We start from the raw sequence: 71625 nt of genomic DNA, 5'->3' as shown, positions 1-71625 counted from the left end.
TGATAGCTTTTACAAAGGGCTGGCACATACATGATGGGTTGAGTGGCCTCCTTCAGTACTGTTTCTTTCGATGGTGCTAAGATACTTACAGTCCGTCCTGGTTCTCCCTGTCTCCCTTCATTTCCCTGGAAAATAAACACATTTAAAATGGTTCTTCAATACATATTGGTTCACAGAATACGACCACGACACAACATCACAAGTAAGGGAAAGGCACGATATGTGAGGGCAAAGGGAGTAAATCACTCTGAGCTACTGAAGGTGTAATGCAGAGATTGGACTCTGATCTCAATGAGGAAGCTGGAAGACACAAGTTTGATTCAATCGCGAATCAGAGTCGGCAGAAAGAGGAGCCCAAAATTCAACATTGGGTGTATAAAATGCTGCACAGGAAAGTAAAGACTTTATTTTATTGTTACCACAAGTAGCCTTACATTAACACAGCAATGAAGTTACTGTGAAAATCCCCTAGTCGCCACACTCTGGCGCCTGTTTGGGTACACTGAGGGAGAATTTAGCACGGCCAATGCACCATAACCTGCACGTCTTTCAGACTGTGGAAGGAAACCGGAGCACCCGGAGGAAACCCACGCAGACACGGGGAGAACGTGCAGACTCCACACAGACAGTGACCCAAGTTGGGAATGGAACCCCGATCCCTGGTGCCATGAGGCAGCAGCGCTAACCTCTGTGCCACACATTGGGTGCACAAAATGCTGCACAGAAAAGTAAAGACCTGCATTTCTATAGCACCTTTCATGACCTCAGGATGTCTCCTGAGTTCTGTACAGCCAATTGGGTGCTTTCGAAGTGTAGCCACTGTGGTAATATCGGAAATATGACAGCTGACTTATGCACAGCAAGCTCCCACAAACAGCAATGACCAGCCTGAATTGGCTGGGGTTGTGCTCCTTTGAACAGAGGAGGCTGAGGGGAGATTTAAGGAGATGCGCAACATTGTGAGGGGCCTGGATAGAGTGGATGGAAAGGACCTATTGACCTTAGTTGAGAGGTCAGTGACATGGGGACATCGATTTAAAGTGATTGGTGGAAAGATTAGATGTTTTTCACCCAGAGGGCTTTGGGGTGTCTGGAACTCACTGCCTGAAAGGGTAGCAGAGGCAGAAACCCTCAACTCATTGAAAAGGTGTCTGGATTCGCACCTCAAGTGCTACCTCTGTAGGTGGGATGTGGGATGAGGCTAGCTGGCTCATTTTCTGACCAGCACAGGCACGATGGGCCGAGTGGCCTCTTTCTGTGCAGTAAACCTTCTTTGATGCTAATCTGTCTTTCAATGCTGGTTGAAGGATAAATATTAGCCAGGACATTCAAACAGCACTGTGAGATTCTTACCATCCAACCATGAGAGCAGATGGGGCCTTGGTTTAAGGTCTCATCGGAGAGAAGGCACCATTGACAGTGTAGCACTCCCGGAGTGCTGCGTTGGAGCATCAGTCTAGATTCTGAACTCAGGTTTCTAGAGTGGGACTTGAGCTCACATCTTCTGATTCAGGGGCAAGAGTTCTACCCACTGAGCCACTGCTGACACATGGTACCCCAGGGAAAATGTACCTCACAATATAAAACTGTGCCATCTCATTGGCACATCACACCCTCGGTAAGCTCTGGTGACAACTTCAGTGACGTCGAGTTTGTGTTTAACCAGGAAGGAGGAGCCAGGCTTTCTGGGACAGATGTGTGCAGGTCTTATATTGGCCACGCCACTGGTCAGTACGTGAGGAGTGCCGAGCTGCCCAACCCATGGGTCAGCAGCTCCAGTGTTCACAATGAGATGGCGCTGTCTCCGGAGTCGACCCGTGAAACTCAGCCACTCTCGTGTGTCTGGGAGGTTATGGAGAAAGTCAAAGGAAAGATCAGGTAGCGTAGCCTTCGACGCAACAAAGGTTGAATCATTCACAAACAAAGAAGCTGGGAGACACCTTTCTTCAATGGGCATCGGAGGGTCAGTGTAGCAGAGGAAGAAGGAGGTGACATGAGCTGAATGTGTTGTGTTTTGTGTGGGGAGAGGACCTCAGTGACAGACTGACAGGCCGAACAATCTCCCTACTCCTCCTTATGAGTGACATTCTCACCTTTTCGCCTCGGGAACCACTGGGACCTGGCAATCCCTGTTGAACGGGGGGAAAAAAAAACAGGAATTACTGTAGGAATAGCACAAGACGATCAGCAAATGTTTCTAAAATAAGCAAAATACTGCGGGCGCTGGAATCTGAAACTGGAACAGAGGATGCTGGAAAAACTCAGCATCTGTAAGGAGAGAAAACAGAGTTAAGGTTTCGGGTCCTTCCTCAGAGAGGGAGAATATGGATGGAAAATTTTCGGATTGGAGGCAGGTTGCTAGCGGAGTGCCACAGGGATCAGTGCTTGGTCCTCTGCTCTTTGTGATTTTTATTAATGACTTAGAGGAGGGGGCTGAAGGGTGGATCAGTAAATTTGCTGATGACACCAAGATTGGTGGAGTAGTGGATGAGGTGGAGGGCTGTTGTAGGCTGCAAAGAGACATAGATAGGATGCAAAGCTGGGCTGAAAAATGGCAAATGGAGTTTAACCCTGATAAATGTGAGGTGATTCATTTTGGTAGGACTAATTTAAATGTGGATTACAGGGTCAAAGGTAGGGTCCTGAAGACTGTGGAGGAACAGAGAGATCTTGGGGTCCATATCCACAGATCTAAAGGTTGCCACTCAAGTGGATAGAGCTGTGAAGAAGGCCTATAGTGTGTTAGCTTTTATTAACAGGGGGTTGGAGTTTAAGAGCCGTGGGGTTATGCTGCAACTGTACAGGACCTTGGTGAGACCACATTTGGAATATTGTGTGCAGTTCTGGTCACCTCACTATAAGAAGGATGTGGAAGCGCTGGAAAGAGTGCAGAGGAGATTTACCAGGATGCTGCCTGGTTTGGAGGGTAGGTCTTATGAGGAAAGGTTGAGGGAGCTAGGGCTATTCTCTCTGGAGCGGAGAAGGCTGAGGGGAGACTTAATAGAGGTTTATAAAATGATGAAGGGGATAGATAGAGTGAACGTTCAAAGACTATTTCCTCGGGTGGATGGAGCTATTTCAAGGGAGCATAACTATAGGGTTCGTGGTGGGAGATATAGGAAGGATATCAGAGGTAGATTCTTTACGCAGAGAGTGGTTGGGGTGTGGAATGGACTGCCTGCAGTGAAAGTGGAATCAGACACTTTAGGAACATTTAAGCGGTTATTGGATAGGCACATGGAGCACACCAGGATGATAGGGAGTGGGATAGCTTGATCTTGGTTTCAGATAAAGCTCGGCACAACATTGTGGGCCGAAGGGCCTGTTCTGTGCTGTACTGTTCTATGTTCGATATTGAAGTGTAGCTGTGAGAGATTGCAACAAGACGTAGCAACATTAAGAGTGGAAGGCAAAAGGCCTGGCTGGGGAATGGGAGGGGGTGGGGGGGGGGGGGGGGGGGGGTGGGGGCGGTGGGACACGGAAGGGGAGTCGCATTGAGGCAATACATATATGGGATATTTTAAAAAGGGGGATGCCTAATTTGGAAGAACTTATCCTCATATGTATATTATACTGCCAAAACTAACCATATCTAGGGACTGCAATCAAAGTGGTTCCCAGTTTGTTGACTTACAATGCAAGTTTATTAAAAGGGGAAATGTTAAAAGGGGAGGTGTATTCCACTTTATTGGTATATGGGGATGATGTACAACTGCCGGCTGTGTGCACACAACCCTACAGTGCAGAAGGAGGCCATTTAGCCCATCGAGTCCGCACCGGCCCACTCTGACAGAGTACCTTACCCAGGAGCTTTCCTCCAACCTATCCCCGTAACCCCACCCAATCAGAACTATCAATGTCTGGGTGGATAGGTCAGAAGCCCAACAGATCAGTAATGCCCCCCAATTTCTCATGTACCAACCTATCCCACTCCAACAAGGGACAACGTTTCTGGGCTAAAGGCTGATCTTTGATGGACTGAATGGCCTCCTTCTGCACTGCAGGGATTGTATGAGTCTATAATTTCAAGAAGGAATTAGATATAGCTCTTGGGGCTAAAGGGATCGAGGGACATGGGGGGAAAGGCAGGATCAGGGTATTGAATTTGATGATCAGCCACGATCATAATGAATGGCGGAGCAGGCTCGAAGGGCCGAATGGCCTACGCCTGCTTCTAGTTTCTATGTATATAAAATTGAGCCCAAAGTCTCAGAGCTCGATACATAAGAGAGAAAGTTCCAGAACCCAGGAGCATCATGTGAATGATCACCATCCATTTTCCAATTGTGTAGGAATGGCTTTTGAACTTCAAAACATTTTGGGTGGATCAAAAGTATTGATCATATGGTCACCTGATCGAAACTGTCTTCAGATAATCAATCTTACTTATTGCAAAAACGCCGGGAGAGACCAGCCAGTCGACAAACAACACAGCAAGAACCAGCAACAAAGGCTGCTACACTGATGCCTTAGAACTGGACACTGCAACCCAGTAAGGAGTCTAAACCTGTTCCTTTTCACATCCATCAGCCCAAAAACTGATCTCCTAGTGATAAGTTGCTGCAGTGCATCTTGTGGGTGTTTCACACTGCTGCCACTGTGTGTCAGCGGTGGAGGGACTGAATTCTTCAGCTGCTGGATGGGGTGCCGATCGAGCGGAGCTGCTTTGTCCTGGATGGTATCGAGTTTCTTGAGTGTTGTTGAAGTTGCACTCATCTAGGCATCCATCCAGGGCATCATTCCATCACACCCCTGACCTGTGCCTTGTAGATAGGGGACAGGCTTTGGGGAGTCAGGAGGTGAGTTACTCGCCATATAGCATCCCCAGCCTCTGACCTGCTCTTGTAGCTACAGTTTTTACACTCTATTCAAACAAAAAACAGTACAGCACAGGAACAGGCCCTTCAGCCCTCCAAGCCTGCGCCGATCACATCCTATCTAGACCAACCGCTTATATCCCTCTATTCCCCATCTGTTCATGTGCCTATCCAGATAAGTCTTAAATGTCGCTAATGTATGCCTCACTTGGCAGTGCATTCCAGGCCCCCACCACCCTCTGTGTAAAACCTTCCTCCGCACATCTCCACTGACCCTTTCCCCTCTTACCCTGAACTTGTGCCCCCTTGTAATTGTCATTTCTGCCCTGGAAAAAAGCTTCCAACTGTTCACCCTACCCACACCCCTCATAATTTCTATCAGGTCGCCCGTCCGCCTCCACCTTTCCAGGGAGAACAATCCCAGTTCGTTCAATCTCTCCTCATAGCTAATACCCTCCATACCAGGCAACATCGTGGTAAACCTTCTCTGTACTCTCTCTGAAGCCTCCACAGCCTACTTCTATTCCTACTCCTACTCATTTTGTTCTTGCTGCTATTCTGGGATACGCCCTTCGAGGCTTCACCTGTGAAAGAGAAACAGACGAGAGTGGGGTGATACTTACAACTGATCCCGGCACACCGGGTGGTCCAAGTTGTCCTCGGTCCCCCTAACAACAGAAATATTGAACCGTCAGCGGATGGATTGCAATCATAAATGTAAGAATCAGAAGATATCAGTGAACATTGCGGGAGGATACAATGCAGCAATGGGAGCTGGGGGTCCCTGAAACAGCGTGAGTTCTGATTCCTGCTACATTGGAAACTGATTTCATTTCTCACACTCTGTTCACTCCACAGGACGGCTGCTTGAATAGACGGGGCCAAGTAAAGTCTTGAATGGTTTGCCCCATTGATTCATGTCTTCGCTCACTCTCTGGTTCCAGTTCCTGTGGTTGTTGACACTATGATGAGAATTCCCACTCACCTGAAGAAGGGGCTTGGAGCTCCGAAAGCTTGCGTGGCTTTTTGCTACCAAATAAACCTGTTGGACTTTAACCTGGTGTTGTTAAACTTCTTACTGTGTTACTGACACTAAGCAGCTGAAAATGAAACAGTGACGCAAGCTTTCTAATCTACACGTGCCTCACGTTAGTTTATGTTTCTCCCCCTCGCAGTATCGAAACACTGGTGCCGAACTGGGTAATTTACCCGTATTTACACAGAGAAGAAAAGAAGGGGGTGGAGTAATAAAAAGTGAGAAAGGGAGAGACAAATAATGGGTGAGAAAGAAATGAAACAGAGGGAAGAGAAGGAGAAAGAGAGAGAAAGAAAGAAATGGAGGTCTGAAGGCAGAGGAAAAGAGAAAGGCCGGAATTTTCCAGTCCCGCCCTTACGGGGACCTGTCGTGGGCAGGAATGGAAAATTTGAAGAGCCCGTCAAATGTCCATTGATGTGCGAAGGCACTGATAATCCCAGCCAAAGATAGAATGAAGAAAGAGAGAGAAAGAGGGTAAAATGGACGGACTGATTTTCATGTATTTGGAGCTTCTCACAGTCTTAGGTTGTCCCACGGCATTGTTGCGGCAATAGTACTTTTGAAATGTGGTCAAGTGTTTTAAGGCAGGAACCAAATCTTTTGAATATCAGCATTGTGTTCAACCTGACGGTGCTCACTTACCTTTGGGCCTGATGGTCCTGGTAGTCCCCTGTCTCCCTGCAAAAAATAACCAACACCAATAATTACACAATTCCAGGGACTTATGAGGAGGGACTAAATTGGTTAGAATTACATTCATTGGAGTTCAGAAGAATGAGGGGGGACCTCAGAGAAACCTATTAAATTCTAACAGGGCTGGACAGGGTAGATGCAAGAAGGATGTTCCTGATGGTGGGGGTGGCCATCACTAAGGAGAAGGTGCTAGGGAAGCTGAAAGGTCGGAAGGTGAATAAATCACCTGGACCGGATGGACCTACGCCCCAGGGTTCTGAAGGAGATAGCTGAAGAGATTGTGGAGGCATTGGTGGTGATCTTTCAGGAATCACTGGAGTCACGGAGGGTCTCAGAGGACTAGAAAAGGCTAATATAACACCTCTGTTTAAGAAGAGAGGGAGGCAGAAGATGGGAAATTATAGGTCAGTTCGCCTGACCTTGATCGTGGGTAAGATCTTGGAGTCCATTATTAAGGATGAAATTGCGGAGTACTTGGAAATGCATGGTAAAACAGGACTGAGTCAGCATGGCTTCATCAAAGGGAGGTCATGACTGACAAATCTGTTAGAATTCTTTGAGGAGGTAACAAAGAACTTAGACACAGGAGAGCCACTGGACTTGATTTATTTGGATTTCTGGAAAGCCTTTGACAAGGTGCCTTATAAGAGGCTGCTAAATAAGCTAAGAGCCAATGGTGTTAGAGGCAAGGTACTGGCATGGATAGCAGATTGGCTGACAGACAGAAGGCAGAGAGTGGGGATAAGGGGGTCTTTTCAGGTTGGCAACCGGTGACTAGTGGTGTTCCACAGGGGTCAGTGTTGGGACCACAACTTTTCGCCATATACATTAATGATCTAGATGAAGGAACTGAGGGCATGGTTGCTAAATTTGCGGATGATACAAAGATATGTAGAGGGACAGGTATCATTGAGGAAGTGGAGAGGCTGCAGAATGACTTGGACAGGTTAGGAGAGTGGGCAAAGAAATGGCAGATGGAATACAATGTGGGAAAGTGTGAGGTTATGCACTTTGGTAGGAAGAACAGAGGCCTAGGCTATTTTCTAAATGGGTAAAGGCTTCAGAAATCTGAAGCACAAAGGGACTTGGGAGTCCTGGTTCAGGAGTCTCTTAAGGTTAACGTGCAGGTTCAGTTGGCAGTTAGGAAGGCAAATTCAATGTTAACATTCATTTCTAGAGGGCTAGAATACAAGAACAGGGACGTCTGCTGAGGCTGTATTAGGCTCTGGTCGGACCCCATTTGGAGTATTGTGAGCAGTTTTGGACCCCTACCTAAGGAAGGATGTGCTGGCCTTGGAGGGAGTCCAGAGGAGGATGAGGGGGGATCTAATTGAAACTTATGGAATACTGAGAGGCCTACTAGAGTGGACATGGAGAGGATGTTTCTACTCGTGGGAGAGACCAGAACAGGGGGCACAACCTCAGAGTGAAGGGACTCTCCTTTAAAACTGAGATGAGGAGGAACTCCTTCAGCCAGAGGATGGTGAATCTGTGGAATTCATTGCCATAGAGGGCTGTGGAGGCCAGGTCATTGAGTGTCTTTAAGACAGAGATAGATAGGTTCTTGATCAATAAGGGGATCAAAGGTTATGGGGAGAAGGCAGGAGAATGGGGATGAGAATCATATCAGCCATGATTGAATGGCGGAGCAGACTCGATGGGCTGAATGGCCTAATTCTGCTCCTATATCATATGGTCTTATGGGTGTCCAGAACCAGCAGTCACAATCTGAAGCTACAGGGTAGACCGTTTAGGACTGAGATGAGGACAGATTTTTTCACTCAGAGTGGTTAGCCTGTGGAATTCGCGACCACAGACAGTAGTTGAGGCCAAAACATTGTATGATATCAAGAAGCAGTTAGATCAAGCACTTGGGGCAAAGGAAATCAAAGGATATGAGGGAAAGCAGGAAAAGATTGGTGGAAGTACACCCATAGGACTGGTAGAGAGGGTGTTCAAGGACTTTGACACAGTGACAGTGAAGGAACAGTGATATGGCTCCAAGCCAGGATGGTGTGTGACATGGGAGTGGCCAAGGATTTGAGAGGCACTCTGAAGTGGCCTTAGCAAGTTGCCACAGTGAATTTTCACAGGAAAGGCATGCCGCGATCCCACAAAAAGGGTTGTAATGAAAGGGACAAATCACTTACCTGGGATCCCGGCGAACCAGTCTCACCCGGCTGTCCTCGGTCTCCCTGTCCATCAAAAAGAAAAATAAGCTGTCCCATTAAAATGCCAGCCTGGAACAATAAGTCTTTTTGGTTAAAACTGTTTAACTCAATCCCTCTCATCTTTCCAATCCAGCCTCAGATAACCTTAGCACATCACCCATTCATTTTCCAAATTTAGAACCAAAAAAAAACTGCAAGGATATTAAGCCAGGAAGCTTTATCCAAGCTATAACCTATGGCATTTAGCTGCTATTTTCTCCTTTGGATGGCACGGTGGCACAGTGGTTAGCACTACTGCCTCACAGTGCCAGGAACCCGGATTCAATTCTGGCCTCAGGTCACTGTCTAGTGCGGAGTTTGCACGTTCTCCCCGTGTCTGCGTGGGTTTCCTCCAGGTGCTCCGGTTTCCTCTCATAGTCCAAAGATGTGCAGGTTAGGTTGATTGGCCATGCTAAATTGACCTTAGTGTCAGGGGATTAGCAGGGTAAATATGTGGGGCTGTGGGAAGAGGGCCTGGGTGGGATTGTGATGGGTACAGACTCAATGGGCCAAATGGTCTTCTGCACTGTAGGGATTCTATGATTCCCCCTGCCCATAGCGCCATAGAAAAGTTCCAGCACAGGAAGAGGCCATTGAGCCCATCTTGTCTGCACTAGCTGAAAATAAATACTAGCCACCCATTCTAATCCCACCTTTCAGCGCCCACTCTGTCGTCTTGTAGGTTACAGCATTTCAAGTGCAGATCCAGGTACCTTTTAAATAACTTGAGGGTTTTTGCCTCAGTCACTTAGGCAGCGAACTCCAGACACCAACTAAGCTCTGGGTGAAAAAACTTTTCTCAATATCCCTTCTAATCCTTTGACTAATCACTTCAAATCCCATTCCCTGGTAACTGAACTTTCCGCGAGGGGAAATAAGTCTTTCCCATTTATTGTCTCGAGGTCCCTCATATGTTTGTTCACCGCAATCAAATCACCTCTCAACCTCCCCTGTTCTAAGGAAAAAACGGGCAGGATTTTCCAGCCACACTCGCCCCAAGACCGGAAAATCCTGCCCGAGGTCAACAGGCCTTTGCACGGTCCTGTCCCACCTGCTACGATTCCCGTGGCGGGCGGGACAGGAAAATCCCGCCCAACATCTTTCCTCATAGCTGCAATTTTCCAACCCTGACAACATTCTTGTAACTCTGCTCTGACAAAGAGTCATCCAGACTCGAAACGTTGGCTCTATTCTCTCTCCACAGATACTGTCAAACCTGCTGAGATTTTCCAGCATTTTCTGTTTTTGTTTCAGATTCCAGCATCCGCAGTATTTTGTCTTTATTCTTGTAAGTCTCACAGAGTCAGAGGTTTACAGCATGGAAACAGGCCCTTCGGCCCAACTTGTCTATGCTGCCCTTTTTTTTAAACCCTAAGCTAATCCCAATTGCCAGCGTTGGCCCATATCCCTCTATATCCATCTTACCAATGTAACTGTCTAAATGCTTTTTAAAATACAAAATTGTACCCGCCTCTACTACTACCTCTGGCAACTTGTTCCAGCCACTCACTGCCCTCTGTGAAAAAATTGCCCCTCTGGACCCTTTTGTATCTCTCCCTTCTCACCTTAAACCTATGCCCTCTAGTTTTAGACTCCCCTACCTTTGAGAAAATATATTGACTATCTAGCTGATCTATGCCCCTCATTATTTTACAGACCTTGATATGATCACCCCTTAAGCCTCCTATGGTCCCGAGAAAAAGTCCCAGTCTATCCAGCCTCTCCTTATAACTCAAACCGTCAAATCCCGGTAGCATCCTAATGAATCTTTGCTGCACTCTTTCTAGTTTAATCATTTCCTTTCCATGATAGGGTGACCAAAATTGTACACAATATTCCAAGTGTGGCCTTATTAATGTCTTGTACAACTTCAACAAGACGTGCTGTATTCAATGTTCTGACCAATGAAACCAAGCATGCCGAATGCCTTCTTCACCACTCTGTCCACCTGTGACTCCACTTTCAAGGAGCTATGAACCTGTCCCCCTCGATCTCTTTGTTCTGTAACTCTCCCCAACAGCCTACTATTAACTGAGTATGTCCTGCCCTGGTTCGACCTACCAAAATGCATTCATCTAAATTAAGATGTACGAGGTAAGTTTTTTTTACACAGAGGGTGGTGGGTGCCTAGAACTCACTGCCGGGGGAGGTCGTGGAAGCAGATACGATACATGAATAGGATGGGAATAGAGAGCTATGGTCCCCGGGAGGGTAGGGGGTTTTAGAAAAATAAAGTAAAGTTTATTTATTAGACACCAGTAAGGCTTACATTAACACTGAACAAAGAAAGAACAAAGAACAGTACAGCACAGGAAACAGGCCCTTCGGCCCTCCAAGCCTGTGCCGCTCCTTGGTCCAACTAGACCAATCGTTTGTATCCCTCCATTCCCAGGCTGCTCATGTAACTATCCAGGTAAGTCTTAAACGATGTCAGCGTGCCTGCCTCCACCACCCTACTTGGCAGCGCATTCCAGGCCCCCACCACCCTCTGTGTAAAAAACGTCCCTCTGATGTCTGAGTTATACTTCGCCCCTCTCACCTTGAGCCCGTGACCCCTCGTCATCGTCACCTCCGACCTGGGAAAAAGCTTCCCACTGTTCACCCTATCTATCCCCTTCATAATCTTGTACACCTCTATTAGATCTCCCCTCATTCTCCGTCTTTCCAAGGAGAACAACCCCAGTCTACCCAATCTCTCCTCATAGCTAAGACCCTCCATACCAGGCAACATCCTGGTAAACCTTCTCTGCACTCTCTCCAATGCCTCCACGTCCTTCTGGTAGTGCGGCGACCAGAACTGGACGCAGTACTCCAAATGTGGCCTAACCAGCGTTCTATACAGCTGCATCATCAGACTCCAGCTTTTATACTCTATACCCCGTCCTATAAAGGCAAGCATACCATATGCCTTCTTCACCACCTTCTCCACCTGTGTTGCCACCTTCAAGGATTTGTGGACTTGCACACCTAGGTCCCTCGGTGTTTCTATACTCCTGATGACTCTGCCATTTATTGTATAACTCCTCCCTACATTATTTCTTCCAAAATGCATCACTTCGCATTTATCCGGATTAAACTCCATCTGCCACCTCTCCGCCCAATTTTCCAGCCTATCTATATCCTGCTGTATTGCCCGACAATGCTCTTCGCTATCCGCAATTCCAGCCATCTTCGTGTCATCCGCAAACTTGCTGATTACACCAGTTACACCTTCTTCCAAATCATTTATATATATCACAAATAGCAGAGGTCCCAGTACAGAGCCCTGCGGAACACCACTGGTCACAGACCTCCAGCCGGAAAAAGACCCTTCGACCACTACCCTCTGTCTCCTATGGCCAAGCCAGTTCTCCACCCATCTAGCCACTTCCCCTTGTATCCCATGAGCCTTAACCTTCTTAACCAACCTGCCATGTGGGACTTTGTCAAATGCCTTACTGAAATCCATATAGACGACATCCACGGCCCTTCCTTCATCAACCGTTTTTGTCACTTCCTCAAAAAACTCCACCAAATTTGTAAGGCACGATCTCCCTCTTACAAAACCATGCTGTCTGTCACTAATGAGATTGTTCCGTTCTAAATGCACATACATCCTGTCTCTAAGAATCCTCTCCAACAACTTCCCTACCACGGACGTCAAGCTCACCGGCCTATAATTTCCTGGGTTATCCCTGCTACCCTTCTTAAACAGCGGGACCACATTCGCTATCCTCCAATCCTCAGGGACCTCACCCGTGTCCAAAGAAGCGACAAAGATTTCCGTCAGAGGCCCAGCAATTTCATCTCTCGTCTCCCTGAGCAGCCAAGGATAGATGCCATCAGGCCCTGGGGCTTTGTCAGTTTTAATGTTCCCTAAAAAACCTAACACTTCCTCTCTTGTAATGGAGATTTTCTCTAACGGGTCACTTAACTGCAATGAAGTTACTGTGAAATTCCGTGAGTCGCCACATTCCGGTGCCTGTTCGGGTCAATGCACCCTAACCAGCACATCTTTCAGACTGTGGGAGGAAACCGGAGCACCCAGAGGAAACCCACGCAGACACGGGGAGAATGTGCAAACTCCACATAGACAGTGACCCAAGCTGGGAATCGAACCCGGGTCCCTGGCGCTGTGAGGCAGCAGCACTAACCACTGTGCCACCGTGCCGTCCCACAGTGCTATGACTAGTTCAGTTGGGCAGCATGATCGGTGCAGGCGTGGAGGGCCAAAGGGCCTGTTCCTGTGCTGTAATTTTCTTTGTTCTTTAAACTCCAGCTGCCATTCGTCAGCCCACTGGTCCAATTGATCAAGATTCCTAGATAGCTTTCTTCACTGTCCACTATGCCACCAATCTTGGCGTCATCTCCAAACTTACTAACCATGCCGACTAAATTTTCATCCAAATCATTAATATAAATGACAAATAAGAGTGGACCCAGCACCGATCTCCTCTGCACTCTCTCCACAGCAATTCTGCCCTTCCTGTAACGTGGTGACCAATCTATTTCTCAGTCGAATAAAAGAACTCTCCTTTTTGCTGTAACAGTGTTAACCCGACTTTCCTATTCTCAGATACTATCCAATCTGCAAGGCAGTTTCAACATTTCCAGTTTTTATCCCAGACTTTCAGCAATTGCTTTTTTTCAATATCTCCAAAGGACTGGGTTTTATGTCCAATGGACACCCATCGGTGACATTTTTACTTTCTCCATCGACTTTCTATGGGATTTTGAACTGGAATCTTCTGTCAGCTAATGAGCCTGAAAGCACAACACCCTACCCCAGGGCGTCTACGACATAAGTGAATGAGATTTGTAGCTGCGTCTCCAATCAGATCGAAGAGTTGTTTAGGAGCAGTGCAAAGACTGAGTGAGCCGTATCAGTTCGAATATTTAATTCAATATCAAATCAGGTACAAAAATTAAAATAAAGGGAAGGAAGCAAAAACTGAATTCAGAAAGTTAAAAGAGACAAAGGAAAAAAGCAGAAAAAAATCACATTTTTCTATTTTTTTAAAGTCTCAAACAACAATTAAAAGCTGAGGGAATGAGACATTGTGTTTTTCAGTGCCAAAGAGATTGTTTTGTTAAAATAAAACATAATTAAGGACCCCATGCAGCCTGGACATTCTCTCTTCCACCTCCTTCCGTTGGGAAAAAGATACAAAAGTCTGAGGTCACATACCAACTAACTCAAGAACAGCTTCTTCCCTGCTGCCATCAAATTTTTGAATGAACCTACCTCGCACTAACTTCTTTCTCTACACCCTAGCTATGACTGTAACACTACATTCTGCACTCTCTCCTTTCCTTCTCTATGAATGGTATGCTTTGCCTGTATGGTGTGCAAGAAACAATACTTTTCACTGGATACTGATACATGTGACAATAATAAATCAAATTTTAAAAAATAAAAATAAAAAGACATATTACTCTGTTCAAAGGACACTTGCATTACAATGGGTAAGCCCTAACTTTTTTAGTGAGTTTGGTTGCTACCTATTCAGCCACTTCATACCAGTCCAGTGTTTCACTGCTGAGTCGCTTGGTGAGAGACCTATAGGCCATAGCTCCTGGTGAAGCAGAAGCATCTCAGACAGCAAATTCCAGTGTGGCGGGAGGAAGTTACTGTCCAGTTTCCATGTAAATAACGGTGAGCAGTAAGAACCTCACCCTTATCTCCACCACAGAATCCGAGCCCATTGACAGAAGCACTTCGCATTGTTGGTCCACTTCCTCTCCATACTTGCTTCACACTAACTCCAGCAAGACTCTGAAATATTCACCCAACCTCATTAAGTCAACCGCAGACTCTCCACTGACATTATTCTTTCTCACCCTACTAGCCCGAAGAATGTCTATGGCGTTTGGTTAAGAAAAGGCAAATCAAGTTTATTATCATAGTGCAGAAGGAGGCCGTTCGGCCCATCGAGCCTGCACCAACTCTCCGACAGAGCATCTTACCCAGGCCCTGTCCCCGTAACCCCATATATTTACCCTGCTAATTTCCCTAACCTATACATCTTTGGATACTAAGGGTCAATTTAGCACGGCCATCCACCTAATCTGCACATCTTTTGGACTGTGGGAGGAAACCGGAGCACCCGGGGGAAACCCACACAAGACACAGGGAGAATGTGCAAACTCCACACAGACAGTCAAACCTGGAATCAAACCTGGGTCCCTGGTGCTGTGAGGCAGCGGTGCTAACCACTGCCGCCGTGCCACTCAATTATTAATAGAATAATATCAGAGACAGAATATTCGAGACAAAATATTAGAGACAGAAACATTTTTAAAAATACAGTATGGATGGAATTTAGCACAAAAACACTTGCCTTGTCCCCGTGTTCACCCTGAGATCCTCTGGGACCCTAAAGAAATTGGAGAGATGAAGGATTAATCATAAGAACTTTGAGACATGTGTCGCACTTGAGACTCTGCACATGCGCATTTCCATATCCTTCTTTTTAAATAATTGACTCAGAACAATCAACTTCTTATCTGTTTATTCTGAAGTCAAATTAAGTCAGCATCTTGCTAAGCACAGTTAGCCTCCAGCTGACTTCAAGGAAGTATTATCATCTCAAGCTTGTGATCACAGCGGGAAACACAAAACTAAATCCTTTAGCACCGGATAATATCTTACTTGTCAAACGGTGCGACACAGTGCGTCCTCCATCTCACACTGTGAACAATTCCTCAGGAGATGTATTATTCCAAATCCATGAAACACTCCATTGCCCCAGAGCGTGGCGCTGCCCCAGAGCGTGGCGCTGACCCAGAGCGTGGCGCTGACCCAGAGCGTGGGGCTGACCCAGAGCGTGGGGCTGACCCAGAGCGTGGCGCTGACCCAGAGCGTGGCGCTGACCCAGAGCGTGGGGCTGACCCAGAGCGTGGCGCTGTCCCAGAGCGTGGGGCTGACCCAGAGCGTGGGGCTGACCCAGAGCGTGGCACCGCCCCAGAGCATGGCACCGCCCCAGAGCATGGCACCGCCCCAGAGCGTGGCGCTGTCCCAGAGCGTGGCGCTGTCCCAGAGCGTGGGGCTGACCCAGAGCGTGGGGCTGACCCAGAGCGTGGCGCTGTCCCAGAGCGTGGCGCTGTCCCAGAGCGTGGCGCTGTCCCAGAGCGTGGCGCTGACCCAGCGCGAGGCGCTGCCCCAGAGTATGGCGCCGCCCCAGAGCATGGCACTAACCCAGAGCGTGGCACTGACCCAGAGCGTGGCACTAACCCAGAGTGTGGAGCCGCCCCAGAGCATGGCACTAACCCAGAGCGTGGCGCTGACCCAGAGCGTGGCATCGCCCCAGAGCGTGGCGCTGACCCAGAGCGTTGTGCCACCCCAGAGCTGGCGCCGCCCCAGAGCGTGGCATCGCCCCAGAGCGTGGCACTGACCCAGAGCGTTGTGCCACCCCAGAGCGTGGCGCTGACCCAGAGCGTGGTGCTGACCCATAGCATGGCGCCGCCCCAGAGCGTGGCATCACCCCAGAGCGTGGCACTGACCCAGAGCATTGTGCCACCCCAGAGCGTGGCACTGACCCAGAGCGTGGCGCCGCCCCAGAGCGTGGCATCGCCCCAGAGCGTGGCACTGACCCAGAGCGTTGTGCCACCCCAGAGCGTGGCGCTGACCCAGAGCGTGGTGCTGACCCATAGCATGGCGCCGCCCCAGAGCGTGGCATCGCCCCAGAGCGTGGCACTGACCCAGAGCGTTGTGCCACCCCAGAGCGTGGCGCTGACCCAGAGCGTGGCACTGACCCAGAGCGTTGTGCCACCCCAGAGCGTGGCGCTGACCCAGAGCGTTGTGCCACCCCAGAGCGTGGCGCTGACCCAGAGCGTGGCACTGACCCATAGCATGGCACCGCCCCAGAGCGTGGCACTAACCCAGAGCGTGGCACTGACCCAGAGCGTGGCGCTGACCCAGAGCGTGGTAGAAGTCAGGGCTTTGAGTAAATTTAAGTAAGAGGTGGACATATTTGAAGGGTTATGGAGAATGGGCAGAAAAGTGGAGTTGGGACTGAGAAGAGTTCCTCACAATGTGGTGAGAAAAGCCTTTACAATTTCCTGTAAAGACTCGCATTCCAACCATTATCTTGTATATTGAGTCTGTGTCTGTATATGCCCTGTTTGTGAACACAAGTCCTCACTCACCTGAAGAAGGAGCGAGACTCCGAAAGTTTGTGCTGCCAAATAAACCTGTTGGACTTTAACCTGGTGTTGTGAGACTTCTTACTGTGTTTACCCCAATCCAACACCGGCATCTCCACATTATGTGTAACATTGGAGCGGAAATATTTAACATGGATGTTTGAAAAGGTTTTCTTCATTAATTTAACAAAGGTTGTAATGCATTTAGTTTGTTGAGATGCGTAACGTCACTAACCCGGTCACCTGGTTCTCCCTGGCGGCCTGGAGGTCCTGGGAAACCTTCACCCACGTTGCCCTGGCGATGCAAGAAAGAAAATCTCAGGAACCATTTCAAAACATGCCATTTTTTTTAAGCGACTTTGTTTTTTTTCTCGAACCGCCCTGCGGTTAGTTCAGGCCACGGAACAATTACACACCAACCTTTCCTCCATTCAAAGTAATGTGCTGGGGAGAGACCCCAGTGTCACCCCTCCCCCGCCATTTGGTGAAACAGGTTCCATGATCATAAAAGGTTTTTATTTCCAGTTACAGAGAAATCTGTAGATGGTGGGAATCACCATTCTACACTCTTAACTCACACTCAGTCCAATTATTAAGCTACATTCCTACTCTGTTCTCTGTATAGTCAAGAGCTTCAAGTTTCTCAAGGTCCAGATCACCAACACTTGTCCTGGGCCCTCCATATCGGGGCTATAGTCAAGAAAGTCCATCAATGCCTCGACTTTCTCAGGAGGCAAAGGAAGTGTGAGATAATGCATTTTGGAAGGTCAAATGCATGTAGGAATTATACAGTAAATAGCAGAACCCTTAGGAGTATTGACAGAGAGACCTGGACGTACATGTCCATTGATCATTGAAAGTGGCAACACAGGTGGATAAGGTAGTCAAGAAGGCATATGGCATGCTTGCCTTCATCGGTTGAGGCATTGAGTATAAAAACTCGCAGGACACGCTCCAGCTGTACAGAACATTAGTTAGGCCCTATTTAGAATATTGTGTTCAATTCTGGTCGCCACACTACCAGAAGGATGTGGATGCTTTGGAGAGGGTGCAGAAGAGGTTTACCAGGATGTTGCTTGGTCTGGAGGGCATTAGCTATAAGGAGAGGTTGGATAAGCTTGGTTTGTTCTCACTGGAACGACGGGTTGAGAGGTGACCTGATAGAAGTCTACAAGATTATGAGTGGCATGTACAGAGTGGATAGTCAGATGCTCTTTCCCCGGGTAGAAAAGTCAAGCACTCGGGGACATGGGTTTAAGGTGCGTGGGGAAAAGTTTAGAGGAGATGTGCGAGGCAAGTTTTTTACACAGAGGGTGGTGAATGTCTGGAACGCGCAGCCCGGGGAGGTGGTGGCAGCAGGTACGATAGCGGCATTTAAGGGGTAACTAGACAAATATATGAAGAGGATGGGAATGAAAGGATACGGACTCCGTAAGTGCATACGGTTTTAGTTCAGTCAGGCAGCATGGTCGGTGCAGGCTTGGGGGGCCGAAGGGCCTGTCCCTGGGCTGCAATTTTCTTTGTTCTTTGTTGAAATTTGGCATGTCTGCTGCAACTTTCAACAATTTTTACAGATGCACCATAGGAAGCATTCTTTCTGGTTGTATCACAACTTGGTATGGCTCCTGCTCTGCCCAAGACCGCAAGAAACTACAAAGGTCGTGAAAGCATCTATTGATGACACCATCTTTGTCACTGCAGCCTTTGGTTGCAATGTCTTCTGCTGTCTCGTCTGGCGGGGCCCTTTACGAGCGAGAATGGAAAACTTGGCGTTCCAGCCAAAACCCCATTCAACAGCATCGGAAAATTGCAGCCATGATCGAGGATGGAATATTTTGGCCCCTGGGTTCCTGCGTTTATCTTCTGGATAAGGATATTATTAAACTAGAAAGAGTGCAGAAAAGATTTACTAGGATGCTACTGGGACTTGATGGATTGAGTTATAAGGAAAGGCTGAATAGACTGGGACTTTTTTCCCTGGAGTGTAGGAGGCTGAAGGGTGATCTTATAGAGGTCTATAAAATAATGAGGGGCACAGATCAGCTAGATAGTCAATATCTTTTCCCAAAGGTAGGGGACTAAAACTAGAGGGCATAGGTTTAAGGTGAGAGGGGAGAGATACAAAAGTGTCCAGAGGGGCAATTTTTTCACACAGAGGGTGGTGAGTGTCTGGAACAAGCTGCCAGAGGCAGTAGTAGAGGCGGGTACAATTTTGTCTTTTAAAAAGCATTTAGATAGTTACATAGGTAAGATGGGTATAGAGGGATATGGGCCAAACAAGGGGAACTGGGAAGAGCTTAGTGGTAAAAATTGGACGGCATGGACAAGTTGGGCCGAAGGGCCTGTTTCCATGCTGTAAACCTCTATGACTCTATGACCCTACTGATCTTTAAAACAGGAATGAAAATAATCCATATTTACCTTGTCACCTTTCTGACCCGATGGACCAGGGGATCCTCTTGGTCCTGGGCTACCAGACTCACCAGGAATACCCTGGCAAGGAAATGCATTGTTAGTTCTAACTGGTATCATCGCTCAGTCATGCAAGTTCATTATTTTGGGTGCCGCTCCTAATTCTTAAATACTCACCTGCCGACCAGGCTCTCCTTTCTGACCAGCTCCATTTTCTGAGGTTACCAAACCCTGTGGGTAAAGTTTAAATCGTCAATCCGTCGTTAAGTTCTGCTTCTCCGTTAAGTTCACACAAACCAGCCTCACATCCATTGACTCTGACCACACTTCCCACTGCCTTGGCAAAGCAGCCAGCATTATCAAGGACCCCACGCACCCCGGACATTCTCCCGTCCACCTTGTCTTCCACGTGTCTTCACCATACCCTTCAACCTTCCCTTCTCTGAGGCTGAGCGTGCTGTTCTCAGCAAAGGACTCAGCTTCGTACCCTTACGTCCCCACCTCAATGAATTCCAGCTTTGACAAAGGGTCATCTGGACTCGAAACATCAGCTCTTTTCTCTCCTTACAGATGCTGCCAGACCTGCTGAGGTTTTCCAGCATTTTCTCTTTTGGTTTCTCTCTTCCACCTTCTTCCGTCGGGAAAAAGATACAAAAGTCTGAGGTCACGTACCAACCGACTCAAGAACAGCTGCTGCTGTCAGACTTTTGAATGGACCTACCTTGCATTAAGTTGATCTTTCTCTACACCCTAGCTATGACTGTAACACTACATTCTGCACTCTCTCCTTTCCTTCTCTATGAACAGGATGCTTTGTCTCCATAGCGCACGAGAAACAATAATTTTCACTGTATGTTAATACATGTAACAATAATAAATCAAATTTTAAAAAATCAAATCAAAAATCATCGTTCCCCTGCTGCTAGTGAACCTCAGCTGGAAAGGTGGGGGAGTGGCCTGACCACTTTTCCCATCTCACAGTTTTTTGCCCCACCCCCTCTCACCCCCGGTAAGCTGGAGCAGTCCAGGATCTCCCACCGGCAACATCACCCTGAACCTCATCCACAGTCTCCAGTGGAGAAGATTGTCGGGCAGTGGATGGTATGATGTGGAGTAGGTAGGAAAGAGATTATTGTGTTCGGATGCATTAGCAAGAACATGGAGGATGGCCTACTGGCAGTGCCATCACCTCCATCTGTTTCACAAACGATCCTGTCTTGGGTCACTGTCTGTGCGGAATCTGCACGTTCTCCTCATATCCGTGTGGGTTTCCTCCGGGTACTCCGGTTTCCTCCCACAGTCCGAAAGACATGTTGGTTAGGGTGCATTGGCCATGCTAAATTCCCCCTCAGTGTACCCGAATAGGCGCCGGAGTGTGGCGACTCGGGGATTTTCACAGGAACTTCATTGCAGTGTTAATGTAAGCCTACTTGTGACACTAATAAATAAATTTAAACTTAAAAAAGGAAATCAACCTCTAAAACAAATCGGAAAATGCTGGAAAATCACAGCAGGTCTGACAGCATCTTTGGAGAGAGAATAGAGCCAACGTTTCGAGTCTGGATGACCCGCACAGTTGCAAGGTTTCTTTAAGAGCTGACCACATGATATGATGGTGATGTCATTAGCGTGTGTGCTGAGGATACTGTTTTACTTTCAGTTTTGTATCTGTGCAGAGCAAAGAGCAGCTCCTCAATAAAACCTGCTGTATGTTACTTTGAATGTACATGTGCAAACCAAGTCTTTTCTTTTTCTGTTAAAACCCACAAACCCCTAATGGACGGCTCATCCAGACTCAAAACTTTGGCTCTATTCTCCCTTCACAGATGCTGTCTGACTTGCTGAGATTTTCCAGCACTTTCTGTTTCGGATTCCAGCATCTGCAGTACTTTTATTCTAGAATAAATCAGTTTGAGATGATGATCGAATGGAACATTCACTTACTCTCTCACCTGGTTCTCCCTTTTCCCCCTGCAACAGAATGAGAAACATAATAAGGAAAACATCCTGAGAACAACCACCTCCAGAGATGAATAAACTATTCATTTTGCAATGCCATCAGACAAAATTGAACACTGAACAGTCTTCAAATAATTCTGATGCTGAATGCAACACATTCAATATAGACTCTTATCAAGATACAAGTACATAATTAAAAGCAATATTGAACTTGCAAGTTTAAGTTGATTATTCTGTAACTTTCCAACTGAGTTTTGGAGCCAAGAAACTCTCACCAAATTGACAAGAGATGATACAACTGAGAGTGAGAGCAATGTTGAGACAGTCTCAGATTGGTTTACTCTTGTAAGCAACGATTAGGGGGTCTTTCTCTGGTTGGAGGGCAGTTACAAGTGGAGTGCCACAGGGATCAGCGCTGTGACCCCCTGCTCTTCACAATACAGATTCATTATTTGGAAGAAGGAACAGAGAGTACTGTGGCCAAATTTTTAGATGATACAAAGGTGGGAGGGAAGGCAGGTTGTAAGGAGAGATAGATACAGGCAGAGAAATAGTGACAGGTTAAGTGAGTGGGCAGTGAATTGGCAAATGGAATTCATTGTGGGAAAATGTGAGATTCTTCATTTTGGAAGAAGGGATGAGAATGTGGATTATTATTTAAATGGAGAGAGGGACTGCAGAAAGCTGGAGTACAAAGGAACTTGGGGGGTCCTTGTTCATGAACGCCAGAAAGCTGGCATGCAGGGGCAGAAGGTAATCGGAAAGGCAAATAGAATGCTGGCTTTTATTTCAAGGGGGCTGGAATACAAATGTAAAGTTGCTGCAATTGTACAAGGTACGAGTGAGGCCACATTTAGAATATTGTGTACAGTTTTGGTCCCCCTATATAAGGAACGATATGTTAACATTGGAGGCAGTACAGAGGAGGTTTACTAGGATGATCCTGGGTATGGAGGGACTACTATATGAGGAAAGGTTAAACAGGTTGGGTCTGTACTCCTTGGAGTTAAGAAGAATGAGGTGATATGATTGAAACGTAGAAGATTCTTAGGGGGTTAGGCTGGGTAAATGTTGAGAGCATGTTTCCACCCATGGGACAGTGTGGGACCAGAGGGCAGAGTCACAGAATAAGAGGGAGCTCATTTAAGAAGGATTTGAGGAATAATTTCTTCTCTTTGAATATGGTGAATCATTGGAATTCTTTGCCCAGCAACATTTTAGAACATTTTCAAGATTGAGATGGATAGATTTTTAATCAGTCGGGGAATTAAGGGTCACTGAGAGAAAGCAGGAAAGTGGACTTAGTGAATGTTAGATCAGCCATGATCTTATTAAATGGCAGAACAGGCCTGAAGAGCTGAATGGACTTCTCCTGTTCCTTGTCCTGGTCTGTAGTTATACTAGCATTCGCGCATTGCAGTTTTGAGCACAATTGGAAGAGTAGTTCCCATATGGGTGGCGGGGGGGTGGATGGTTTGAAGTATATCAAACTTAAATGGGGAGCAGGCCATTCGACCACAGAAAAACTCCTCCAATCCCCTCACAAATAACATCATCAGATCTTTTGCATCCACCCGAGAGGGCAGACAGGATCTCAGTTTGAAAGTCCCATCAAAAGGCGGCACCTCCGGCAGTGAGGCACTGCCTCAGTACTGCACACGGAGTGTTGGCCTACATTTCGTGCTCAGAGCTCAGGAGTAGGACTTGAACCTATGACCTTCTGAGTCAGAGCGCTCTCCATGGAGCCACAGCTGACACCAAACAGCATTCGTACCGAGCATCACCTCCGAGACAGTCAGCTTTAGGTCAGCCACAAACATCAAGCACAACAGAGTAGCTTCCAAGCAACTTAAAGGGATGGAGTGGGTGTTTCGCGCTTGCTTTTCATTTAATTGTTCATGCAAAGGCATTTTGTTTGGATGAGATCACAACGTACCTTGCTAGACCTCCCAGCGGGTCCTGGAGGACCAATGGGACCTTGTGGTCCTATTTGGCCACGAGGTCCAAAATCGCCCCTCAGTCCAGGGAGACCCGGTGGCCCAGGAATACCCTGCAATAGAGTAATCGAAAGATGTTAACCACTGACCACTTCTAGATACCGTTCACGGATTGCATCAAAAAACAACTTCTTGCATCCTTATAGCCCCTTTACTGTGGCTGAAAACGTCCCAAGGCCCTTGACAGGAGCAGCAAAATTAAAAGGAGGCGTTGGCCTAGTGGTATTATCACTAGACTATTAATCTAGGAGCGCAGTTAATGTTCTGGGGACCCGGGTTCGAATCCCACCACGGCAGATGGTGGAATTTGAATTCAATAAAAAAATACCTGGAATTAAGAATCTACTGATGACCGTGAAACCATTATCGATTGTGGTAAAAATCCACCTGGTTCACTAATGTCCTTTAGGGAAGGAAATCTACCGTCCACCATCTGCTGTGGCAGGATTCGAACCCGAGTCCCCAGGACATTAATCAGTTCATCAGCTCTGACAAAGATTCATCCAGGCTCGAAATGTCTCTATTCTCTCTCCACAGATGCTGTCAGGCCTGTTGAGATTTTCCAGCATTTTCTTTTCTTGCCCCAGAACATTAGCTGAATTCATGGATTAATAGTCTACTGATAGTCCACTAGGCCATTGCCTTCCCACCTGCTGTGGTGGGATTCAAGCCTAGGTCCCCAAACTAATCCCCTGGATCTCTGGTTACAAGTCCAGTGATAATACCGCTGTGCCATCATTTTGTACTCTATGCCTCTAATAATAAAGCCCAGCATGCAATATTCTTTATTGACTATATCTCAACCTGTCCTGTCACCATCAGTGGTCAATGCACATAGACACCAAGGTCTCTCTGCTCCTGCATCCACTTTAGAATTGTATCCTTTACTTTATATTGTCTCTCTGTATTCTTCCGAAATGAATCACTTCACGCATCTCTGCATGAAATTTCATCTGCTACTTGTCCAACCATCCCACCAAATTGTGCAGGATGGCACAGTGGTTAGCACCGCTGCCTCCCAGTGCCAGAGACCTGGGTTCAATTCCAGCCTCGGGTCAGTGTGTGGAGTTTGCACGTTCTCCCCGTGTCTGCGTGGGTTTCCTCCGGGTGCTCCTGTTTCCTGCCACAATCCAAAGCTGTGCGGGTTAGGTTGATTGGCCGTGCTAAATTGCCCCTTAGTGTTCTGGGATGCATGGATTATCAGTACGTAATTCAGTATTCAAAATAATATCACTGAACTCGAAGGTAATGTTGATCATTCACACAGATTAATGATTAATTCTGCAAACAATTATATATAACTGTGAATCCAAATGATTGGGGCGGCACGGTGGCACAGTGGTTAGCACTGCTGCCTCACAGCACCAGGGACCCAGGTTCGATTCCCGGCTTGGGTCCCTGTCTGTGTGGAGTTTGCACATTCTTCCCGTATCTGCGTGGGTTTCCTCTGGGTGCTCCAGTTTCCTCCCACAGTCCAAAGATGTGCGAGTTAGGTGGATTGGCCATGCTACATTTCCCCTTAGTGTCAGGGGGGCTAGCTAGGGCAAATATATGGGGTTTTGGGGATAGGGCCTGGGTGGATTGTGATCGGTGCAGACTTAATGGGCTGAATGGCCTCCTTCTGCACTGTATGATTCTATAATTCTAAGTAAAACCACATGTTTGAGAAATAGTATATTAGACATGATAAAATTGTGGGGTTACAGGGATAGTGCGTGGGTAAGGTGCTCTTTTGAAGAGTTGGTGCAGACTCGATGGGCTGAATGGCCTCGGTTTGCACTGCAGAGATTCTATCGATACCAACTGCACAATTTCCAGGTTGAAAAAGGTTCCTCAAGTTTTCTCACTCCTGTGGAGAATGTACATTCGCTGGACAGTTAGTGCAGTCGAATGAGATGGATCAGACTGCTCGTCAATGGCACAGACTCGATGGGCCAAATGACCTCCTTCTGTGCTGAACCGTTCAATATTCTACACCACCAGCCACTGCTCAAATAAAAACTTAACTCAGGCTGTGCATCATGAAGAAATTACACATCCCTCGAAGAGAGAGAGGGCTGAGTGTGGCCTGAGAGAGGTCTTTAAGAGTTTGCAAGGATAGATATGGAGAAAATCACAACATGAATACAAGATAAACACAAATAAATCTAATAGGGAATTCAGGATAAATGTCTTTAAACCAGAGAGTGGTGAGGTTGCGGAACTCGTGTCCAGTTAAGAAGAATGTCATAGATACATTTAGGGGAAAGTGAGATAAATAAATAAACAGAATCATAGAATTCCGACAGTGCAGATGGAGGCCATTAGGCCCATCAAGTCTGCACCGTCTCTTACCCAGGCTTACCCCGTAACCCCACATATTTACCCCCCTAATCCTCCTCACCTACACAGCTTGGGGCACTAAGGGGCAATTGTAGCAAGGCCATTCCGCCTAACCCGCACATCTTTGGAGTGTGGGAGGAAACCGGAGCACCCGGAGGAAACCCACGCAGACACGGGGAGAATGTGCATACTCCACAAAGACAGTGACCCGAGGCTGGAATCGGACCCGGGTCCCTGGCGCTGTGAGGCAGCGGTGCTAACCCACTGTGCCACCGTGCCGTGCTTAACCTGGAAATGGAAGGATTTGTTGCTGGGATTTAGATGAAGCTCAGCGGGAGAAGACTTGTGTGGGGCATAAGCACCAACACAGGCCTGTTGGGCTGAATGGCCTGTCTGTGTGCAATGCATTCTGTGTAATTCAGTGTAAGCTGTGAGAGCGTGTACTTACAGGATTACCCGGTTCGCCCTTCCTGCCAGGATAACCACCTCCGGTTGCAATGCCAACTTCACCCTGTAAGAGGAAGAAATGCACAACCATAAATGAAAGGAGCAAAGAATCTGCACTGATGTAGCACCCCCACGTCCACAGGACATCCCAAAACACCTGACAACCAAGAGATTGCAAGAATGCCATGGTCTGAACATTGCGCTCTCCCCGGCGGGGGGGGGGGGTCTTGAGGTGGGAACGTGATTAACGGTGAGATTCTCCGGCCTCCCGCCAGAGGGAGGAGATGCGTTGTTTTGGAATTCCCATTGGCGTCACCCCACATCGGCGGGAAACGCAAGGGCGGGGGTGCACTGCCGGTGGGACTGGAGAGTTCCACCGACGTGAACAGCCAGAGAATTCCGGCCTACACGGCCGATTCCTCAACCGGGGGGCTGGAGACCACGGAATCAGGTAAAAATCAGGCCCATTTCCTCTGTTTCTCTCTCCACACATGCTGACAGACCTCCTGAGTATCTTCATCATTTCCTCTTCATAGTTAATTTCTGGTGTCTGTGGTAATTGATGCCAGAAATTAAGATTTTGCAAGGATAGATATGGAGAAAATAATAACATGAATATAAGATAGACACGAATAAATCTAATAGGGAACTCAGGATAAATGTCTTTAAGCCAGAGAGTGGTGAGGTTCTGGGACTCGCGAACAGTTGAGAGGAATGCCATAGATACGTTCAAGGGAAAACGAGATAAATAAATAAGCAGAATCATAGAATTCCTACAGTGCAGAAAGAGGCCATTGGGCCCATCACCCTCCGAGGGGCTACACTCACCTCTGAGCTGCCAAGGAGGTGATGTTAAGCCATTTCCGCATATTTAAATCTATTTAAATTGTTGGTAATCAGGGTTCAGGCTGGGGGTGAACCCGATTATGTCACCAGCGGGGGTGAGGGGGAGGTGATGTCATTTTAAGATCTCCCCGGCACAGATCCCATTCCGGCTCTCTGGCAAGAGTTGGCGGACACCGCGGGAATGGCGGTCTGCGGTGAAGAGGGCTGGAAAATCGCCCCTATATCTCCTACTACCAATTTACAGGGAACAACGATGGGTACACAGGACTTGGGAGCAGGAGTAGGCCATTTGGCCTATCAATAAGATCACGGTTGATCTGGTTGTGGTCTCATCTCCGTCTGACCCCCCCATGACCCTCAACTTCCTTATCAATCAAACATTCGAAAATTCAGTGACCCAGCCTCGACTCTCTGGGCGAGAGGATTCCACACGGGAATGATCCTTGGAGAGAAAACAAATCTTCAGGATATTTCAATACTACACAAGAAGCTTGAATGCACGCACAATTAAATACAATTCACGTTCTTTGTGTGTTGTTAAAGAGGAGATGTGTACACACCTTTTCTCCTTTTGGACCTCTCGGACCAGCTTGCCCTGGTATTCCGTGTTCTCCCTGAAACAAGAAGCTGATATTTTACCGTCAATAGCGATGGTTATCCTCCCTCCTGTATGGGCACAAACCTCGCCAGCTTGGGGGCGAGGAATTAAACGCCTGCCCTTTCACAACCTCAAGACAACCTAAAGCTTCACAGCCAATGAAGTGTTTTTGTGAAGTGCGCCACTATTGCAATGTAGGAAATTCTGCAGCCAATGTCTGCGCAGCTAGCTCCATTATTAGTGCTCTTCGAATCATAGATTTCCTACAGTGCAGAGGAGGCCATTCGGCCCATCAAGTCTCTGACAGAGTATCTTGCCTAGGCCCTCTCTCCCACCCTATCCCTGTAACCCCACAAATTTTACCATGGGTAAGAAAGTATCTACAGTACAGAAGGAGATCATTCGGTCCATTGAGTCTGCACCAACTCTCCTACAGAGCATCTTATCCAGGCCCTATCCCTATAACCCATTTACCAGGGCTAATTCCCCTAAACTACACACCTTTGGACACTAAGGGGCAATTTAGCATGGCCAATTCATCTAACCAGCACATCTTTGGACTGTGGGAGGAAACCGGAGCACCCGGAGGAAACCCACGCAGACACGGGGAGAACGTGCACACTCCACACAGTGACCCAAGCCGGGAATCGAACCCGGGTCGCTGGAGCTTGTGAGGCAGCTGTGCCAACCACTGTGCCAACCACTGTGCCACCGTGCCGCCCATAGCTCATCTCCAACAGGAGGGAATTCACTAACAGAGCCACTACCTACAGCTCCCCATTCAAACACTTAAACAACAGCTTACACCCAATGGCTGTAAGAGACTTCAGCTGACAAAACTCTATTGACAAATGTTAAACTGAAGAAAGGTGTGGCCACAATGACCCTTTGTTACGATTTATACTTACACGTTCACCTCGCAATCCTGGGACACCTTGATTCCCCTAAAAAAAATTATAAAGTGAGTTATGGAGTCATAGAGGTTTACAGCACAGGCCCTTCGGCCCAACTTGTCCATGCCACCCAGTTTTTACCACTAAGCAAGTCCCAATTGCCTGCATTTTGCCCATATCCCTCTATACCCATCTTACCCATGTAACTGTCTAAATGCTTTTTAAAAGACAAAATTGTACCCGCCTCTACTACTACCTGTAGCAGCTCGTTCCAGACACTCACCACCCTCTGTGTGAAAAAATTGCCCCTCTGGACCCTTTTGTATCTCTCCCCTCTCACCTTAAACCTATGCCCTCTAGTTTTAGTCTCCCCTACCTTTGGAAAAAGATATTGACTATCTAGCTTATCTTTGCCCTTTATTATTTCATAGACCTCTATAAGATTGAGGAAAGTATTCAAATAAACATGTTTATAAGAACATAAGAACATAAGAAATAGGAGCAGGAGTAGGCCATCTGGCCCTTCGAGCCTACCCCGCCATTCAACAAGATCATGGCTGATCTGAAGCGAATCAGTTCCACTTACCCGCCTGCTCCCCATATCCCCTAATTCCCTTATCGATCAGAAAACTATCTACCCGTGATTTAAACATATTCAACGAGGAAGCCTCCACCACTTCAATGGGCAGAGAATTCCAGAGATTCACTACCCTCTGAGAGAAGAAGTTCCCCCTCAACTCTGTTCTGAACTGGCCCCCCCTTATTTTGAGGCTGTGCCCTCTAGTTCTGGTTTCCTGAGTGGTTTATCTGAGTGAAATGCAAATGAAAATTTGTTTGTATTTATCACGATGACACAACACAGTTTACTGGCTATTGATATGTCCCATCTGTACAATAGCACAGCCACAACGTCCCTCAACACTTCTACATCCACATTTATTATTTGTTCTTGGCATCTGCACATTATCCTTGAGAATCAATGCAAGATAGAACTTAGATTTATTTACTGCATTCCATGACCTTAGGATGTCCTAAAGAATGTAATAACCAATTAACTGCTTTCTTGAAGAGAAGTCAATGTTGTACTTTAAGAAATGCAGCAGCCAATTGGTGCACAGCTAAATTGAGACACCACCCCCACTGCTAAGGGGGTGGTGCCTCAAAGGGGTAGGGCCTGAAGAGGGAAGACCTGAAGGGGCAGGGCCTATAGGGAGACCAATTTACGGGGTACCCCATGCCAGTGAGCATTGAGGGGATATAGGGGAGGAGTGTGGCGGGTGGGGGGAGGGGCATGGCGGGGTGGGGAAGGGGGGATTATGCATATGATCATACGCCCAAATCACCGGTCACTGCAGCGGGACCGGAAAATCTGACCTACAAGCAAGGTCGGAGAATCCTACCCACTGGTTTTCAGTCAGAACCTGACACTCCAGCATATTTTGGGAAAATTCCATCTCCGGTATCCGGATCCAGCAGGGTCTGTATGGTTGCGATTTAAGTATTCCCAGGAACTTTGTGTGAGGTCAAACCCAGGGTCTTTGTCAGATCTTTCTCGAGGTGTCACCATTTCTGAGGCTAACTCTTAACTCCAGATTCAGTTAGTTAATTGAATTTGAAAGTTAGACTTGAACCTGTATCTCTGGATCGTTAGTCATGTCTCCAGATCACTCATCCAGTTCTCCCTCTGTTACCGTACCCCAGTTTTTATTCATTCGTGGGACATGGGCATCACTGGCTGGCCAGCATTTAGTGCCCATCCCAAAGCCACATGTAGGCCAGACCAGATAAGGAAGGCAGATTTCCTTCCCTAAAGGACATTAGTGAACCAGATGGGTTTTTCTGACAATGGTTTCATGGTCATCAGTAGATTCTTAATTCCAGATTTTGCCTTATTGAATTCAAATTCCACATCTGCTGTGGCGGGAATCGAACCCGGGTCCCCAGAACATTAGCTGAGTTTCTAGATTAATAGTCTCGCGATAGTTCCACGAGGCCATTGCCTCTCCTGAGGCTGCTTGAAGAATATTTACTGATTAGGATGTTTGTATCGACAGTCATTCTCCTTGAATCTCTGCGGTTCTATATGACCTTCTTTGTTGCAGTTTGGTACAACAAAATTGAGTTGTTGGGCCACCCTGTGGAGCAATTAAGAGTCAACCCCGTTGATGTGGGACTGGAGTCACACACAGGCCAGATAAGATCAGGGCAGCAGCCTTCTGACTGAATCAGTTGGATTTTCAAAAACTAGGGTTAACCCCGGGCTTTTGGTTTTCCTTGACAGATCTCACTCCTGGCACTATGTTGGCATTATGTTGGCGGGACTGATGTATGAGGAGAGATTGACTAGGTTAGGATTGTTTTTGCTGGCGTTCAGACGAATGAGGGGGGTTCTCATAGAGACTTATAAAATTCTAACAGGACTAGACAGGGAAGATGCAGGGAGGATGTTCCCGACGGTCCAGAACCAGGGTTCACAGTCTGAGGATTCAGGGTAGACCATTTAGGACGGAGGTAAGGAGATATTTCTTCACTCAAAGAGCGGTGAGCCTGTGGAATTCATTACCACAGGAGGTAGTTGATGCGAAAACATTGAATGTATTCAAGAGGCGGTTGGATATAGCACTTGGGGCGAATGGGATCAGAGGTTACGGGGAGAAAGCAGGATTAGGCTATTGAGTTGGACGAGCAGCCATGATCGTGATGAATGGCGGAGCAGGCTCGAAGGGCCGAATGGCCTCCTCCTGCTCCTATCTTCTATGTTTCTATGTTTGTCGGTACTGAGCTACTCACCGGCAGTCCAGATGAGCCTGGGTTCCCCGGTCTACCTGGTGATCCCGGAACACCATCTCTTCCTGAGTATCCCTGCAAATCAGACACATTCCACACGTCACTGGATTGTTCACAGAAACAGGAGTGGACCACTTAGCCCCTGAGCCTGTCACACCATTCGATGAGGTCTTAACTGATCCTAACTCCAGCGACCTCCCGTTTCCCCATATCCCTTAACACCTCGGGGTGATAGAAATTCCGTCAGTCACAGCTGGAGCTGCTATTGATTGCCACTTGTGGAAGACAGTTCCGAACTTCTGCAACCCTTTGGGTGCACAAATGTTTCGAACCTTCACACCGGCGAGTCTGGCACTAATTTTAAGCTCCTGATATCTAGGGCCAGGATTTCCCTCGCTCCCCTCCACCATTCCACCCCCCCCCCCCCCCCCCCCCACCTCCCACGCACCCCTCAAGCTTCCCAACCAGTGGGAATAGTTTCTCTGTATCTATTGAAAACATTGATCAAATCACTCCATAACCTTCTAACTTCCAATGGATACGGGCCTAGTTTATGCAATCGCTCATCATAATTTAATCCTTTGAATTCTGATATAGTCCTGATAAATCTACACTGCCCTTCTTCCAAACCAGTATATCCTTCTGAAGATCTAGTGGGGTATGGACTAACCAAAGCTTTGTATAGCTGAAGTGTGATTTCTCCCTCCCCCACCTTGTATTCTCGTCCTCCAGGTAAAAAGCCCAGAATTCCTTTAGCCTTTCTGAGTATTTACTCTACCTTTTGATGATCGATGTGCCTGGATTCCCAAATCACTTTGGACCTCCACTGCCTCTACCTTTTTACCATCTTGAAAGTACTCTCATTCATTCTTTCGAGGTCCCATTTGGATGATCTCACATTTGCTTGCATTGGAATCCTCCAAGAGTGTGTGGTTTCATCTGGGCAATAAATGAGGACACGTTGCTTGTTAAATACTCACCGGAGATCCTTTCTCACCCTTCAGGCTTGGACGGGGTCCATCGATGGTGCCTGAAACTCCTGGCGGTCCAACTGGCCCACGTGGGCCTTGAGGTCCCGGCAGACCCGGCTGACCCTGGACAACAGAAACCACCATAAACCATTTCAACACGTTATTCCCTGCAATTTTCGAAATACCCACTGCCTCTTGCATTCAGGATATACTTATTGCTTTGTTTCAATTCCTCCATTTATTCCTTGACGGTACTTAGTTCTGAATCAGTCCACACTCGTGACGCCATTAAATGAAATAAAGACTTGCAATCACTTGGGGAAGTTGAAATTTTCCAAAGTACTTTTATTTGCCTTATTGGCCCAGGGTTTTGTTTCCTGCTCTTCTTGTCACTCTCAGGAGATTGCACTGATGGGTGAGAGGTGTGGGGTGATGGGGGTGAGGTGAGGAAGCCTCTAGTCATTATGGCAGGCCCATTGAGTTGCGTGAGAAAGGCCCTTGGATAGTCAGTCTCACCATATGTTCATGATCTCAGGGACAAATACAATACCAGGGCTGCGAAATGGCCAACGATGGGTGGCACAATAGCACAGTGTGGGCGGCATGGTGGCACAGTGGTTAGCACTGCTGCCTCACAGCGCCAGAAACCCAGGTTCGATTCCCGGCTTGGGTCACTGTCTGTGTGGACTCTGCACGTTCTCCCCGTGCCTGCGTGGGTTTCCTCCGGGTGCTCCAGTTTCCTCCCACAGTCCAAAGATGTGCGGGGTAGGTGGATTGGCCACGCTAAATTGCCCCTTAGTGTCAGGGGGACTAGCTAGGGTAAATGCATGGGGTTACGGGGATAGGGCCTTGGTGGGATTATGGTCGGTACAGACTCAGTGGGCCGAATGGCCTCCTTCTGCACTGTGGGATTCTATGTGCGGGTTGGATTGATAGGCCAATTAAAATTGCTCCTTAGCATCTGGGAATACACTCAGCGTGGATCTGGTTGGGATGCTTTGTCGGAGAATCGGTGCAGACTCGATGGGCCGAATGGCCTGCTTCTGCACTGAGTGATTCTATGTCCCCACCCATGACCTCTCTCTCTCTCTCCCCCCTCTACCTGCCTCACCCACCCCCCCACTCTCCCCTGGCCCTGGGTATCCAACACACCCTCCCAACGTACATAAAAAGACAAGAACTGAAAAAGGTTAACCAAATTAATTAATGCTGGAGAGATGAAAAGTAAAGCAATAAAAACTTATTTATTAACTGCTTATTTGAGTAAAATAATCTTGCCAGATTTTGATAAATGTTGATCTTAAGTCACTTGTAAACGTGATACTTACATCTCTTCCTGCTTCTCCTTTCTCACCCTGTTTAAAATAAAACACAAAATTCCATGAAACTTACACAAAATCAACATCAAATTTTTCAGGGGTTTGTGAGTCTTTGGAATTCTCCAGAAGGCTACACACTCTGTTGCTGACTATAGTTAAGGGCCCAATTTAGTGGTAACAACTGGAGTTCTGTAAACAGCTTGGAAGTGGGAGAACGACCTATTAAGAATGGTGGTCCGCCCCGAAGGGCTGCTGGCCAATGAGATGGTCTGCAACTCAGCAGTGCCACCAGGAGCGGTGGCCACCACTAGTACTGCATCTGGAGGAAGCACTCACATCAATGTCCATGCACGCTAACCACCAGGTGAGTGGGGTCTGAGTTTGCCAGGACCAGCCAGACAGGCCTCAGAAATATTTGGGGGTTGGGGGGGGCACTGAGGATGGGGAATGGGGAAGTGGGGTGCAGTTACTGAGGGCAGGCTACACCACTGTCATCAAGCGGTAGCCATTGCTGCCAGGATTCTCCCTGCACTGGCAACAGAAAGAGGTCCCTCATTGGCCAGTGAAGTGGTTCACTGCACGTTCCCCACTGCCGGCAAAATACAGTGCAGGAAAGATGATGGCCATGCCACCCCTGTCTTTCCTCACCATTTTACGGCCGCCATGTCCCTCCGCCCAGCCCAAACCTCAAGGATTGGTGAATTCCTCCTCCAAGAGGTTTCTGGGCACCAGGGGGAATGAAGGGCCATGAGGACAGGATGGGAAAGTGGAGCTGAGATTGGAGATCAGCCATGATTGTATCGAATGGCAGAGCAGGCTCAAGGGGCCAAATGGCCTAGCGTCCTGCTTCTGCTTTCGTTATGTTGGCGCCACAGACTAATATCTATATTCCACCAACGTTTATATGGGTGATGCCAGTTGAAGTAGGAATGAGCTGCTGAGATTGTGGTCCTGATAATGAAAAATGTTTAATTGGGAATAATCTGAAGATGGCTCTTGGAGGTTTCCGGTGATGGGCCCTTGATAATGTCCATTGGCAGCTTGTTCCGATGTGGGATTGTCCTTTTGGGATCTCTAGGAATCACTTGCTCCTACTGGTGGGATTTTCCAGTCAAAACAAATCCTGGAGGCGGATCCCACGATGTCACATGGGTGTCCCCGCCCCCACCCCAAGCGATGTCGATCTTCAAGATATCGGGGTGCCTTTTAAAGGGGTGTCCCAATCTAAAAAAAGAAAATGACTCCCCCCCCACCCCAAATGATGTCGAGCTTCAAGATATCAGGGTGCTTCACCCTGCATCAGCCCCCCACCTGCACCCGGCATCTACCGCACCCCACCCCCCCACCCACCCCCCTCTCCACACCCCCCCCCCCCCATCCCCCAACAAGCACACGGCCCCTGGCTGTTTCCCTTCGCCAGATCCCCATTCGTCAAGAGCTGTTGTAAACTCCGCTGGTGTGACATCACATCGCTGGGGGAAGGGAAATCCTATCGTGGGGGGGGGGAGGATAATAGAACAGGGAAACCCCCTAATGATATTAAAATGCAAATTAGTTGGATTCCTGACCTATCAGGGCAGCAACCCCATTATGTCAATTGTAAATGGGAAATCCCCAACAGCGTAAAAGCCGTTTGGAGATTCCCGCTGGATTCTCTGTTCCCACCGTCATTCCCGCCCACCGAAAAGGGGGCTGGAAAATTCCCCCCTTTGTCTTCTCCTCAGAAATACTCCGACCTCTCAGCTGCCTTTTGACACCCAGGCTGGAATTTTACCGGAATCGGGGCGGGCGAGGCTCGCAGAACAGAATTCTCCGTTAGCCTTGGGCAGGATTTTACAGTCTCGCCCGAGCGAGGTCGGAAAATCCCATCCTCAAGCTCACAATGTGATCGATAGCGGGAATATTGAACGGGGAAAAGCTCCTTCAGGTCCAGAAACCGCAAGTGCAAGTGTTGGGAAGGTTTTAATGAAAACACGCTGGTCACACTTGATGTTAATTTGCTGCAAAGGGGGAATTGCAGTGAGTGATTTTTGAGCTCCCTGGCACAGAGGCGTCACGGGTAGAAAGTGCCACCTCCAGTAAATAGCCAGAATTTAGTCAGGGCAGCAGGGGTTAACCCCACCTCAGCTGCATTTGAGGCCCATCCTGCAACTCATTTCTTCTTGAAATCACACAATGTTTTGGCCTCAACTACATTCTGTGGTCGTCAATTCCACACATTCACCATCCTCTGGGTGAAGAAAATTTTCCTCTTTATATGATTTACCCCTTATCCTCAAACTATGACCCCTAGTTCTGGACTTCCCCACCAATGGGAACATACTTTCTGAATCTACCCCTGTCTAACCCTGTTAGAATTTTATAAGTTTTCATGAGATCCCCTCTCACTCTTCTAAACTCCAGTGAATATAATCCTAACCGACTTAATCATATGACAGACCTGCCATCCCAGGAATCAGCCTGATAAACCTTTGTTGCACTCCCCCTATTGCAAGGACATCTTTCCTCAGATAAGGACACCAAAACTGCACACAATACTCCAGGTGTGGCCTCACCCACACCCTATACAATTGCAGCAAAACGTCTCTATCCCTATACTCAAATCCTCTCACTATGAAGGCCAACATACCATTTGCTTTCTTTACTGCCTGCTGTACCTGCACGCTTACTTTCAGTGACTGATGCACGAGAACACCAAGGTCTCACTGCGTATCCACCTCAAAGTCATGAGGGGTCTGAACAGGGTAAATAGGGAGAAACTGTTCCCATTGGTGGACGGATCAAGAACGAGACGTTACAGATTTCTGGCAACTGGCAAAAGAAGCAATGGCAATATGAGGAAAGCTACCTTTGTCCGGTGAGTGATTAGGAACTGAAATACACTGTCTGAGAACGGGGGGAATTCAATCGCGGCTTTCTAAATGGAATTGGATTGAAGAGGGAAAATGTACAGGACTGTGGGAAGACGGCAGGGAGTGGCACTAGATGAACTGCTCTTGAAGAGAGCCTGCATGATCTTGATGGGCCGAATGGTCTCTTTCTATGCTATATCCGTTCTATGATGAGATTGTGAGCTCATTAGAACTATGCAACTAAAAAGGGTTTGTGAGGAGAAAGACTTTTGCAATACCTACCATTGGACACTGGGTGGTACAAGGGGCTGGCACATGTATCTGAAATAAAGAGATTCCAAAATAAACTTTACTTTCCATTGAGGCACTACTGTACTTCCAGTTCAATCAACTTGGTTACAACAAAAGCAACATGCATTAATATAGCACCTGCTTCTGAGGAATATCATCATAATGGGGCGGCCCGGTGGCATAGTGGTTCGATTCTGACTTTGGGCCACTGTCTGTGCAGAGTTTGCATGTTCCCCCCGTGTCTGCATGGGTTTCCTCCGGATGCTCCGGTTTGCTCCCACAGACCAAAAATGTGCAGGTTAGGTGGATTGGCCATGCTAAATTTCCCCTTAGTGTCCCAAGATGTGTAGGTTAGGGGAATTAGCCATGGTAAATGGGTTACAGGGATAGGGCCTGGGTAAGGTGCTCTGTCAGAGAGTTGGTGCAGAGTCAATGGACCGAGTGGCCTCCTTCTGTACAGTAGATTTTTTTTTATTCGTTCGTGGGACATGGGCATCGCTGGTTGGCCAGCATTTATTGCCCATCCCTAGTTGCCCTAGTTGAAACTGAGTGGCGAATGAGACCATTTCAGAGGGCAGTTGAGAATCAACCACATTGCTGTGGCTCTGGAGTCACATGTAGGCCAGACCAGGTATGGATGGCAGATTTCTTTCCCTAAAGGGATATTAGTGAACCAGATGGGTCCTTCTGACAATCAACAATGGTTTTATGGTCATACCAGCGATAACACCATTAGGCCATCGCCTCTCCTAGATATTCTCTGATTCTAAAAAGTTTAACATGAGCAACATAAGGAAACATTGGGACATATAGGAGATAGGTTATCGGGAATGTCTTAAGGTCAGACCAAGATGTCGAGAGGTTCAGACGGGAAGTGCAGAGCTTAGGGCCCAGCCGAGACCACCACTGATGACGCAATTCAAGTTGGGGATACACAGGAGGCTCCGAGCAGGTATAGATGAAAGATAGGCAGTGGGAGAGTGAGGGAGCGCAGTTATTTTGCCACATTCACTGGTCAGATTTGCGCTGAGATAGACTGTCACTTACATCTGGTTTGCTGGCGGCTACACAGATTACATCAGCAAGGGCCCCTTCAAACTGGGCGAGTGAGTCGAAGTTCTCTGCGTAGACAATATTCTTAGAGTCTCCACCAGTAACGATACTCTGCAATTCATTAATATCCGCCTCACCAACTCCGACAGCGTATAGGCGGATACCTAACATTGAGATGAAGGACATTAGGATGGTCAGGTTCCTCGGGCAGTTTAGTTTTGTTGCCCATTTCCAATTGCCCCTTGAGAAGGTTGTGGTGAGCTGCCTTCTTGCGCCGTTGCAGTCTCTGAGGTGTAGGTACACCCACAGTGCTGCCACTCCTGACCAGTTACACTCTCCCAACAACAGTCCCCTGCTCCTAACAGGATTCAGCCCTGAACCAAGGCCCCAATGGAGGTGTCCCCTAACCTCACTATTTAATTTTCTAAGTACCACTTTTTGCATCTACTTTGGGGATGTGGTGTTATTGACAATGTAGAATTATTGCCACTCCCTCATTGCCAGGAGGGTAAGCAGCCTCATTCCTGACCTGCTACACAATATGAAGTGCAGATGCGCCCACACTGGTGATAGGGAGGGCATTTTTTATGATATGGACACCACTGGCAAGGCCACCACTGGCACCACTGGCTAGACTACACTGGCACCACTGGCTGGGCCAGAACTGGCTAGACCACCACTGGCAAGGCCACTGCTGCCACCACTGGCTAGACCAACACTGGCACCACTGGCTAAGCCAGAACTGACTAGACCACCACTGGCAAGGCCACTGCTGCCATTGGCACCACTGGCTAGGACAGCACTGCCAAGGCCACCACTGGCATCAGTGGCCAGCCACCACTGGCAAGGCCACAGTTGCCACCACTGGCCAGGCCATCACTGGCACCATTGGCAAGTCCCATCTCTAATTGAACTCAGTAGCTTGCTATCTGTTGGTCTGGAGTCACGTGTAGGCCAGCAGAATTCCTTCTGGAAAGGGACCAGATGGATTTTAATGACCATGTTAGTCAATTTGCGATTATATTCCTGATTTATAATTTGAATTCTACCAGTTGCCGTGGTGGGATTTGAACCCGTGCCCCCAGAATATTAGCCTGGGCCTCTGGATTGCTAGTCCTGTGACATTCCCACTCTGCCACCGTCTCCCCTGTGAAGGAACAACAATCGAGTTCCAGGCCAGCACAGCGTGAGACATGGAGGGAAACTTGCAGGGGCTGGTGTTCCCAGGCCAAAATATCATGCAATCATGTAGCTCCAAAGGAAGCCATTCAGCCCTTCTTCCCTGTGCCAACCCCTTGAAAGAGCCATCCACTTCGTCCCACCAGGCGGTGTGCCCTCCTGCTCTATCCTCACCGTGCTATAAAACAATCGCACCCACCTCCGCTCCCTCAGTAAACACAGCGAGGGAGAGGTGAGGAACACGGGAAAATACCTGCAGCCTCTGCCCTCCTGACGGCCTCTGTAACCGTGTCCTCTGACAGACCGTCCGTCACCAGGACCAGCAGAGCAGGGACCCGTGGGCGCCTCCCAGCCGCGAGGAAAACGTAATCCAAGACAAAATTGATCGCTTTGCCTGAGGAAGAACAGAAAAGGAGATCATGAAGGAAAATGAAAGAATTCACATTTATCTATGGCACCGCCCACAACATCAGGGAACGCGGCAACCAGTTTATGCAAAGCAAGATCCCACAAGCAGCAAAGAATCAATGACTAGCCAATCTGATTGATTTTTATTGGCATCTGCTGAGGGATCAATAAAGAAGAATTCCAAGCTTCCTTCTAACTGCAGTCTGCACGTTCCCCCGTGTCTGCGTGGGTTTCCTCCGGGTGCTCCGGTTTTTTTCCACAGTCCGATAGATGTGCTGGTTAGGTGCATTGGCCATGCTAAATCCTCCCTCAGTGTACCCGTACAGGCACCAGCGACTGAGGAATTTTCACAGTAACTTCATTGCAGTGTTAATGTAAGCCATAGAGTCATAGATGTTTATAGCATGAAAACAGGCCCTTCGGCCCAACTTGTCCATGCCGCCCTTTTTTTTTAACCCCTAAGCTAGTCCCAATTGCCCACGTTTGGCCCATATCCCTCTTTACCCATCTTACCCATGTAACTGTCTAAATGCTTTTTAAAAGACAAAATTACACCTGCCTCTACTGCTACCTCTGACAGCTTGTTTCAGACACTGACCACCCTCTGTGAAAAAATTGCCCCTCTGGACCTTTTTGTATCTCTCCCCTCTCACCTTAAACCTATGCCCTCTAGTTTTCGACTCCCTACCTTTGGGAATAGATATTGACTATCTGGCTGATCTATGCCCCTCATTATTTTATAGACCTCTATAAGATCACCCCTCAGCCTCCTACGCTCCAGGGAAAGAAGTTCCAGTCTATCCAGCCTCTCCTCATAACTCAAACCATCAAGTCCCGGCAGCATACTAGTAAATCTCTTCTGCACTCTTTCTAGTTTAATAATATCCTTTCCATGATAGGGTGACCAGAATTGCACACAGTATTCCAAGTGTGGCCTTCCCAATGTCTTGTACAACTTCAACAAGACGTCCCAACTTCTTTAAGGGTGCATTGGCCTTGCTAAATTCTCCCTCAGTGTACCCGAACACCTGAGTGTGGCGACTAGGGGATTTTCACAGTGACTTCTTGCACTGTGAATGTAAGCCATAGAGTCATAGAGGTTTACAGCATGAAAACAGGCCCTTCGGCCCAACTTGTCCATGGCGCCCACAAGCCAACTTGTGACTAATAAATAAACTTAACTACCGTGTCGCTTCCTGGCATCACCCCCAAAAGTCCTAGTTTTTACAGTTGGGCAGAGATGTCTGCGCCCACCTATCCTTGGCTCGGTGCCCTTCCATCGGCCTTGCAGACTCGGGCAGGCTCAGTGACTGCATCCCACCAATGGGGTGGAGCGTAAGTGGAGCTTCCTGGATTGCAAACCACAGATTTTCAGTGTTCCATTCTTTCCTTTCAAATTGTCGAGTAAAGCTTCTCTCTTTAAACAAGGTTCCTTTGTACATCAACTTCCAGAGCCGCAGACAACAATCTGTCTAATTATCCACACACATATCACTAACATATTCCGTCACATTCAGGCAGAAACATGCCAGTATTGGTCGTGCTTGTTTTTCAAAGCAGGCTATCTTGTACCTCAGGATTGTTTGAAAGAATCCCAACAGTGCAGAAGGAGGCCACTCAGCCCACCGAGTCTGCACCGACCACAATCCCATCCAGGCCCTATTCCCATAACCCCACATATTTACCCTGCTAATCCCTTGACACTAAGGGGTCAATTTAGCATGGCCAATCCACCTAACCCGCACATCTTTGGAGTGTGGGAGGAAACCGGAGCACCCGGAGGAAACCCACGCAGACACGGGGAGAATGTGCAAACTCCACACAGACAGTGGCCCGAGGCCGGAATCGAACCCAGGCCCCTGGCGCTGGGACGGAACAGTGCTAACCACTGTGCCGCCGTGCTGCACTAGAATGAGCAACCTGATCCTGCTCCCCACCACACCGACCCTCCCCGCAACCACAAACCTTGCTGCAGTGCCGCATCACAGCCCAGTCAGATTTCCCCTTTTCTCTGAGGGCAGTCTCGATGTCAAGTGGCATTCAGATACTCTACCTGTTTTGGTGCCACCACCTTGATATGGGAGCTCTCTTATGGCCTGGAGCAGTTCCTGGTGGGTGCCAAGTTTACCAAGCGGAATTTCAATCTTCACCTCATCACTGTACTGAACCACTGCCACCTGTACCGAGAGAGGGGCAAAATGACAAGATAAATGAACCATCCTGTCAACCAAACTACTAAACGCAATGGACATGACGCTTTAACTCTTTAATAAGTTTTGGAGTAGGTCAGTCTAGGGATTTAGCGTGTGTTTTTTCACCTCTGGGGGCAGATTTAATTGTCGCTCAGACTCGTGACTTTAAAGCGTCACTCCTTGTTAAGGATAACTTGCATTTCATAGAATCATAGAATCCCCACAGTGCAGATTATTTATTCATTCATCGGACATGGGTGTCGCTGGTTGGGCCAGCATTTATTGTCCATTCCTAGTTGCCCTTGGAGGGCAATTGAGAGTCAGCCACATTGCTGTGGCTCTGGAGTCACATGTAGGCCAGACCAGGTAAGGACAGCAGATTTCCTTCCGTAAAGAATCATAGAATCCCCACAGTGCACTAGGAGGCCATTCGGTCCATTGAGTCTGTACCGACCACAATTCCACCCAGGCCCTATTCCAACCCCACATATTTACCCAGCTAATCCCCTGACACTAGGGTCAACTTAGCATGACCCATCAACCTAAGCCGCACATCTTTGGACCGTGGGAGGAAAGCAGAGCACCTGGAGGAAACCCAAGCAGTCACGGGGAGAACGTGCAAACTCCACATAGACAGTGACCTTACGGAATTGAACCCAGGTCCCTGGCTAACCACTGTGCCACTGAGCTGCCCCATGGACAAACGGACATTAGTGAACCAGGTGGAGTTTTCCGACAATCGACAATGGTTTCATGGTCATCAGTAGATTCTTAATTCCAGATATTTTTTATTGAATTCAAATTCTACCAGCTGCCGTGGCGGGATTCGAACCCGGGTCCCCCAGAACATTAGTTCAGTTTCTGGATTAATGGTCCAGCAATAATACCACGAGGCCATCGCCTCCACATTCAGCCCATCGAGTCTGCACTGACTCTCCAATAGAGCGATCAGGGAATCAGGCCCATCGGGTCCGTGCCAGCTGTCTGCAAGAGCAATTTAGCAAGTCTCACCCCCGCCCCCCCCCCCCCCTGCCTTTTCCCCCTAGCCCTGCAATTTTGTTTCTCTCCAGGTGTGGATCCAATTTCCTTTCAAACGGCACCACTGAGACTGCCTCCATTACACACTCAGGCATTCCTAATGCTATGCGCTTTCTGTGTAAAATAGTTTTCCCTTGTGCCATATTTGCTTCTTTTGCAAATCATCTTCTACCTATGTCCTCTGGGTTCTCATTTTGTTTCATTCATTTGTGGGTCATGAGCATCGCTGGCTGGGCCAGCATTTATTGCCCATCCCTGGTTGCCTTTGAACTGAGTGGCTTGTTAGACCATTTCAGAGGGCAGTTGAGACACATTGCTGTGGCTCTGGAGTCACATGTAGGCCAGACCAGGTAAGAACGGCAGATTTCCTTCCCTAAAGGACATTAGTGAACCAGATGGGTTTTTCCGACAATCGACAATGGTTTCATGGAGCGCAGTGGTTCGCACTGCTGTCTCACAGCGCCAGGGACCCGGGTTCGATTCCTGGCTTGGATCACTGTCTGTGTGGAGTTTGCACGTTCTCCCCGTGTCTGCGTGGGTTTCCTCCGGGTGCTCCGGTTTCCTCCCACACTCTGAAAGATGAACAGGCGCCAGTCTGTGGCAACTGGGGGAATTTCACAGTAACTCCATTGCAGTGTTAATGTAAGCGTTACTTGTGACTAATAAATAAATAAAATAAAGTAGATTCTCAATTCCAGATTTTTTTTTTATTGAATTCAAATTCCACCATCTACCATGGCAGGATTCAAACCCGGGTTCCCAGAGCATTAGCTGAGTTTCTGGATCAATAGTTTCGTGATAATACCACTGGCCCATCACCTCCTTATCACTTCCAGTAATGGGATCAATCCTCATGATTTTGAGCACCTCTATCACATCTCCCCAGAACCTCCTCCTCTCTAACTTCATGTCCAATGCACGGCGTCAACCCATGGCTTTCCGTCCCAGTTACCCATTGTGCCAGGCCGGCAGTTCAATAAACTCCGGAGCCAAAGAGCCTGAATCCCTTCTGATGTTCAGGATGCTCATGAGGACACAACAGAGTGGCAGCCAATTCTCCCAGCGTTAGTGAGAGCACTGGGGAAGAGTGGACCTACCTGAGTGGCATCAGGCCCAACGCGAGGTAGATGAGAGACCACATTGTACAGGAACTGCTTCACTTTCTGAAAGTCACTTTTTCCGATACTCCAGGACCCATCGACCAGGAACACAATGTCCGCCCGGGCTCGACTGCACACTGCAGGCAACACAAAGCCAATCAAACATGAGGAGGAGTGGGAGGAGGCCATTCAGCCCCTCGATTCTAGTCCACCAGTCAATAAAATCATACCAAGGTGCAAATTTGGACGAGGAGCAGGCCATTCAGCCCCTCAAGCCTATTGCGTCATCCAATGAGATCAGGGCTGATCTGATGTAGACTGAATAAGAACAATTTACTGCGGAAGCTGGAATCTGAAACCAAAAGAGAAAATGCTGGAAAATCCCAGCAGGTCTGGCAGCATCTGTAATTTTATTTAATTTTTAACTGTTCTCTACTTTTTATTTCTTTATTTTTCTTTCCCCCCCCCCATTCTTTCCCCCCATCTTATCCCCCCTTCTTCTCAATTTTACCTCTCTCCCACCCATCCCCTTCTCCCCCAACATATTCACCTGTCACAGTTTACCCTCTGATTTCAGCTTCTCTGCCGTTTGGCCATTCACACCCTTTATTCTCTCTATGGGCTGCCATTAGCAGCCTTTCCCCTTGTTTCTGTGGCTATGACTCATTCCCTCCCCCTGCAGTATAAATATCTCCCACTTTCTCTGCCTGTTAGCTTTGACAAAGGATCATCTGGACTCGAAACGTCAGCTCTTTTCTCTCCTCACAGATGCTGCCAGACCCGCTGAGATTTTCCAGCGATTTCTCTTTTGATGTGACCTGAATCCCACTTTCCCACCTAACCCCGATGATCTTTGATTCCCTTGTTCGTCAAGGATGCAACTCCCTCTGCCTTAAAAATATTCAGTGATCCGGCCTCCACTGTTCTCTGGGAATAAGAGTTCCACAGACTCAGGACCCTCTGAGAGAAAACAAATCTCTTCATCTTGTCTTAAATAGGACAGCCCTTATTTTTAAACATGCCAGTCTCTCCCACAAGGGAAGGCACCCTCGCAGCATCCACCCTGTCAAGACCCCTCAGCATCTTATATGTTTCACTACGACCACCTCTCATTCTTCTAGACTCCAATGGATACAGGACCAATCTGTCCAACCTTTCCTCATAGGACAATCGCCTCATCCCAGGAATCCCTTAAAAATACAGGGAATCGGTTTGAGAGAGATATATTAATGGGAATTGGGAAGCAAGCGGGGAGTAGGATTAGACTGGACAGTTCTTGTGGGAAAAAAAGACATCTGGGCTGGGATTCCCGCTCTCCCCCGCGGCTGGGACTCCCCGTCCTCCCCCGTGGCTGGGACTCCCCACCCTCGCCTGGGACTCCCCGCCCTCGCCCGCGGCTGGGATTCCCCATCCTCCCCCGCGGCTGGGATTCCCCGTCCTCCCCTGTGGCTGGGACTCCCCATCTTCGCCTGGGACTCCCCGCCCTCGCCCGCGGCTGGGATTCCCCACCCTCCCCCGTGGCTGGGATTCCCCGTCCTCGCCTACGGCTGGGATTCTCCAGTCCCGCTGCTGTGAATGGGGCTTTGCCGAGTCACTGTCTGTGTGGAGTTTGCACATTCTCCTCGTGTCTGCGTGGGTTTCCTCCGGGTGCTCCGGTTTCCTCCCACAGTCCAAAGATGTGCGGGTTAGGTTGATTGGCCAGGTTAAAAATTGCCCCTTAGAGTCCTGGGATGCGTAGGTTAGAGGGATTAGCGGGTGAATATGTGGGGATAGGGCCTGGGTGTGATTGTGGTCGGTGCAGACTCGATGGGCCGAATGGCCTCCTCCTGCACTGTAGGGTTTCTATGAGTGCCAAATGCTACGTGCTCACCGGCAGCTGCTGCGGGACGTACGAGGTTGGAGAATCCCCGGCCTCGGTGGTTCCTGTGCCTCTGGAACATTCTATGACTCGGCACTTACCGGGTTTTTCCGTGATGGAGGTCTCAGGTCCAAACTCTGTTCCAAACACTGGTCGGATTGTGAAGATGTACTCTCTGCCAATTTGCAAATTGCTGATCTGGTAAGAGCCAGTTGTTTCTGCTACAGTGACCGACTGCTGTTCATTTTTCACTGAAACAAATAAATATTATGGGATTAATTAATTATGGGGGTGGCACGGTGGCACAGTGGTTAGCACTGCTGCCTCACAGCGCCAGGGACCCAGGTTCAATTCCTGGCTTGGGTCACTGTCTGTGTGGAGTTTGCACATTCTCCCCGTGTCTGCATGGGTTTCCTCTCGGTGCTCCAGTTTCCTCCCACTGTCCAAAGATGTGCGAGTTAGGTTGATTAGCCAGGCTAAATTGATCCTAGTGTTCAAAGATGTTTAGGTTCGGGGGATTAGTGGGGTAAATGCACAGGGTTAAGGAAATGGGGTGGGGCGGGTGGGCCTGGGTAAGATGTTCTGTTGGAGAGTCAATGCAGACTCAGTGGGTGAGATGTCCTCCTTCTGCACTGTAGGGATTCTATGATTCTTCAATGTTATGAAGGTCTCTGCCTCCACCACCCTTTCAGGCAGTGAGTTCCAGGCTCTCACCACCCTCTGGGTGAAAAGATTTCTCTTCAACTCCCCTCTTAACCTTCGACCTCTGATCCCTGGTTATTGACCTCTCCACCAATGGAAAAAGTGCCTTCCTATCCACTCCATCGATGCCTCTCATAATCTTATACACCTCTTTGTAGGATAATCCTGTCATCCCAGACTATGTGATGTAGGTACACCCACAGTGCTGTTAGGGAAGGAATTCTAGGGTTTTGACCAGTGACAATGGAGGAAGGTGATGAAGTTCCAGGTCAGGATGGTGAGGGGCTTGGAGGGGAGCTTTCAGGTGGTGATGTTCCCATGCCTCCAGTGCCCTTGTCGCTCTGCGTGGTGGGTTTGGAAGGTGCTATTGTTTAATCAGGCCATCTTGGTTTTTAGGTCATTTCTTTGGAGCTCAGACAATCTGCGATATTAATTTGATCTTTCAGTGTGGATCACCTGTAGCTAAGGAACAAGGCGCCAAAGAAACAACCCTAGTCCTGTTGTCCAGGCTACACGCAAAACCTTATTTGTGACTAGAAAGGCAATGAATCAGAATCACAGAATTGTTACGGTGCAGAAGGAGGCCATTCGGCCCATCGTGTCTGCACCAGCTCTACAAACGAGCATCATGACTTTGTGTCATTCCCCTGCCTTTTCCCTGTACCCCACATTGATTTCATTCAAGTAATTATCTAATGCCTTCTTGAATGCCTCGATTGGAGCTGCCTCCACCACACTTCCAGGCAGCACATTCCAGAACCCAACCACCCGCTGTGTGAAAACTAAATTCCCCACATCACATTTGTTTAGATTCCACCTGCTGGCATGGATTTTTTTTTATTCATTTGTGGGACATGGGCGTCGCTGGCTGGGCCAGCATTTATTGCCCATCCCGAGTTGCCCTTGGAGGAGAGTTGAGAATCAACCACATTGCTGTGGCTCTGGAGTCACATGTAGGCCAGACCGGGTAAGGACGGCCAGAAGGACTAAAGGACACCAGTGAACCAGATGGGTTTTTCCAATCATTGACAATGGTTTCATGGTCATCAGTAGATTCTTAATTCCAAATTTTGTTTTTATTGAATTCAAATTCCACCATCTGCCGTGGCGGGATTCGAACCCGGGTCCCCCAGAGCATTAGCTGAGTTGCTGGATTAATAGTCCAGCAATAATACCATTAGGCCATTGTCTCTCCAATTTGCTATCGTGTGGTCCTTCAAGACATTCAGATACACATAACAGAATCTGAGGAACTTCAATATCTGAACTTACCGGTAGCAAGTCTCCAAGAGAGGATGTAGCTGGTAGCTCCAGGGACACGATACCAGCCCAGTGTCATCTTGCCTGTATCGACATCAGTCACTCGGAACCCCCGTACTTTCTCAGCCTGGGCTGCCAGTAAAGTAACAGAGAACTCTCAGAAACCAGGGTCAGCATAGACTTAATGGGTGAACGGCCTGCTTGTGTGCCATGAAAAAGCTATAACTATGACTATGAGATTACAATTGACTCCGACTAACCCATCCGACATCTATCCCAATGTCTCCATGCCAATTTCCGGTCCATTCCACACGGAGTTCAACGAGATCTGAATTTCCATACATTGGAACGTCCCAAATCATCTCAGTCCAAACTGAAGAACATCTTTTGTGTAGAATAGGCACAATCTTGGATCCAGCCCTACCCAACCCCTTATGCCTATTATCCTTTCCCTCGTTGTCCCAAGTCAAGCATTGGCAGGAACCTTGAGTACTGAGGGAGTGCCACACTGTTGGAGGTCTTTCAGGCAGATGAAAAAGATCAACATTTTGAAGGAAAGCATTAGGGTTCCCTCCAGTGCCCTGGTTACTATTTAACCCTCAACCAACAGCTAACATATCTGCTCATTATCTTATTACTGTTCTTGGAGCTTGCTGTGGACAAAATGGCTGCTATGTTTCCTATGCTAGAGTTCTTACTACATTTCAAAAGTATTTTGCTGTTTCTAACGCACTTTGGGATGCCCTGTGGTTCTGAAAGGCGTTACATGTTGGGCGGCACGGTGGTTAGCACTGCTACCTCACAGGACCAGGGACCTGGATTCAATTCTGGCCTCGGGTCACTCTGTGGAGTTTTCTCTGTGTCTGCGTGGGGTTTCCTCCAGGTGCTCTGTTTTCCTCCCACAGTCCAACGCTGTGCGGGTTACGTTGATCGGCTATGCTACATTGCCCCTTAGTGTCAGGGGGACCATCAGGGTAAATGTGTGGAGTTACGGGGATAGGGCCTGGGTAGGATTGTTGTCAATGCAGGGTCAATGGGCCGAATGGCCTCTTTCTGCATTGTAGGGATTCTATGACTAAATTATACCTTCAGTAAATGCACATAGTCAAGCAAGCACACACATAACCCCTTGTCAAAAGAATCCACCGACTCTTACCTGTAGCAGCGGTGATTGTTACAGGGGTTCCTTCACGGTCGCCAAAAAGCGAGGTGACCCTGATGAGGTAATTCATCCCTGATTGTAGGTTCAGGATGTCAAATGAGTTGATGTTTGATGTCACCGTCCGACTGTTCTCTGGGCCACCTATCAGCAGGACGTCAATCGGCGATTAGAATACAGGCCAGCGCAGAGTTCATACATGTACACGTGTTTTAGTGTGAAGCAGCAGTGCTAACCACTGTGCCACCGCGGTTAAAAATACCCCAGGTAGAAAGGAAGACATTGAAAAAATGGAATCCAAAGCTGCTGGAAAAATAACAAAATCTTATATTTATATACAATCTTGAACATAGAGAACATAGAACATAGAACAGTACAGCACAGAACAGGCCCCTCGGCCCACGATGTTGTGCCGAGCTTTGTCTGAAACCCAGATCAAGCTATTTCCTCCCTATCATCCCGAAGTACTCCATGTGCCTATCCAATAGCTTCTTAAATGTTCCTAAAGTTTCTGACTCCACTATCCCTGCAGGCAGTCCATTCCACACCCCAACCACTCTCTGAGTAAAATACCTACCTCGGACATCCTTCCTATATCTCCCACCATGAACCCTATAGTTATGCCCCCTAGTTACCGCTCCATTCACCCAAGGAAATAGTCTTTGAACGTTCACTCTATCTATCCCCCTCATCATCTTATAAACCTCTGTCAAGTCTCCTCTCAACCTCCTCCTCTCCAAAGAGAAAAGCCCAAGTTCCCTCAACCTTTCCTCATAAGACCTACCCTCCAAACCAGGCAGCATCCTGGTAAATCTCCTTTGCACTCTTTCCAGTGTCTCCACATCCTTCTTGTAGTGAGGTGACCAGAACTGCACACAATATTCCAAATGTGGTCTCACCAAGGTCCTGTACAGTTGCAGCATAACCCCACGGCTCTTAAACTCAAACCCCCTGTTAATGAACGCCAACACACTATAGGCCTTCTTCACAGCTCTATCCACTTGAGTGGCAACCTTCAGAGATCTATGGATGTGAACCCCAAGATCTCTCTGTTCCTCCACATTCTTCAGAACCCTACCTTTGACCCTGTAATCCACATTTAAATTTGTCCTACCAAAATGAATCACCTCGCATTTGTCAGGGTTAAACTCCATTTGCCATTTTTCAGCCCAGCTTTGCATCCTATCTATGTCTCTTTGCAGCTTCCAACATGAACATGATAAAACTTCCACAGGCCCTTCACAGGAGCATTATAAAACAAAATATAACACGAGGGTGGCACAGTGGCACCCAATGGTTAGCACTGCTGTCCCACTGCGCCAGGGACCTGGGTTCAATTCCAGCCTTGGGTCACTGTGTGCAGTCTGCATGTTCCCCCCGTGTCTGTGTGGGTTTCCTCCGGGTGCTCTGGTTTTCTCCCACAGTCCAAAGATGTGCAGGTTGGGTGGATTGGCCATGCTACATTGCCCCTTAGTGTCCCAAGATGTGTAGGTTAAATGGGTTATCCATGGTAAATGTGTGGAGGTTCGGGGATGGGGGAGAGGGCCTGGGTAAGATACACTGACAGAGAGTCGATGCAGATTTGATTTGATCTATTATTGTTACATGTATTAACATACAGTGAAAAGCATTGCTTCTTGTGCGCTATACAAACAAAGCATACCGTTCATAGAGAAGGAAAGAAGAGAGTGCACAATGTAGTGTTACAGTCATAGCTAGGGTGTAGAGAAAGATCAACTTAATGCAAGGTCATTCAAAAGTCTGACAGCAGCAGGGAAGAAGCTGGTGGGCCAAATAGCCTTCTTCTGCACTGTAAGAGTTCTATGATTCTAAGATTCTATTCTACAAGCCATATAAGGAGTCATTAAATCAGATGACCAAAGGGTTGGTTGAAGATAAAGGTTTTAAGGAGGAGAGAGGGGTAGAGAGGTTTAGGGAGCGAATTCCAGAGTGTGAGGCCCAGGTAACAGCAGACACGGAAACCAATGGTAGATCAATTGAAATCAGGGATGTTGAAGAGGCCAGAGTTAGACAAGTGCTGGGATGTCGGAGGGTTACGGGGCTGGGAAAGGTCACGGATATAGGGAGGAGTGAGATCATGGAGGGCTTGGAAATGAAGAATGAGAACAAAGAACAAAGAACAATACAGCACAGGAACAGGCCCTTCGGCCCTCCAAGCCCGCGCCACTCCCTGGTCCAAACTAGACCATTCTTTTGTATCCCTCCATTCCCACTCCGTTCATGTGGCTATCTAGATAAGTCTTAAACGTTCCCAGTGTGTCCGCCTCCACCACCTTGCCCGGCAGCGCATTCCAGGCCCCCACCACCCTCTGCGTAAAATACGTCCTTCTGATATCTGTGTTAAACCTCCCCCCCCTCACCTTGAACCTATGACCCCTCATGAACGTCACCACCGACCTGGGAAAAAGCTTCCCACCGTTCACCCTATCTATGCCTTTCATAATTTTATACACCTCTATTAGGTCGCCCCTCATCCTCCGTCTTTCCAGTGAGAACAACCCCAGTTTACCCAATCTCTCCTCATAACTAAGCCCCTTCCATACCAGGTAACATCCTGGTAAACCTCCTCTGTACTCTCTCTAAAGCCTCCACGTCCTTCCGGTAGTGTGGTGACCAGAACTGGGTGCAGTATTCCAAATGCGGCCGAACCAACGTTCTAAACAACCGCAACATCAGACCCCAACTTTTATACTCTATGCCCCGTCCTATAAAGGCAAGCATGCCATATGCCTTATTCACTACCTTCTCCACCTGTGACGTCACCTTCAAGGATCTGTGGACTTGCACACCCAGGTCCCTCTGCGTATCTACACCCTTTATGGTTCTGCCATTTATCGTATAGCTCCCCCCTACGTTAGTTCTACCAAAATGCATCACTTCGCATTGATCTGGATTTGTGAAATGAGAGTATTGAAATGAAACGATGCTTGATTGGAAGGCCAATGTTGGTCAGCAAGGACAGGGTGATATGGGAACAGCTGCAAGTTTTGCCAGGGGCAACACTTTCAGATGATACCCTGTTTACAGAGGGTAGAATGTTGGAGACCAGCCAGAAGGGCATTGGATGGTCAATCCCTGAGGCAACAGGATCTGAACAGGAGTCAGATACAAATCAAATTAACCAATGCCTTCCATTTCCCTCCCTGACACACCGTGGGTGCACCCACACCACATGGACTGCAGCGAAGGCAGCTCACCACCATCTCCTCAGGGGCGATTAGGGGTGAGTAATAAATGCTGACCCTTGCCAGCGATGCCCATCTCTCTTAAATAGATCAAAGGCTAACTCCCCGCCGACAATGACCGGTGTATATAGGCCGGAATTCTCCAGCCGTTCACGCCCCGCCGCTGGTGCCAGCGAGGATAGGGAATTTGGCGCACAGTCAAATCTCTGTTCACTGCAGCGGGACGGGAAAGTCCTGGCCGTGAGTGAGGTCGGAGAATCCAGCCCGGAGGCTGCAGCCTTGTTGGGAACAATGGCCCACTCGTCGCTGTTCCGTCAGTCCACTCAGCTGCTCTCGTGATTTTCACAACACATTAAATGCGCTAAACAGTTTACCCTCCACCAGTCTCCAGTCGATCCTATATCTGGTGCTTCCCGGCACACCATTCCAGGCTATCTGAATCCGCTTTGTCGTTACGCCGATGATCCGGAGATTCCCAACTGTTCCCAGAGGACGTTCGACAGCAGCTGCAGTTCAGACAATTAAAAATAACAAGCCGACAGGTTAGTGCTATCACACGGAGACAATCGAGGGGCAGGTTTGTGGGAATTGGGTCGGGTATAATCATTCCCTTTGGAAAACCGAACACTCTAGCCCTGCCACCATGAAGCTGAGATGCCAACGTTGGACTGAGGTGGGCACAGTAATAAGTCTCACAACACCAGTCACTTACCTGATGAAGGAGCAGCGCTCCGAAAGCTCGTGATTCCAAATAAATCTGTTGGACTTCAACCAGGTGTTGTGAGACTTCTTACAAAGGAGCTGTTAACATTCTTTAATGATGGGCTGATCTGTGTCGTGGTAGTAAAGGATGTTTCAAATAGAAAATAAGGAGAACACTTCAGCAGTCACGGGCATTCAGCCTCTGATCTTTGGGTAAGGGTTCTCCAAGGCGGCCTTCACGACACACAACGCAGAATCGCTGAGCAGAGACTGATAGCCAAGTTCCGCACACATGAGGACGGCCTCAACCTGGATCTTGGGTTCATGTCACACTATCTGTAACCTCCACGACTTCCCTGGGCTTGCAAAATCTCACTAACTGTCCTGGCTGGAGACAATACACATCTCTTTAACCTGTGCTTAACCCTCTCTCCACTCACATTGTCTGCACCTGTAAAGACTCGATTACCTGTTAAGACTCGCATTCCAACCATTATCTTGCAATTGAGTTTGTGTCTATATAGGCCCTGTTTGTGAAACAAATCCGACACTCATCTGACGAAGGAGCAGCGCTCCGAAAGCTCGTGCCACCAAATAAACCTGTTGGACCTTGTGAGGTTAAAGTGTTGTGAGACTACTTACTGTGAAATAAGGAGTGTTTAGTCAGTGTCCATTTGCCCAGAGGAGTACAGATGAAGGTAAGTCCCTAGGGTGAGGCGAGAGGGTTGGGAGGCCACTCAGCCCATCTGAGTTCATTCATTCACACAAAGAAGTTCTGCAGTCTTTCAGTTCAGCACCTGGGTGGTTTCTCAACAGATTCCCGGGATTTGGCCTCACTTGCTCTGTCTATGTCTCATTCATTGGGCGAGATTTTCTGGCTGCGTTCGCCCCGAAACCGGAAAATCCCACCCGAGGTCAACGGGCCTTTCCATGATCCGCCCCTCACCCGCTCCGATTCCCGTGGCGGGCGGAATGGGAAAATTCACCCCGCTCCGTTTAAAGCACTATTTTGTGATATCAATTCCAAATTTGTCTTCTTACTACTTAAATTCACAATCCCATTTCCTTATCGATCTAACTTACCTCAAAGATCATCGAGTCATGCAGCACAGAAGAGGCCCTTCGGCCCATCAAGTCTGGACCGACACATTAGAAAAACCTGAACTCCCACCTAATCCCATCTGCCAGCACTTGGCCCATAGCCCTGAATGTTATGGCGTGCCAAGTGCTCATCCAGGTACTTTTTAAAGGATGTGAGGCATCCCGCCTCCACCACCCTCCCAGGCAGCGCATTCCAGACCGTCAACACCCTCTGGATAGAAAAGATTTTCCTCACATCCCCCCTAAGCCCCCTGCTCCTCACCTTGAATATATGTCCCCTCATGACTGACCCTTTAACTAAGGGTTACCTCGAGGGTGTTTCCTTTTGACACAGAGTAGCCCAGAGTGCACCCTCCACAACGCTTCCACACTTCTCTGCATTCTCTACAATGTCGAAAACATTCTCTGCCCCCTTTTCAATACTTCCACAGCAAACTCAGACAGCTGAGTTGTTGCAGTACGTACATTGTCAGAGAAAGAGGCTATTGCAAGTCCTGCGAGATTGTAGCGATTTAAACCCAACACGTTGATAGGTAAAAGCAAATCACTGCGGGTGCTGGAATCTGAAACTAAAAGAGAAAATGCTGGAAAATCTCAGCGGGTCTGGCAGCATCTGCAAGGAGAGAAAAGAGCTGACGTTTCGAGTCCAGACGACCTTTTGTCAAAGTTAAAAGGCACAAGAAAGTGGGAGATATTTATACTGCAGGGGGAGGGAATGAAAGATGAATCATAGCCACAGAAACAAGGGGAGAGGCTGCTAATGGCTGTCCACAGAGAGAATAGAAGGTGTGAATGGCCAAACGGCAGAGAAGCTGGAATCAGAGGGTAAACTGTGACAGATGAAGATGTGGGGGGAGGGGGGGGAGAGAGTGATAGGCTGAATTAGACTCCCACAAAACCAATCAGAGGCAGAGAATAATCAGGCTGTGGAGTAGAATTGTGAGTGACTTACGAGTGGTCGCAGTGATGGTGACAGGCTGTCCCTCACGATTCTTGATCAAGGCAACAACTTTGACGAGGTAATTAACTCCACCTTGCAGGTCCACGATGTCAAAGGTTGTTACATCTCCAGATACGACCCGGCTGACCTCAGGTCCCCCTGAAGGTAGAGAGGAAACATTGAGTGGAGTCGGGTTATTTTGCAAATGACATTTACGTGACATCTGGTTTAAGTTGGTGCCAGAGTGTGGCGACTTCTTGCGATCTGTCCCCAGCATATCCTCTAACCCGATCTTTTACTCTCGTTCAATGCCCCTAAAAGTCTATTCTCTCTAACAATGCACTATTCTGCCATCAGATTTTGAATGGAACTATCTCCTGTTAAGTTGATCTTTCTCTACACCCTAGCTATGACTGTAACACCACATTCTGCACCCTCTCCTTTCCTTCTCTATGAACGGTATGCTTTGTCTGTATAGTGCGCAAGAAACAATACTTTTCACTGTATACCAATACATATGACACTAATAAATCAAATCAAATAAAAAGCAATTATTTTATTATTCATTCAGCTTGTGTGAATGGTGTTAGGTAGACCAGCATTTATTGCCCATCCCTAATTGCCCTTGAGAAAGTGGGGGTGAGCCATCTGATTGAATACAACTGAATGGTTTGCTAGGCCGTTTCAGAGGGCAGTTAAGTGTCAACCCACACTGTTGTGGATCTGGAGTCACATGGAGGGCAGACTGGGTAAGGTTAGAATCATAGAACATAATCATTGAATCCCCACAGTGCAGAAGAGGCCATTCGGCCCATTGAGTCTGCACCGACTCTTTGACAGAGTATTTCACCCATGCCCAACCCCCCGCCCCATCTCCATAATCCTGCACATTTACCACGGCGAATCCATCAAATCCACAAATATTGGGACAGTAAGGCGAAATTTAGTATGGCCAATCCACCTAACCTGCACATCTTTGGACTGTGGGAGGAAACCGGAGCACCCGGAGGAAACCCACGCAGACACGGGGAGAACGTGCAAACTCCACACAGACAGTGACCCAAGCCGGGAATCGAACACAGTTCCCTGGCGCTGTGAGGCAGCAGCGCTAACCACTCGTGCCGCTCTGCAAATTTCATTTTCTTAAAGACATTAATGATCCAGGTGGATTTTTAAGACATGCTGCAGTTCCACACTCACCATCACTGATGTAAAGTTCTTCCTTTCTTTAACACAGGTTACCTACCATCGCTGCGTTTCCAACTGATTCGATAAGACGTGGCTCCATGCACGCCGACCCACGAGACTCGGAGGACATCGCTGCGGGCTTCGAGCACTCGGACATCGCTGACGCCAGCCACCTGACCCTCTTTGGCCACTGTAGTGACAGCATAGGAGGTCACCAAGAAGCATGCACATCAAGCTGCTGTCAAAGGCAGCACAATCATTGTCCTAATACATACAATCACAACACACTCACCATGGCTTTTGAACGCAAGAAGCCAAGGAAAAGGAGCTTGAGCAGGCCATTCGGCCCCTCGAGAATCTTCTGGCATTCTGGGAGTTCATATCTGATCTATCACAGCTCCACCTTCCCACTGACTACCTTGGATTCCCTTCGTACTCAAAAAATTCTGACGCCTCTCCTGAATACACTCAAATACCGAACCTCCTCAGTTCTGCAGGCTAGGAAATTCCATAGATTCACCATTCTCTGAGCAAGAGATTTTTACTCATCTCAGTCCGAAATGGCCTGTCCCATAATATCCTTTAGGGAAGGAAATCTGCCGTCCCTACCCGGTCTGGCCTACATGTGACTCCAGAGCCACAGCAATGTGGTTGGCTCTCAACTGCCCTCCAAGGGCAACTAGGGACGGGCAATAAATGCTGGTCCAGCCAGCGACGCCCATGTTTCATGAATATATAAAAAAGAAAATATTCTGAGACTGTGACCCCATCTTCTACACTCCCCAGCCAGGGGAAACCTTTGCTCATCATCTACCCAAACCCCTTAAGAACGTGGTATGTTTCTACAGGCAGCCAATATCTCTGGTAAGAATTTCTTCAGTAAGAAGTTTAACAACACCAGGTTAAAGTCCAACAGGTTTATTTGGTAGCAAATGCCACTAGCTTTCAGAGCACTGCCCCTTCGTCAGGTGGAGTGGAGAAATGCTCACAAACAAGGCATACAGAGACACTCCACCTGACGAAGGGGCAGCGTTCCGAAAGCTAGTGGCATTTGCTACCAAATAAACCTGTTGGACTTTAACCTGGTGTTGTTAAACTTCTTACTGTGTTTACCCCAGTCCAACGCCGGCATCTCCACATCAAGAATTTCTTCAGTCAGGGAGTGGTGAATCTGTGGAACTCTTTGCCGCAGAAGGCTGTGGAGGCCGGGTCATTGAGTGTCTTTAAGGCAGAGATAGATAGATTCTTGATTAATAAGGGGATCAGGGGTTATGGGGAAAAGGCAGGAGAATGCGGATGAGAAAAATATCAGCCATGATTGAATGGCGGAGCAGACGTGATGGGCCGAGTGGCCTAATTCTGCTCCTATATCTTATGGTCTTATGGTTTCAGTTAGATCACCTCTCATTCCTCTAAACTTCAGGGAATATAAATAGACTTGAGACAGAGTGACAAATACATGAATAGGATGGAATAGAAAGATATGGTCCCCGGAAGGGTAGAGGGTTTTAGTTCAGTCGGGCAGCATGGTCGGTGCAGGCTTGGAGGGCCAAAGGGCCTGTTCCTGTGTTGTCATTTTCTTTGCTCTTTTTTTTAGAATTTTCCCACCTTGCCCACCATGGGTCCAATGTCAGGCATGAAGGGGGCGGGGGGGGCGGGGGTGGTACACCATGGAAAGGTCTGTTAACCTCAGGTGGGATTTTCCCGCCTTGGGGCAAGCACAGCCAGAAAATCCCGCCGCTGGTCTGCTTATTCTCTCCCCCTAGAACCCATCATTTTAGCCAGCAATCAGTCCAGTGAACATTTCTTACACACCTTCTAATGTAAATATATTCTTCTGGGGAGTGTAGAAGATGGGGTCACAGTCTCAGAATATTTTCTTTTTTATATATTCATGGAACATGGGCGTCGCTGGCTGGACCAGCATTTATTGCCCATCCCTAGTTGCCCTTGGAGGGCAGTTGAGAGCCAACCACATTGCTGTGGCTCTGGAGTCACATGTAGGCCAGACTGGGTAGGGACGGCAGATTTCCTTCCCTAAAGGATATTATGGGACAGGCCATTTCGGACTGAGATGAGATGATCAAAACTGTGCACACACCTTCAACTGTGAGCTCACTGTGATGATACTGCACTACTGATATATTCCATGTTTAAGGGGACTGTTTTAAAGTTCAGTTTTATTCTACAGGCAGCCAGTATGTCTGGTAGGAATGCAGCTCAGATGCTGGGAAAGCAGGATAATTACTCATTTTAGTCCTGTAGTGTTTATTTAGGAGAGAGCCAATGGACTCTTGCTTACAAAATAAAAAGTTCCCTGGGGTTTTTTGATTAAAGAAATGGAAGGTGAATTTAGATATACCAGGTCAGTGATAATGTGGTTAATGGGAGGAGCTAGGAATGTAGCAGAGAGAAAAACAGCTTTTTGTTCAGTTTCCAACTGGGTTTGTTAAAGACAGAAGTCTGCACACTGCACTAAAAATCAAAACCTCACTGAAAACTTAAAGGGTGTTGACCCAAATTGATAGCAAGTATGCCTGGGTTTGCTAATTGTATTTAAAGTGGCATTTGAGTCTGTAAGAGGTTGCTTATTTGGAACTGAAATGGTGATGTTAGAAATTGAAGTTGTTTCCTTCCATTTTTTAACTATTGTTCAACTGTTAAAAGTTAAACAGTTTCATAGAATCTTAGAATCGTACAGTGCAGGAGGCCATTCGGCCCATCAAGTCTGCACTGACCACAATCCCACTCAGGCCCTATCCCCATAATCCCATACATTTACCTTAGCTAGTCCCCCTGACAGTTAGGGACAATTTAGCACGGCCAATCCCCCTAAACTTTGGACTATGGGAGGAAACCGGAGCACCCTGAGGAAACCCATGCAGACACGGGGAGAATGTACAGACTCTGCACAGACAATGACCCAAGACGGGAATTGAACCCCAAGTCCATGCACTGTGAGGCAGCAGTGCTAACCACTGTGCCACCATGCCACCCATTTCCTTTGTTAGTGTTATATTTAAACTGTGTTACGAATAAAGCTTGTTTGGATAAAAGATCCCTAATTTGTCCGTGGAATTTCTCCAAGAGTGAAGTATCCTTTCCTCACACTATAGAAAAATTGTTGGGGACTAGTCTGGCTTCGTCATATACCTTGGGGTTCTGTCCAGGGCTCTAACATCACCAATATCATTACAGTAAGATCTTTTTACTCTTATACTCCAATTACTATGTGACAACAGGGGGGATTAGCTAGATGCATGCTCCTCATTTAGGGTAAATGCATGGGGTTATGGGGATAGGGCCTGGGTGGGATTTTGATCGGTGCAGACCCAATGGGCCAAAATGGCCTCCTTCTGCACTGTAGGATTCTATGATCCTGCCTAAGACAGTACAACAGCTAACATCCCATTTCCTCTTTGTACACTGTTCAATGTATTTATTTTTAAGAAACACATACTCTTCATTAGAATGTTCTGTATTGATTATCTGTGGGTTTCCCAAGCTGGATCCGCCCTGCAACGGATCGTGTCCAATGTAGAATCTTTGCTTCATCTCTGCTCCCTTTCACAATTTTACAAGCATCACATACTCACTGGTTTTTGTCATGATGGTGGCAGGAACCCCTTCTCTATCTCCCATCACAGGAGTGACTCTGACAGCATAAGCCGTGTTGGGCTTTAACTTCTGGATGGTAAACGATTTGACATCTCCATTCACCATACTGCTCTCCTCAACTCCTGAATTAACAAAGAACATTTCTACTGTAAAACCAACAATCAATGGTATTTATTATTGCACATTTAACCGAGTAAAACATTGGGCGGGACTTTCCAGCCGTGCTCACCCCAGACTGGAAAATCCTGCCAGAGGTCAATGGACCTTTGCATGGTTCGTTTCCCCCGGTCCCCCGTCCGCCCATTACGATTCCCATGGCAGGCAGGACGGGAAAATTCTGCCTGTTGTATGTGTTGTGAATCCTAAGTTTTACAAGATGATTATGTTTTAAACTGTCCCCTTTAACTGAAGGTTAAACACAACATTCTGAACAGGGGATGATGGAGTCATGATGGACACCTGCTTGGAGACATGCCCATGTGATCCAGTTGCCACTGGGAGGGGAACGCAAACAGAAACGTATTGAAATACCACGTGACCACCTTAATACCTCTACACGGTGTGTCACAAAAAAAGGACAGCTTCCTTTTGAGAAGCAGAGAAAGAAAAAAAAAGATGCTCCTGTGGCAAAGTAGGGAAGGACTCTTTTGTGTTAACAACCAAGCAGGATGCTGGTGAGAGTTAATTTTCTGTTCAAAAGGAAGGGAACAGGACAGATGGGATCTTGGAGATTAAAGTAACAGAGGGTCATTGAGGTGTGCTTTTTTGGTGAAAATTGGACCCAAAAAACTCAGGCTGAGTGGAATGATTTTCAAAGGACACTGGAGGTTTTGACTTAGTGAGGCAGGGAGAGGTGGGCCTGTTGGAGAGCTTTGGAACAATTCCTGTAATGCTACCCATCTGCCGATGCTTTTGATCTGCAGTACACATCAAAAGTGAAAGACATATTAAATTGCATTATTTAATGCAAAAGCGTCCTTTCTTTAATCTGACATATCAGTTGCCCTGTTCAGGAATGTTTCGATTTATGTTGATTTTGATTTGTTTGTTACAGTAAACGCCTTAAAATGTGAAACACTATCAGCTGCTGGAAAGTTCAATTAATTTTAGAAATTACTAGTATCGACAGAGATTACAGGAAAAAGCATTTCACAAGAGTTATCCAAACAGGATTTGACACTGACCCACAAAAGGAGGTATTAGGACAGATGACAAACAGCTTGGTTGAAGAGGTAGGCTTTAAGGAGCATCTTAAAGGAGGAGAATGAGGCAGTCCAACACAACCATAAGACCATAAGATATGGGAACAGAAATAGGCCATTCGGCCCATTGGGTCTGCTCCACCATTCATGTGATCATGGCTGATTTGATACAATAGTCCTCAACTCCACTTTCCCACCTTATCCCCATAACCCTTGATTACCTGACTGATTAAAAATCTGTCTATCTCAGCTTTGAACGTACTTAACCATCCAGCCTCTAAAACCCTCTACAGTAAAGAATTCCACAGATTCACTCCCCTCAGAGAAGAAATTCCTCCTCATCTCTGTCTTACACAGGCGGCCCCCCCTTATTCTGAGATTTTGCTCTCTGATCCTCGACTCTCCCACAAGGGGAAACATCCTCTCAGCATCGACCCCATCAAACCCCCTGAGAACCCGATATGTCTCATTAATGTCACCTCTTATTCTTCTAAACTCCAATGAGTACAGGCCCAACCTTCTCAACCTCTCTTCGTAAGAAAGTCCCTCCACATCCGGGATCAACCCCGTGTACCTTCTCTGGACTGCCTCCAATGCCAGTATATCGTTCATTAGATAAGGGAACCAAAACTGTTCACAGTATTCCAGGTGTGGTCTAGTGTCTTGAGTAGTTTTAGTAAGATTATATTCCATTCCCTTTGAAGTAAAGCCCAACCTTCCATTTTACTTCCCCATTACTTGCTGAGTTTGCATGCTAGTTTTTTGGGATTTAGCACAAGGACCCCAAATCCCCCCCCGTGCTGCAGCATTCTGCAGCCTTTCTCCATTTAAATAATATTCAGCTCCTTTATTCTTCCTACCAACGTGCATCACTTCACATTTTCCCACATTATATTCCATCTGCCAAGATTTTGCCCTCTCATCTTACTGGTCTGTACCCCTCTGTAGACTTTTTGTGTCATTCTCACCACTTGCCTTCCCATCAATTATTTATTGATTTTTTTTGTGTTACAAGTAGGCTTACATTAACACAGCAATGAAGTTACTGTGAAAATCCCCTAGTCACCACACTCCGGCGCCAGTTCAGGTACACTGAGGGAAAATTTAGCATGGCCAAAGCACCCTAAGCCGCACGTTTTTTGGACTGTGGGAGGAAGCCGGAGCACCCGGAGGAAACACACGCAGACACGGGAAGAATGTGCAGACTCCACACAGACAGTGACCCAAGCCGGGAATCGAACCCAGGTCCCTGGCATTGTGAGGCAGCAGTGCTAACCACTGTGCCACCGTGTCATTCACAAATGTGTTTTAAAAAACATGTAGACAGTTACATGGGTAAGATTGATAGAGGGATATGGGCCAAAGGCGGACAATTGGGACTAGCTTCATGGTAAAAATCGGGCGGCATGGACAAGTTGGGCCGAAGGGTCTGTTTCCATGCTGTAAACCTCTATGACTCCATGACAAACTTGGCAATTGTACATTCACTTTGCTCATCCAGGTCATTCATATATCTTGTCAATAATTGTGGCCCAGCACTGATCCCTGTGGGGGTGGCACGGTGACACAGTGGTTATCACTGCTGCCTCACAGCGCCCGGGACCCAGGTTTGATTCCCGGCTTGGGTCACTGTCTGTGTGGAGTCTGCACATTCTCCCTATGTCTGCGTGGGTTTCCTCCGGGTGCTCCGGTTTCCTCTCACAGTCTGAAAGACGTGCTGGTTAGGTGCATTGGCCTTGCTAAATTCTCCCTCAGTGTGCCTGAACAGGCGCCAGAGTGAGGCGACTAGGGTAATTTCACAGTAACTTCATTGCAGTGTTAATGTAAGTCTACTTGTGACACTAATAAATGAACTTTAAACTTGAACTCCACTACTTACATTGCACTCCACGATTCAGGCAACACTATGTTATCATTCCACTACAAAGATGATTTTGTTAAAATGCACTTTTAGCATGTATACGTCATTGGCGAGGCCAATGTTTATTGCCCGTCCATAGTTGATTTGAGAAGATGATGATCGATAATCTCTTGGACCCCTGACGTATTCACTTCAGAGGATCATGGAAAGTTGACCACGTTGGACTCTGTAAAGGCCTGAATGGATCTGAGCGACAGGTTTCCTTGCTCACAGGGTATTTGTGAACCATTTTCGTGACAATCCAGTTGTTTTATGCTTCCTTTTTACTAATAACAGGACGATACACTTTTTCCAGATTTCTCACACTGAATTCGGCTTCTCAATCTGCCAGTCAGATTCAAGCTCCCATCAGCTGGTGTGATGGTGACATTGTGGCAATGACCAGTGAACCAGAGGGCTAATGTCCTGGGAGCACTGCTTCAAATCTTGCTGGTGGAATTTAAATTCAATAAAAAAATATCTGGAATTGAATACTAGTCTCAGTAACGGTGACCATAAAACGGTTGTCCATTGTCATAAAAACCTGTTGACGAACAAAGACTGACGGCACAGTGACACAGTGGTTAGCACTGCTGCCTCACAGCTTCAGGGACCCGGGTTCCATTCCCAGCCTGGATCACTGTCTGTGTGGAGTTTGCACGTTCTCCCTCAGTATACGTAGGTTTCCTACGGGTGCTCCAGTTTCCTCGCACAGCCTAAATATGTGCGGGTTAGGTGGATTAGCCATGCAAAATTGCCCCTCAGTGTCCCGGGATGCATAGGTTCGGGGCAGCATGGTAGCACAGTGGTTAGCACTGCTGCTTCACAGCGCCAGGGATCCGGGTTCAATTCCTGGCTTGGGTCACTGTCTGTGTGGAGTTTGCACATTCTCCCTGTGTCTGCGTGGGTTTCCTCCGGGTGCTCCGGTTTCCTCCCACATTCTGAAAGACGTGCTGGTTAGGGTGCATTGACCCGAACAGGCGCCGGAGTGTGGCAACTAGGGGAATTTCACAGAAACTTCATTGCAGAGTTAATGTAAGCCTTACTTGTGAAGGATTAGCGGGGTTAATATGTGGGGTTACGGGGATGGGGCTTGGGTGGGATTGTTGTCAGTGCAGACTGGATGGGCTGAATGGCCTTCTGCTGCACTGTAGGGATTCTGAGACAACAATGCTTTCAACAACACTGATTACAACAGTGGCTTTAAAATGGCTATTCTGGCTGAGGGTAAAGCATGCTGGGATTTTTGGTCAATTTATAATGAAAACCGGATGCAGGTCATAAAGTAACTCTGAGTCAGGGAACTGCCTCTGGTCTGGGAACTGTGATCTGAAGCTTCCTGTGTTGACCAATCATGGGAAATTGTTTACTTTCGAGTAGATACAATGGCATCGAATTTTATTGCCTTTATGTGAGAGACGTGCCACTTGAACCAAGCGTAATGGCATCGTTTACGAGTAATTTCATTGGCTGTTGGAGCCAATTTTCAGTTTCCAGTTACACAATTGGCTGGATGACAGAGAATCTTCTGGAAGCTAGTGAAGCAATTGGTAGATAAAGACATGTGCTGTCCTTTGCTTGCCAGCGATAATGCTGTAGAGATGCACCATTGTAAGAAGCATGGCCCTGAAGGAATTTCTCTGACAACTACGAAGATAGGTTCCACATTGGAAAGAACTTGGCCAGTTTCCCTAAACCCGGAAGTGTTTATTTTCGGTTAAATAGTTAAAGGTAATGTTCAGTTAAGAGTTAAAGTTCTGTAAAAGAGTTAAAAGAATTGCAACTGTTTAAGTTTGAGTTGGTACCTAAAGTGTTGAATAAAGGGAGGATGTTGAATCAATTGAAGAGTCGCCTCTTGTTCTGGTTTGCCTCATTAACCTGGGATGCTTGGGGAGTGTTTAAATTAATTACACAGAATTACATAGAATCCCTACAGTACAACAGGAGACCTTTCACCCCATCGAATCTACACCAACAATCCCATCCAGGCCCTACCCCCATTACCCCATTTATTTTCCCTGCTAATCCCGCTGACACTAAGGACCAATTTAGCATGGCCAATCCACCTAACCTGTGGGAGGAAACCGGAGCACCCGGAGGAAACCCACGCAGACATGGGGAGAACGTGCAAACTCCACACAGACAGTGACCCAAGCCAAAAATTGAACCCGGGTCCCTGGCGCTGTGAGGCAGCAATGCTATCCACTGTGCCACCCAACAGTTGAGTAAAATATCCATCTGGTTCACTAATGTCCTTTAGGAAAGGAAATCTGCTGTCCTTATTCGGTCTGGCCTATATGTGACTCCAGAGCCACCTCACTTAACTGCCCTCTGAAACAACCGAGTGAGACACTCAGAGAGGGATGGGTAATATACGCTGGCCTTGTCAGTGACTCCTACACCCCATGATGGAATAAATCTTTAAAGCTCTGACACTGTTGCAACAGTGTAAGTGACCACCTGGTGCACCTCTCATAACATCACCAAACCCAATGAACTCACCATCAGCGCTCTTCCAAGTGATTTTATACGCGGACGCCCTGCCCACTCCAGTCCACGCGATCCGGAGTAAGTTCCGTCGAGCCTCAGTCACACGAACGTTGGTGACATCTCCTACAATGGGGCCTGTTCAATAAAAGAATACAGGAATATATCAGTTGCATGTGACAGAATTTGGAAGCAGAAATATGGCCAATTTCCCTTTTTTCTCCACTCAGCCAAATCCATATTTTTTTTATTCGTTCATGAGACATGGGTGTCGCTGGCTGGCCAGAACCTATTGCCCATCCCTAGTTACACAAGGGCAGTTGAGAGTCAACCACTTTACTGTGGCTCTGGAGTCACATGTAGGCCAAACCAGGTAAGGATGGTAGATTTCCTTCCCTAAAGGGCATTAGTGAACCAGATGGGTTTTTCCGACAATCGAAAATGGTTTCATGGTCATCAGTAGATTCTTAATTCCAGATTTTTAAAAATTGAATTCAAATTCCACTATCTGCCGTGTCAAGATTTGAACCCGGGTCCCCAGAACATTAGGTGAATTTCTGGATTAATAGTCTAGTGATAATACCACTAGACCATCACCTCCCCTGCATTTGTGGGTTCAGGTCATCACCTTAGACCCATATAGACCTGGAGAGGGAGGCAATGGCCTAGTGGTCTTATTACTAGACCGTTACTTCAGAGACTCAGCTAATGTTCTGGGGACACGGGTTCGAATCCCGCTACAGCAGATGGGGGAATTTGAATTCAATAAAATATATCTGGAATTAAGAATCTACTGATGACCATGGAACCATTTTCGATTGTAGGAAAAACCCATCTAGCTCACTGATGTTCTTACCTGCTCTGGCCTACATGTGACTCCAGAGCCACAGCAATGTGGTTGACTCTCAAGTGCCCTCCAACGGCAACTAGGGATGGGCAATAAATGTTGGCCAGCCAGCGACGCCCATGTCCCACGAATGAATAAAAAATTTTTAAATACGCGGGGTTAAAGGGATAGGGCAGAGGGGAGCGCTTGGGTGGGATGCTCTTTCAGAGAGCTGGTACAAATTCGATGGGCCAAAAGGCCTCTTTCTACACTGTAGGAATCCTATTGTATGATTAAATGAAATAGGAGCAGAAGTAGGCCATTCGGTCCCTCAAGTCATCTCGGCCATTCAATTAGATCATGACTGCTCTGATTCCCAACTATCCCCAATAATGCTTGCTCCCCTTGCCTAACAAGAACCTATCTACCTCTGCTTTATGAATATTCAGTGACTCCGCCTTCACCGCCTTCTGAGGTAGAGAGTTCCAAAGCCACACAACCCTCAGAAAAACGTATTTTCCTCATCTCTGTCCTACGAGGGTGACCCCTAATTTTAAAACAGCACCTCCTCGCTCTGGGCTCACCCACAAGAAGAAACATCCTTTCCACATTCACCTTGTCAACACCGTTCAGGATCTTATACAGTTCGATCAAGTCACACATCACTCTTCTGAACCCCAGTGGAAACAAGCCTGGTCTGTCCAACCTTTCCTCATAAGACAACTCATTCACTCCAGGTACCAATCAGTAAACCTCCTCAGAACCACATCCAATGTATTTACACACCCTAGGAGACCAAAACTGCGGACACTGTTGAAGCAAATCAGAGGCACCTCTACCAGATAATACAGAAGGAGACCATTCAGCCCATCGCATCTCTTTGAAAGAGCTATCCAGTTAGTCCAGTTATTTTTTTTTCCCTTTTACTGTATTTATCCAATTCCCTTCTGGAGGTTTCTATGAAGCCTGTTTCTGTGGCTCTCAGACACAGCCACCCAGACCTTGCATTCCCCCTAGACTGTCTGTACACGGTGCTCACAATGAAAAGTGTTCCATTCCCCAACATAAACAGCCCTTCCAACCAAAAAGCACCAAATTTACCAGCCAGCCAAATCTGAATGGTGATGTTGCTATCGGTGGAACTTACTGGTTTTCGTAGTCACCGTGACGACATTTCCCTCTCTGGATCCAACCAGTCCCAATACCTCAATGGCATAAACGGTGTCAGGCCGCAAGCCTTCAACATTGAACGAGGTGGTGTCTCGGCTCAGAATTCTGTTGTCCTTAACACCTGAGAGACACAAAGTGAGAGTGCAGCAACAACAACTTGCATTTATATGAATGTAAGCATGCAGGTGCAGCAGGCGGTGTGATGATACTGTGCCTTTAAGAAATGTATTTGTGTCACGTTTCCTGGGCAGGATCTGTTCCAGCAGTCCTATGCACTCGGAGCTGTTCTGTCTTTATCCAGCAGCCCTGCATTGTTACAGCAGCAACATTATTGCTTCTAAATGCTAGAATGTTTGTTTTTATCAGAATGAATGCTGTTCTTGGCGTTCCGCTGGGGTTTTGCAGAGTAGGGCTTGATTCCGATGATTACCAGGTAAGATCATATGACTGGGTGGAGTTAGGCTTACACAGGCTTAGTGCTGTTTAGATGCTGCTTTTGAGTTGAGAGGCGGGCCTCTCTTTTCTCTTCTCAGGAGACTGGGAGCTACCAGAGACAAGGTTTACTTCTCTGAAATTCTGATGTTTTGAGGATATATCCTTCTCTGGAAACTGCTGTCTGGATCTCTATCCAGAAGTGTTAAAAAGCATCACGTGAGCATACTTGGTTTTGTGCTAACTAATTCTGAAGAAGGATGTATGTCTATGGGGATATTGCTTTAAATTGGAACAACAGAGATAGCTAGCAGTTAAGAATTATACTTTGTCATGTTTAGGTATTTTAATTGGTAAAAGTTATGCTAATTCTTTTTGTTATATTATATTATATATTAATCACTGCAGGATTCGCAGCCTCTGACCTGCTCTTGTAGCCACAGTATTTATATGATTAGTCCAGTTCAGTTTCTAGTTAATGGTAATCCTCAGGATGTTGATAGTGGGGGATTCAGAGATAGAATGTCATTGAATGTCAAGGGGCGACGGCCAGATTCTCTCTGGCTGGAGATGGTCATTGCCTGAGCATTTGTGTGGCATGAATGTTCTGTGCTGTAAATTTGATACAACTCAATGAATAGATCTGAACAGAACAAAAATAGGAATCAATCTCTTCAACCCTCATGTGGTCAAAATTGGAACCTCAGTCATAGAGTCATTGAGATATACAGCATGGAAACAGGCCCTTCGGCCCAACTCGTCCATGCCAACTAAGTTTCCTAAACTGAACTAGTCCCATTTGCCTGCACTGGATCTATATCCCTCTAAACCTTTCCCATGTACCTGTCCAAATGTCTTTTAAATGTTGTAACCGTACCCGCCTCTACTCCCACCTCCCCCCGCCCCCGGCAGCTCATTCCATACACGCACCACCCTCTGCGTGAAGAAGTTGCCCCTCAGTCTCGCACAACATTGAACACACCTGAACAGCGAATAGGGCGGGACACCTACCATCAGCCCGTCTCCATGTGACTCTGTATGCTGTGGCCCTGGCAAACCCAGTCCAGCTGATACCAATCCGAGAGCTTTGGGTTTCAACCACTTGGAGGTTGGTCACACCCCCCGCCAGAGATTCTGACAAAGAAAAAGGCGGTATTGTTTAAGACACAGAGACAAATGATGTTTAGTAAGAGAGAGAGAGATCGTTCTGTTGATCGGACCTTTTCTTTTCGAAAGGTCAAGCCCACAGAATCATAGAATAGAATCATAGAATCCCTACAGTGCAGGAGGAGGCCATTCAGCCCATCAAGTCTGCGTCCGACAACAATCCCACCCAGGCCCCATCCCTGTAACCCCATATATTTACCCTGCTCATCCTTCTGACACTAAGGGGCAATTTAGCGTGGCCAATCAACCTAACCCGCACATCTTTGGAGCGCTCAGCCAAATCTCCGTTCACTGCATCAGGATCAGAGAATCCCACCGGCATGAATGGCCGGAGAATCCCACCCTATGTTTCCCCCTTTTGGGTGGGTGGGGAGGGGGGATCTAGAACTCGGGGTCAGAGTTTCAGAATAAGGGGTCTTCCAATTAAGGGGAGGAGAACCTTTTCTCTGAGTTGTTAATCTTTGGAATTGTCTACCAGGGAGAGATTTGAGCGGCCTGGGCTGACGTAGATTCTTTCATGACTTAGAGAGGGGTCGAGCAAGAAAATGGAGATGAGGTCAAGATCAGGTCAGCAGGCTGGAGGAACTGTATGGTTTATTCCTGCTCCTGTTACCCTCACTCAGCCCAAAACAAGGAAGGTGGCTGGGTGGTGGGAGGACTTTTTGGGGTAGGGGGGGCGGGGTGGTTTGCATGGTTACCAGTGAGGTGGGGAGGAGGGGATTGGTTGCTCTGAGATCTGGGAGAGGGCTTTTAGAATCACAGCTTCAAGCCCAATGCCTGTTTAGTTTTGTGTGAAAATATGAATCACTCGGAACAGAGAGCTGTTGTAATCCGGAACGTTCTACCTGAAAAGGTGTTGGGAAAGTGATTCCATAAATGGTCTTAGAAGGGAAATGGAGAGGTGCTTATGGCCTAAAAGTGAGGGTGTGGAATTGAGCACCAGTGCTCTTTGAAGAGCCACGCTAGGGAAGACGGGCCAAATGGCTTCTTGCTGGTTTGTAAGCATCTCGAATTTCTATGATGGCAGCTCCACACAGAAAAAACAGGATTGATTTCTACCGCAAGGAGTTCATTCGCTCTGGAAACCTTGCTGCCACATACCAATGTCCAGATAATTCGACACTTACGTGTTCTCGCTGTGACAGTAGTGGGGGTTCCCTGTCTGTTTCCTACCATTGCCGAAATGCCAATGGCGTACATCGTATTTGGCTGCAATCCTTCCACATCGAACGTGTTGACGGAACTACTCAACACTCTGCTCGACTCCGCTCCTAGTTTAAACAAAGCGGTATTAAGTGATGTGTCAACAGCAAAGAAAGATTTGCATTCGTAAAAGCAACCTCGGGGTGTCCCACAACACCTCGCAGCCAATAATATGCTACATACCATAGTCTCAGAATCCCTGCAGTGCAGGAGGAGGCCATTCGGCCCATCAAGCCTGCACCGACTCTCTGACAGAGCATTTTATCCAGGCCCTTTTCCTCCACCCTATCCCCGTGGCCCCACGCATTTAGCATGGCCAATCCGCCTAACCTGCACATCTTTGGACTGTGGGAGGAAACCGGAGCGCCCGGAGGAAACCCACGCAGACACGGGGAGCACGCGCAAACTCCACACAGGCAGTGACCCAGGAATTGAACCTGAGCCCCTGGCGCTGTGAGGCAGCAGTGCCAACCACTGTGCCACCTGCGTGGATATATGAATCAGGAGTAGGAGTCAGCCACTCGGCCCCTCAAGCCTGCTACGCTATTCAATAATGTGGAGATGCCGCGTTGGACTGGGGTGGGCACAGTAAGAAGTCTCACAGCACCAGGTTAAAGTCCAACAGGTTTATTTGGAATCACGAGCTTTTGGAGCGCTGTTTCTTCATCAGGTGAATGGAGGCAGATTCACAAACACGGCGTATATAGGCAAAGACACAATTACAAGATAATTACAGGTTGGATGTGAAGAATGGTTGGAATGCGAGTCTTTACAGGTAATCAAGTCTTTACAGGGACAAATAGTCAATAAGATCATGGCTGATCTCTCCCTGATCTCAAATCCATCTTTCCACCTGTTTCCCATAGCCCTCTGACCCTTTTAATATTAGAGATATATCTATACCTAGTAGATTCTGCTTCCTCCAGCTTTTGAGTTGCAGAGACTCACAACTCTCTAGAGAGAAGAAGAATTCTCTTCATTTCAGTCTTAAATGAGTGGCCCCTTATTTTCAAATAGTGACCCCCTAGTTCTAGATTCTCCAACAAGAGGAAACATCCACTCCACATCCACCCTGTCAATATCCCTCAGGATCTTAAAGGTTTCGATGAAGTTGTCTCTTACCCCTTGAACTCTATTGGATACAAATCTAACCTCTTCAACCTTTCCTCAGAAGGCAGCCCGCTCATTCCTGGAATTAGTCCAGTAAACCTCCCCTGAAGTATTTTGAACGGTCTCAGTATAACGGGTCGGCCATTTTGGACTGAGATGAGGAGGAACCTCTTCACTCAGAGGATGCTGAACCTTGGGCGGAGTCTCTGGCCTCCCCCGCGACGGGAGCTCGCCTGCCATTGGCTAGAGACGTGATCTTCTGGTCCCACCACTGACAATGGGATTTCCCATTGACTCCACCCCATGTCACCAAGAAATTGGTGTTAAAGATTAGCCATGATCTTAGAGAATGTTGGAGCAGTTGTAAACAATTATTAATAAAGATAAAATTCACCCAAGCAAACTACCTTCCAATCTGAAAGAATGATTCGCAGTTAGATAAGGTAAGTTAAAGTTGCCACAGTCCCAGATGACCACAGGCTGCTCTTCTCCCCATTTATAGAGTGTTTTGATGACCTCAGGACACCCAAACTCATTCCAACCAATGATCTACTTCATGGAGTGTGGTCACTCTTGGTATGCAGAAGCTGAAGCAGCCAACGTGCGCACAGCAAGATCCCACAATGAGAAAACAAACAGATTATCTGTATATTTGGTGTTGGTCGAACAGCAAATATTAGTCAGGGAACCAGGGAACCCCTCCTCCCTTCGCCCAGAGTAACCCCCCCACCTCCCCCCTGTTCCTCTTCAATATAGTGCCACTAGAACAGCCCAAGAGGGTGGGCAGGGCCTCAGAAAACGCTTCAGCTGAAAGTCGGCACCTCTGGCAGTGCAGCACTCCCTCACTCCT

General features: G+C 47.6%; 3 protein-coding genes across 3 annotated transcripts in view; all 3 read right to left on the bottom strand.

Annotated features, from left to right (window-relative positions):
* LOC144491893 (uncharacterized) overlaps positions 1-17563 on the bottom strand; it is a 181783-nt gene extending 164220 nt beyond the window's left edge. Inside the window, exons 1-8 of the mRNA XM_078210184.1 lie at positions 17490-17563; positions 17116-17175; positions 15073-15112; positions 8697-8737; positions 6496-6531; positions 5441-5485; positions 2094-2129; positions 90-125 (exon numbers count right to left, since the gene is read on the bottom strand). Coding sequence (XP_078066310.1) covers positions 90-125; positions 2094-2129; positions 5441-5485; positions 6496-6531; positions 8697-8737; positions 15073-15112; positions 17116-17175; positions 17490-17563 — 368 coding nt within the window. The remainder of the gene's footprint in view (positions 1-89; positions 126-2093; positions 2130-5440; positions 5486-6495; positions 6532-8696; positions 8738-15072; positions 15113-17115; positions 17176-17489) is intronic.
* Positions 17564-19300: 1737 nt separating this feature from the next.
* Positions 19301-40530, bottom strand: LOC144491892 (uncharacterized). The gene is made up of 14 exons (XM_078210183.1): positions 40443-40530; positions 39060-39200; positions 37622-37791; positions 36566-36604; positions 33441-33467; positions 32122-32235; positions 31145-31216; positions 28370-28405; positions 27424-27477; positions 26019-26081; positions 23188-23301; positions 21245-21263; positions 19470-19523; positions 19301-19373 (listed from the first exon to the last, which is right to left on the bottom strand). The coding sequence occupies exons 1-14, from the start codon at positions 40528-40530 to the stop codon at positions 19360-19362; spliced, it is 1005 nt and encodes a 334-aa protein (XP_078066309.1). The 3' UTR covers positions 19301-19359.
* A 29101-nt stretch (positions 40531-69631) lies between these two features.
* LOC144491891 (collagen alpha-1(VII) chain-like) overlaps positions 69632-71625 on the bottom strand; it is a 37861-nt gene continuing 35867 nt past the window's right edge. Inside the window, exons 9-10 of the mRNA XM_078210182.1 lie at positions 69715-69733; positions 69632-69671 (exon numbers count right to left, since the gene is read on the bottom strand). Of these exons, the coding sequence (XP_078066308.1) occupies positions 69632-69671; positions 69715-69733 (59 nt within the window). The remainder of the gene's footprint in view (positions 69672-69714; positions 69734-71625) is intronic.

Source organism: Mustelus asterias, chromosome 3 (assembly GCF_964213995.1).
Source record: "Mustelus asterias chromosome 3, sMusAst1.hap1.1, whole genome shotgun sequence".
In the NCBI taxonomy this organism is placed as follows: Eukaryota; Metazoa; Chordata; class Chondrichthyes; order Carcharhiniformes; family Triakidae; genus Mustelus; species Mustelus asterias.
The sequence above is the reverse complement of the archived record's forward strand: the minus strand, read 5'-3'. Positions and strand labels throughout refer to the sequence as shown.

What these genes read in the sequence shown, in the direction of transcription:
- LOC144491892 (XM_078210183.1), bottom strand. Translation starts at nt 40,530, where the DNA reads ATGCAGTCACTGAGCCTGCCCGAGTCTGCAAGGCCGATGGAAGGGCAC. An exon ending in GCAGACATCTCTGCCCAACT is followed by an intron (nt 39,201 to 40,442) that starts GTAAAAACTAGG and finishes GTTCTTCCTCAG; the next exon opens with GCAAAGCGATCAATTTTGTC. An exon ending in AGGGTGAGAAAGGATCTCCG is followed by an intron (nt 31,217 to 32,121) that starts GTGAGTATTTAA and finishes TCTGATTTGCAG; the next exon opens with GGATACTCAGGAAGAGATGG.